The 72,089-nt window shown below is 43.8% G+C and overlaps 4 long non-coding RNA genes across 5 annotated transcripts; 2 read left to right on the forward strand and 2 right to left on the reverse strand.

Annotated features, from left to right (window-relative positions):
• Positions 1-1,390: 1,390 nt before the first annotated feature.
• On the reverse strand, positions 1,391-17,597 carry LOC140689595 (uncharacterized). Its single transcript, XR_012064635.1, has 4 exons — positions 17,417-17,597; positions 16,120-16,242; positions 5,417-5,491; positions 1,391-4,036 (listed from the first exon to the last, which is right to left on the reverse strand). It is a non-coding gene; the product is annotated as an uncharacterized lncRNA (long non-coding RNA).
• A 1,025-nt stretch (positions 17,598-18,622) lies between these two features.
• LOC140689472 (uncharacterized) lies at positions 18,623-26,457 on the reverse strand. 2 transcript variants are annotated; one of them, XR_012064452.1, is made up of 4 exons: positions 26,358-26,457; positions 22,177-22,305; positions 19,499-19,596; positions 18,623-19,358 (listed from the first exon to the last, which is right to left on the reverse strand). It is a non-coding gene; the product is annotated as an uncharacterized lncRNA (long non-coding RNA). The 2 variants fall into 2 exon arrangements; XR_012064451.1 differs by lacking the exon at positions 19,499-19,596 and having other exon boundaries at positions 26,358-26,452.
• A 43-nt stretch (positions 26,458-26,500) lies between these two features.
• On the forward strand, positions 26,501-29,219 carry LOC140689473 (uncharacterized). Its single transcript, XR_012064453.1, has 2 exons — positions 26,501-27,189; positions 27,546-29,219. It is a non-coding gene; the product is annotated as an uncharacterized lncRNA (long non-coding RNA).
• A 16,508-nt stretch (positions 29,220-45,727) lies between these two features.
• On the forward strand, positions 45,728-56,150 carry LOC140689474 (uncharacterized). The gene is made up of 3 exons (XR_012064455.1): positions 45,728-45,899; positions 48,727-48,812; positions 55,876-56,150. It is a non-coding gene; the product is annotated as an uncharacterized lncRNA (long non-coding RNA).
• The last annotated feature ends 15,939 nt before the right edge of the window (positions 56,151-72,089 follow it).

A 72,089-nucleotide genomic window follows, 5' to 3' on the forward strand; every position in this document is an offset into this window, starting at 1 on the left:
ACACAGCAGAAATACTGAAATTATAGACACACTAAACATTCCTTAGTACTCAGGCAGGAGTTGGGGTCCTATTTTTTTATGCAAAACACTTTTATAACAAATCTAAAAAGAAAATTGCCTAGCAAAGGTGCTTTATAATAACTGATGCAAATGTGAGAGACCCTGGGTCTTTCCTCCGATGATGAATAAGTGATTTCATTTTTTCTCAGTGTTAGGGCAGCACAAGTCCACACGCAGATGCCTTGCAGAATCCCCACAACTGCACCCTCTGTAGCCAGCTTGAGTCTCTGTGAGTGTGGACCAATAAAGGGTTACTATCTGACTCAGTGGGATGTTGGCTGTCTAAGTTGGTTTCTAGTATGTGATATTATTTCAGACATTCATTCTTGTTTATTGGCCATCAATAGTATTATGTCTTATTTATTACTGCTGGTTTCACATAGCTCAGATTCATGTATTAAAAAATGCTCTCTCTCCTGAGTCACATTTAAATTTATTCATATTGAGTTCCAAGATTTTTCCTTTCTTTGGACAAGATCTATGCTAAATGAATCTGTAGAGCCACTGATTCTTTCCCCCTAATCCTATCAAATGGACCCTTTAAAATGGATTTGTTGAGCATCACATTGTAACTGTGCTTGGGAAAGTTTAAAAGCTCCTTGCAACCAAGATCTACTGGTTCAGGAATTGAATTTAAAAAAATAAAAAAGAAAAGAAAAAGAAATGTCTCCATTTGATCTTGTATATTGAATTTACTTTCCATCTTCTAATGATGGGGTGATATTCAATCTCTGCTAGAACAGTGTTGTGACATCTATGGCTTGGAGGATGTGTAATGCTAGGAAAATAACCTTATGGGGCCTTGGGGACCTCTGATTTGTCGCGATCTTGTAGAGCTGCTTATTGGCAGTGCATGACAGAGTCAGGGCTCATTTTATATATATTGGTGAAAATAAATAGCACTTGGTGTTCCTTGGAGACTCCTCATCCTAAGATCGCCATGGATGGGTCTGAAGTACTAGGATCATGCAAAGTCTCTGTTTGGAAGATCTCTCCTTTGGTCTCATAGTTGTCTGTTTACAACCCAGTTAAAATTCCTGTTGCTGGGAGGAAGACCTGTCTCCTGGCATGCTTAGATCCCTGGGGCCACTGCTCATGTAATGTGGAGCCCCAGTGAGCTGGCTCCTCTCTAGACCAAAGGAAGAAAGCTTGAGGTAGAGAGAGGGGCACATCAACTCACTGTGGACCAGAGCCTGAGCTCCACTCACTATGTGCTCCCTAGGAGTGAAGCATCCAGCCCAAAACCCAAATCCTCTGGCCTCCTGCAAGTGAACCAGCAGCTGACCACCCAGCACCCGCCCCCCCCCCCCAAATGGAAGTGGCAGCTGTCTGCGGAACTCCCCGCAGTCACCTCCCCTTCCCCAGCATCTGCCCAATGGCTCTTCCCTAGCTTAAATTCCCTTGGAGGACAGTCTTTCACCCTGTCCTAAGATCAGCCTTCAAACTGAAATATGCTAAGGGAGGCAGCCCATTGTCTTTATATCACATTAAGATGCAAATAGCTGACATCAAAGGCTTTCCTGACAGCTGGTTTTACCGGGGTGCACTTTGGCCTGTGTAAGGGAAGGAGAATGCAGAAATGGAAATTGGGGGTGGGGTGGGGAGTGCGGAATCTTCAACATAGGTTGAAACATTTTATCTTCCCCTCTTGGATCAGAAATTCTTTGGGGTGTGTGGGTAGTGTGAGCGAGGAAGGGTACAAGAGTCTGTTGGTTACTTGTTCTTCCCTGTATGGAGGGCTCTGTTGATGCCTTACACTTTATAGTCTTTGTTTGAATCTCTGCCATCCCTCGCCCTTCTAAAAAGGTCGTTTTTAAAGGACCAGATCTAATGTGTACAACCTGAAGCTTGTTCCCCTTGGATTGCATCTGCCTCCCACACCATCTCTGTCCTCCTCTGGGATTTCTCTTGCTTTGAAGATTTATGGTTGCGATTTTTACTTTGTTTATACAGAGGCTGACATGACTTCTCAGGAAGTGGTTCGGCCTCAGATCATCTCTGTTCTAGCAGAGTGTGGGGACAGGATTATATGAGGGGACATGAGCCTCCCCTCCACTGCTCCAAGCAGGGAAGAGGAGTCTGTGGTCATTGTTGCATTTCTCAAGTTCAGAAACCGTAGCAAACAGGGCACCCACTTTCTACCGCTTTGCTCAGAAAACTGTGGTTTCTCATCCATTTAAATTAAGCTGAAGAAATCAACCCTCCATCAGGGTTGCCGTGTTAAGTCTCAGCTCTCCCAGACATTTGTGCATCCTCCCCAAACCCTGCACCATCGTTTCTCTCCTTTTGGTGTATTTCCCCTTCATCCTTTCTTATAAGCTCCAGGCCCTGTCTTTTCTTGTCAAATTATGCTCACAGAATAGGACTTGGAACACATTCGTGTTAAATTACAAATTAACCCAAAAGAGCTTCGGCTCTCACCTCTCCCAGGGTGTTTTGTTACATTTGAACAAGGATCGAAATCTTAAATTAAAAGAATTAGTCTTTTATAGGTGGATTTCAGACACCAATATAGAAGAGGAGTGTTAAAGGGGAGATACCATCAGGCCCTCCCAATATCCCTGAAATCATATTCTCTGGAGGTAATTTGGAAAAAGACAATTGAAGTCTTGCACTATTATTCATCATTCCCCATATCTGTGCTGATGTTTCTGATGTGCAGTCACTCACTGCCTTTGCTTTCCTAAAGAAATCATCTACTCCAACCTCCCAGACAATGCCTGAAACTCTTCTAGAACATTCTTGATTTGTGCTTTATCAATAGTTCAAAAAGCAGAGACTTCACTGTCTTCCTAGCTGGTCCGGCCACTGACAGACATCCCTGAATCTAGGAAGTTCTTCTCTGATATTTACTTACTGGCTCTTAGTTCTGTACTTGAAGCCTGAGAGTTAAATTTGTTCTCTCTTGCATGTGACAGTCTTTCAAAGAGTTGAAAAACAACAGTCACATCCTCCCTTCCCAGTTTTTCCTTCTGCAAATTGGGAATTACTCTGGCAAAGTAAATTGAGCTAAAGACCCACAGGGAGGATATGTTTCTTAGGGATGCAGTGGTTTTTAAATATGGCCACAAGTTCAGTGATATATCTTTCATTAAAAGATAGGGTCCATATTTCCTCCCCTTGAATCTAGACAGACTTGGGACTGCTTTGACTGCTAGGTTATGGTGAAGTGATTCCATGTGCCTTTCACCTAATTTGCTAGAACACTTGCTCTTGGAGCTTCAGTCTGCCATTTAAGAAATCCAGCTTCCCTGAGCTGCCATTCTGTGTCGAAGCCCAAGCCACATGGAAGAGCTCCAGGAGACAGTCTCAGCTGAGCCCAGCCTTCAGGTCACCCCAGCCCAGACACTAGACATGTGAGTGAAGAACCCTCTAGAGCAATCCAGCCCCCAGATATCTGAGTGCCCCCTAGCCATTGCAGTCCTCCCAGATGAGGCCCCATATACTGTGGAGTAGAGACAAATTAATCCTGACATGCCTTGTCCAAATCCCTGACACGGAATCAGCGTGTATAGTGAAATGATTGTTATTTTACATCGTTGGGTTTGGGGTTGGTTCATTACATGGTGAGAGATAGCTAGAACAGAGATCAATCCCTAAATCACCTTGACCATGGCTGCTTAAACTTAAACTTGGCTATTAAATTTATTAATCTTGCATTTTAAATGACAACTTCCTCCAGAGTACCAGGGAAAAACCTCATAAACTACAGGAAGTAATCACAGAAATAGATAATGCATCAAAAATAGTGCCAAGAGGATTCAAGTCTCTAAACGTTGTGTCTCAGACCTGACTGCTTTATATTACACCCCCAGTACAAACTGTTAGTTTGAGCTCACTTATTCAGATAATAAAGACTTTTGGAATCCTCATCTCATTATCCAGTATTAATTACACCATCTTCAGCCTTGCGTCTTCAGAGGGAGGGAAGCCAACTTGGATGGGAAATCCACTAAGTCCTACAGAATTCTGTGATCTGAAATGAAAGGGATGATAATAGTGTAAGTGCCTTGCAAGGTTGTGGTGAGGATGAGAAATCATGTAAGGACCGTGCTATGCATTGGTGGGTGCTCACTCATGCTCTCTGCGGAATCGATCACTTGCCTTTTATGTCTTCATCCAAGTTGTTGAAGGAAGCACAAGACGGGACAGGGCAGAGGGCAAGCCTACTACTGGTGACTATCTCTGAGCCAGTTATCACTTCCATAACTGCACCAGCGTCATATATAAGCGCCATAGAAGCAGGGATCTGAGTCTGTTTTGTTTTCTGGCATCCCCTGTGATTATTAGAACAGTGCTCAGCACATAGGAGGTATTCAGTAGATATGTTAAGTAAATGGATATAATTCTGTGAGTAGCTCTCACCTTAGCCTTGTCATGTGCCTGGATATCCACGCCATACCCAAGGCTGGTCCTGCCTCCCTCAGCTGAGAGTCTCAGTTCAGAGGTGCAGAGCGCAGAAGGTCACATATAGAGCTCAGGAAGCAGACAGCTCCCTCTGCTACACCTATTTTCCTCTTCCTAATTACCGAGATGTTTAAACTATAACATGAATAGCCATATTAAGGCCATTTGTTATATGTAAAGCAGGGGCATAACACATTGATAATTAAGGCCTCCCTCTGTGCCAGCCTAAACGCTAGAGGTATAATTAAGTGTAAGTACCTCTTAGTTTGCTAGCCATTATTACCAGGCTGAAACATATATTCAGCTAGTTATTAGTGAAATTCTATAGTGTCCTGAGGAACTATTGTTTTAATAAACGAGGTCGGGGTTTTCCAGCCAATACTGTGCTTGCTCAGCTGATCTTGACAGGGAATTGTTGGTATAATTTTTTGGTATCTGCATAGTCTTCATTTTCAATATGGAAACCTAGATCTTGGACACCATGGGGACTATAAGAACAGCCTATTGACTCTCCTTTCTGGTTCCCTTTGGCCAGAGAAGAAAGAGATGGTTCCTCATTCTGAGATTTGCTGCTCAGAGCCTCTTGGTTCCACATGAAACAAGGAACATTTGAGGATATCAGCTGTCTTTCACATTTGATTCCAAGAATCAAAGACGTAAAACCAAGCAAACCCTATGTATTTATTTAAGACCTTGCTATGTCCATAGCCCTGAGCTAGGGCTGTACTGAAACAGTATGTTTTTGACTTGAACTACCATTATAAGTAGCCGTATTTAAATATTAAGATCTCCATCATATTAAAAGGAAGCAGGAAAGCAAAGATGGTGAAAGAGATGGAGTGCCTCCTCCTCTCACTCCTTATTCTGGCTTCTGTTGGCGAATGGGGAGAGTGAGACATTGAGATGGAGGGAGCCCCCAGAAAGGACTGGAAACCTCCCCACTACTCACCTGAGCCTGGCATTGCGTACCATTTCTTCCCAGATCCTCCAGCTGCAGTTCTGGAAGTTTCCTGTAGGAGGGGCTCTACAGCAGTTATTAGGAGACATACGATTAGAAGGGGCCTTTGCATAGCAAGCACAATGATTTGCCCTTGAATCATTTGTCTGGGTGACTTGTCAAGATGCGGAAGAAGAAACAGACTATGAAGGCTTTAAAGAGGCTGAGGCCACTCTTAGAACAGCTACTACAGATCCTCTCCTGGCTGGGGGATAATGGACCAAGCTACTTATCCTTGGATACCTCTCTTCCCAGTGCCTGGCACTCAGGAGGGGCTCAATCCACATCTGTGGAAGGAATCTTGCCTCCCATAAGTAAAGAGGTAGCATTTCTTCCATCACCGTGTAGTGATCTCAGAGACATGTGTGCAGATAGTCTCTGACCATTTTGGAAGCTCTGTTGCTTTAAGTGCCAAAGGGGTAAAAGGAGTTTGGGTACAGAATAGACACTATAAACTGTGTTACTGGCTGAAGGGAAAGCCAAGGGAGAAGTGGCTTAGACAACTGAGTTCACCAGGCTTCAGAATAGGGAAATATGTTAAATTCTGGAACCACAAAGAGGGAAAATATGCACAAAGGAGCTCACAACTTCCAGGACCTGCTCATCAGAGGTCCACTAACACTGAGCCCCAAGTCCATTGCATTTGTCAAGGCTGCCTCCTGAAAATCAGAGTAGTGACCTGGGGGAAGGGTATAGCTCAAGTGGTAAAAAATATGCTTAGCGTGCTTGAGGTCCTGGGTTCAATCCCCAGTACCTCCTCAATTACCCCCCCCCAAAAAAAACCCCGCAAAAAACAGAGTAGTGACCTGGAAGGATGAAGTCGAGGGCTGTTTGCTGGCCCCAGGATTGGTCCCTCTCCACAGCCCATGTTCCACCACCCCTCTCTGAGGCTGGCTATTGTCTGAAGTCTTAACTCCTTTAAATGCTTCCACAAGGCTCCACCTCTACAGGAAGCCCTCCCTAATCACTTTTCTTCCTGGAGATAAACATGCACGGCTCCCAAGAAGTATTTGGTTCCTAGTGAATGATGTCCTAAGAAATAAATCACTTACAGGAAGTGGGGCTGAAAGTGAGAGGACATCATAATATATGGGGGACTCTGTACTGGGAATTTTGCATGAATCACTCTCTTTGATCCTCACCACAATCCTGCATGATAACCAGTGTCTTCTTGACAGATCAGAAAACTGAAGGTTATAAAAATAACTTCTCTCATCCATATAGCAAATGTTTGCTGTGTATCTAATATGTATCAGGCAAAATCCTACTCTGATGAAGGCAGATAGAGTCTCGAGCCTCACAAATTATATGGTCTAGCAGGGGATACAGATAAGGAAACAGTCCATTCTGCGGAGAGTGAGGAGCACTATGGTCGGGGGACAGGCTAAGAGAACACACCCATGGAGGAGGTGACATCTAAACAGACAAAGAGGGCAGAGCTTCAGGGATGTCAAGGGGAAAGAGTGGAAACGTGAAAAGAGAAAAAGGGGAAAGGAAAGGGTTTTCTAGGTAAAGGAAACCTCATGGGCAAAGATCTGCAGGCTTGAAGGAAATGAAAGGACTGTGTAGCTCAACCACACCTCCTTTCAGAAAAGACTGGAAGTAGCTCACCAGGATATAAAAGCCGGAATGGAAAAGCATGAATCAAAGAGAGGAACTTAAGAAAGAATTAAGAAAACGATGGAGATTTCAAATGGAGCCAAGAGTAAAACTTTAAACACCATGTCCCAAAATGATGTGCATACTTGTTGTGAGGGAGCCACGGATTTGACTCCAGGCTCTCTAAAAACCAACTCTGAAAGGAAAAGCTGGTTTCCTCTCCAGACAAGACTTCCTCAGAGAAAGAGCAACCACTGGACCAGAGAGAGCTACAGGATCAGGTCTTGGTCGGGATACTTTCCAATGATGGGCAGCCTGGAAAGCATCCCCATGATGGAATGCCCTGTCCTTCACCCCAGGGCACCTGCTATGAAAGCAGTTCATCCCCTGGCCATACAACATCATTCATGCTGCATCATCCAGGACCCCCACTCTTGGTTCATGTGACTTAATCCCAGGGAAGAGCTTAAAGTAGGCAAAAAAAAAAAAAAAAAGACTGAAGAACTACTTATTTTTCAAATAGTCGCCCCTGAAATAGCCTCTTTCTGCGAAGTTTTTGGAGTATAGTAGTAATAAGTTACAAACTGTTTTCTTACAAATAGTTACAATTCAGCTGGAGTCTACACTGTCAATTTAACATAGACCCATGTGCCTTAACACACCACGAGGCTGAGGGCAGAGTGTGCCTGGACAAAAAAGCCATCTCTCTCCTCCCTTCCTTCAAGTTCTACCTAAATGTTATCCTCTCTATGGAGGCTTTGTAGGTTTCTAAACCAAAAATTACTGGTCTGTCCCCTAACCTCTCAGCATGTTTTGCCTTTTAAAGGCACTAATCACGCTCAATCTGGTGCTGTGCCTCTTCAGAGTTTACCTCTCCTCTGTGCCTAGCACAATACCATCCTTACCCTCTGATCAATAAAATCCCATCCAATGAAAACAACACCTTCCAAATCACAACTCTGAACATAACCTATCCTTCACATCACCACCCTTTTATTGAGAGTATGGATTCAGCCATTTATTAAGAGGAGGTACATGGTGGCCTTTGATTTCTTTGTGCAACAGTTTGTGTTGAATCTTGAGTTTCTTGGGTCTGCGTGAGACCTTCTGTGACCTCCCATCTACACTCTGAGGTCATGGGTAAAGGTCATATCCTTTGAGGAAACATAAGAGCAGATGGGACAAGGCACTGGAAAAAATGTAATGCAGGAAACAGCCTTGACCTCTGGCCCTGACCCACAGACCGATTGGATTAGAGATGCTTGTAAGGCAACAGGGCCTGATGTTGTCTTAACTCACAAAGGCTAATATTCATTGAGCCCCCTGACATGTTATAAGAATTGTGCTAGTCTTCTTTAAAGATTTTAGTAGGCATAAGTTACATCACTGAACCATCACAATAACTTGTGCCCTGTGACCATTTTTTTAGATGTGGACTCTAAGACTCAAGAATAATTAAGTAACCACTCAACGTAGCATAGTTAGTAATTTGCAGAACAGAGATGTGACTTCACATCCGTCTGACTTCAAAGACCAGGCCTTTTCCAGCTGAGAGAGGTGAAACCCCAGTTCTGCCAGTTGGAAGGCTCAGATCCCGTCGCTCAACACCTTAGTCACTGCAGCCTCAGTTTCCCCACCAAAAAGTCAGATATAACATAGTTCCTAACTCATAAGATCACTTTGAGGGCAATGAGAAGGTACATGTGAACACAGAACTTGGCAGAGAGTAAGTGCTCAATAAAATTTTGTTGTCAATAAGCGTAAGCTCTGCTATCTACTTTGACGAGGAAACTTGTGGGCCCTCAAAGTGAGCCATTCTAGCACACACACACACACACACAAAACCCTAAGTCATTGCCATCTTAGGAAGTGTATGAGTTTGCTAGGGCTGCTGTAATGAAGTGCCCCAGACTGGATAGTTTAAATCAAACAAATCCACTTCCTGACAGCTCTGAAGGCTAGAAATCTGAGATCAAGGTGGCCGCAGGATTGGTTTCTTCCAAAACCTCTCTCCTCAGCTTGTAGACTGCCATCATCTCCCTGTGTCTTCACGTGGTCTTCCCTCAGTACATGTCTGTGTCCTAATCTCTTCTCATAAGGACACCAGTCATGCTAGATTAGGGCCCACCTTCATGATGTCCCTTTAACTTCATTAAACGTTCATTAACTCTTTAAAGACCCTATCTCCAAATAAAATCACATTCAAAGGTGGGGGTTAGGGCTTCAGTGTATGAATTTGAAGGGGGGTGTGGTGGGGGACACAGTTCAGCCCATAACAGAAGGCCTCAGTAAAACTTGTCTAAAAATATTCAGAGTTTTAAATGTTCTCAGTTGAAGGCATATTAGGGCATCCACTTGGTTTTGAGAGGAAAACCCATTTGAGAGTCTTCTGGAGACGAATGATTGCTTTTGTAAAAATGGCATTATCCATAGGGACTGCAATGGTTTGTGTCTGTTTATTTTTATTTTGGAATCTCTGAAGTGTCACCCTTCCCTATGGTCTCAGGCTCTTCACTTTATGCACATCGAAATGACAATTATGTTCACCGGAATTCTTTTCTCCACTAAAGGCCAGTCCAGGAAAGCTCAAGCAGCAGAGACGAGGCTTGACAGAGGCAGGATAGCTTTCCCTGGGGACAATGCTTCTTCCTTTTAATTTTGGAAATAGGAGTAAGGTTACAGGCACACTGCTGGGCACACAGCAGGAGCGTTAGATTACAAACCATGGTGCTATAACAAAGCACAGTGACTTTAGTAAAATAGATTATTTCTCTCCGTGGGATTGATTGACTGCGTGGATGGCCCCAATTAATGGTTCCCTGTATTTACGCCCTTTGCTGTGTACCTTCATAGTTTCACTCAGAACAGCTCAGCTTGTGATTTGCTTGTGATTCAACAGAATGCAGCCGAAGGGGCAGCATGCGTGTTTCAAGCTTAGGTCTTAAGAGGTTTTGTGTACCTCTGTATGCTCTCTTGAACAATTTGGTGTGTTTGCATTTGAACTTTACTTCACGATAAAAAATAAGCCCAGTTAACGTGCTCGAGGGATGTGAAAGAAACACAGAGAATGAAACGTGAAGGAGAGTCAAGGTGCCCGGTGAACAGCCAGATAATCTCTAAAAATGGAGCCACCTGGCCCACCCACAAATGGAAGAGACCAGCTCAAATTGCTGGTCTGCAGAATCATGACCCTAAAAGTGATTCTTAAGTGATTAAGCGTTGGGGAGTTTTTTTATGCAGCGATGGCTAACTGAAACAAAATGTGTATGAGGGAGAGGCTGCAGTAACAGAATCCTAAAATGTGTGACACTGTCTTAGGGACCAAGCAACAAGCAGAAGCCCGAAAATCATAGAAGTCTGGGGAAATGATGACCCATTATTGAACAGTGCAAAACAATTGGTAAAATCACTGTCTGTGGTAGGTTAGAAGACAGAAAGTGTACCTTGTGAGCTTTTAGATCTGAGCAATGAGATTTCCAGGCAGAACTTGAAAATGGCTACTGCTAAAGAAAGAACTGGTTAGTTTGCTAGGTGACTATAGAGAGTGCAGAACAGGCTAGGATGGAAAATAAAACTTTCTTACCTCCAGTGAATTGAACCAGTAAAAGATGAAACTCAAGGCACTGCCAGAAAGATACAAGCTTAGAGTAAAAGACAAATCAAGACTGTGGTTCTAAGACTTTTGAAGGAATTACAGCAGTGCCTGGTGTACTCTCTCAGCTGGACAAAAGGGCTTCTAGGAACTTTAAAAATTCTGTCCCATAGCAGCCCCAGTGTCAGAAGTAGCTGAGAAAAAGTCTATAGAGTTAGGCAGGTCTCAAGAAGAATCTGTGAAACAGAGTGGATTCAAATCACGTCCAGAGTAACCCCGGGAAAATTTTTAGTGGAACTATAAAGCCAAAGTGCCATCAGCCTAGACTAAAAGGTTCTAAATTAAAGTTGTTCAAAATTGTAAAAGGCCTCTGGGTCCCCAGTGCTTTACAGGAGGTAAAAGACTGAGCATGTTGCCAATTTTCCTGTGCCCTCATCAGAAGTGGCGGAGGATGGGAAAGGAAGACGTCCCAGATGGAGGGGCCAAAAGCCAAGAACAATGGTTGGGAGAGTCACTGCCATGACCGCAGGCCAACCCTGGGCAACATGTGTACTGAGCGATTTCAGAACTGTCCAAGTCCCAAGCCTTCCAATCTGTCCCCTCTTCCGATGGCAGTGTCCTTTGTGGTTACCCTGTGCCTGTTTCATCACTGTATGTTGTATGTGGGAGGCAGATATCTTGCATTTTTAGCTCGTAAGACTTTGGATCAAGAGGAGCCACATTTGGACCTGTTGTTAGTCACAAGATCCTGGCCTTGGACCAGAATCTGATGCCATAACAACACACAACTTTGGGAGGTCTTTGGGGAGGAGGGCAATATTGCATGTGAAGATTGGTGACCCAAGAGAGGACTGTGGTCTACTGATTGTGAAAATGGCCCCAATTCTCTACCCATCCGTGAATCCGATGTGGACTTTGCAGCTCCATCCATCAAGAGGTGCAGTCTATTTCCCCAACCCTTGAGTCCAGGTTGTCACTACGCCTGGGACTGCTAGTTCTCCAGGCTCTCTTCTCTGAGCAGAGGTCCTGGGGCCAATCAGTTCTACAGCCATTTTTTTAAGGCCTCAAAGCCATCCTCAAAGGTCCCTATTGTTCCTGGTGACTCCTTGCTGGCATAAAAGACCAGGGCCTTTCACTCTGTTATAGCCAACGGACAGGGCATGCTAAGGAAGCTGAGACTGTGGGGAAGTTACCAAGGCTGGGGCATTTGGAAAATTCTGCTGTGCTGTCTAAGCAACTGCCTAGACCAATCGCTTCTCTTCCTCACCTGCATTTCGCTGAGTGGATGGTCCAGGTGGAGACCTTCCTTCCGTGGCTCCATTACCTCATGCACCACCCTCCCCAGATCTCTGCCTGCCTCCCTGAGCAACACCCGTGTCTGTGCAGTGCCTCGCCCTTCCCTCCTCCCATTCCTCTCTGTGCCCCAGTACCTTTACTCAAGACTGTTCCCACTGCCCGAACTCCCTTTCTCCTACTCCTCCTGGCAAACGCCCACTCAGACTTAAGATGAGAGTCACTTGTCACCACCGGCTCCCTCCCCTGTACCCTACCACCTCTGTTCTAACACTCACCAAGACAGATGTCACTTTTCTGCTGCCATTTCTGTCTCTACCCATAGACTAGCAGTTCCACAAAGGCAGGAACTGCTTCTTCATTTTTTTTTTTAATCCCCAGAGCCCAGCAGAATATTTAAGATTGAGGAGAAGCTTATCCAAGTTCACAGAGAGTGCAGTTCAGGATTTCCTGCTAAGTCTTAGGCACACTTATCTCATCCTACTGCCCTGACTCTCAGCACTCATGGCCTAAGTCTTCCCTATAGGACTTTTCTCTGTGAGATGGAAATGGACTTTCAAACAGGAAGAAAAATTCGTAAGGTGCACACTTTTCTTCATTCCCACCATGAGCAATGTTGCAGGGAAAATGCAGGAAGTACAGTGAAGGGGAAGGTGAACATTCATCCGGGACATTTAAAACTCGGTTGAAAAACCGAAAGCACTTGCTATCCATTGCCTCATCTCGACCCCAAATACGGCACCCGTGTCTGTCAGTCATGTGGGCTTGGGCAGTTTACTGCGTGCTCTCACCTAAGCTCTTCTCATGTAATAAGAAAGCAAATGAAAGCAGAATTCTGAAGCCAAACAGGATCTACAGTCAAGTCACTGATGTAGTGTTAATGGATTCTAGGGTGAAGGGTGTGGTTGATGTTAGAAGGTCTGAATCTTTGGAAAAATATATGTCAAAATCCATGCCAGTCACATTCCAAACCAGCCTGCATATTCCTGCTTTCTCTGTTCTCAGTGTCTTGAATGGAAGCAATCATACCATCCCATAGTGAGTGCTCTGATGAGGGTACTTAGGAAGATTTTGGCACAGCTTACCTGACCCAGGCTTGGAGAAGCAAAGAGGCCAGAGCAGCTGATCTGAAGGCTTAGCAAGATTGGCCTAGGAGTGTGGACAGGTGTGTGTGTGTGTGTGTAGGGGGTCATTTGGCAGGAGATAAGAATGAGCCAGATCCTGAAGGGCCTTGGGAACTATGTTCATTCATTTATTCAACAATTAATGTATTGTTGTATTGTAACACCATGCACTGGCACTAAAACATGTTAAAATAACTGGGTTTTTATTCTAAGAGCATATAGTAGCCAGAGATCTAAAATGGCCCACAAGATTTTGTTCCCCACCCCTCGTACCTTCTGCAGCATGAGTGGAACCTAGGAATGTGAGGGGGTAACACTCCCGTGTGATTGATGACTTTATATTTCATGGCAAAAGAGGTTTTGAAGATGTAAGTAAGGCTACTATCAGTTGGTTTTGAGTTCCTCAAAAGGGAAATTATCTGGGTGGGCCTGATGTAGTCACACGAACCCATTAAATCTGAATCTAGAGACCTAGACAGAGATTCAACACATGAAAAGGATTTAATGCAAGGGAACTTCACCATTGCTGGCTTTGAAGATGGAGGAGACTGAAAATAGCCTGTAGGAGCCAAGAGGGGCACCCTGCTGAAAGCCACCAAGGAAAGAGGGACCTCAATCCAATAACCTCAAGGAATTGAATCTGTCGATAAACTGCATGAGCTTAGAAAAGGACCCTGAGCTCCAGATAAGGATGCAGCATAGCCTACACCTTGATTTGGGCCATGTGAGACCCTGAGCAGAGAACTGCGCACACGATGCCCAGACTTTTGACCTATAGAACTATGAGCTAATACATGGGCATTATTTTAAGCTGCCAAGTTTGTGATAAATTGTTACACAGATATAGAAAACTAATTCAGGATATTTCACCACAAATTCATATTTTACTGGTGCTTGAGCATCTTCCATGTGCTAGGGGTGACATCAGGACTGCTCGTCTATGCTGAATTATCTAATCTCCCTTTAGTCCTTCATGGATGATGCTACTTTTCATCTGTATCACCAGCACACATCCTCTCTGCCATTAAGCAGTTGTGCTGTTTGGATGGTATCCTCAAAATAACCAGTCTAAATCAAACGGCAATTCCATACCTTTTGTTATGGAAATTAGTGTAGAGAAGGACATAGGAGCCAGGCCTAAGACAGTCAGTGCATGGCATTCACCAGGCTGAACGATTGGTTCAGGAGTGAACATGTGATGTAAGTCCAGTCAGAGTGAGATCCAATAATTTTTTTTCATCAGTTGGGAAAGAGAAGTTCTACCTTATTCTAGGCAATGGGATTTACCAACTGGAACTGCTGCTACCATTTTTCTTCCAAGAGGAAAGCAAATGATAATAAGAGACTACAAGAGAAATACTTCTGGACCCTTGATCAAACCGTGCCTGAAGCTTTGACCACTCACTGACTTTTTAGTAGCCGGAGCTAGATCATTTCCTCTAGTATTGAAGCCATTTTGAATTGGTGAAAACCCAGTTCAAAGTATTGAAAATGTTCTTTGAGAGTAAAACCATCTGGATACATTACTATTCCTATTGGATAGTTGACAAAATGAAATTCAAGTAAGTTTTTCCCAGAGGTCACAAAGCTAGTAAGTGACAGAGTTGGGATTTAAAACCCAATCCTTTAGCTGCAAATTCAGTGCTCATTTTGTTACACAAAGTGCCTCATTCAACTTGTTTTTGTCCTACCCTAACTGGTAGAATAGCTTTACTTCTCTAAGAAAAAAATTATTGTCATCTTAGGGATCCCCTCTTCTCCTCATTGCTGGAAAGGGATCCCCAGCTTCACAATCTGCATCTTTCCACGTCTCAGTTTCCAGCACCATCCTATGTCCCATTCTTCCCAACCACAATTTAAATCCAATAAGGGCAACATATAAACAAAGAGAACTCTTTTTTTCCCCCACTTACTGCTTTTTCCTTCAATGGGTCACAATACTGCTGTCATATGGAAATAAGCACAGACCTTTCCAGTTAGAGGTTAAGTGGAGGATGGGGCTAGAGCACAGCAGGTGAGGAAAAGCACCTTCCTTGTTTCTAAACACCCATCGAGCTGGTCTTAAGTCTCTGAGGGGTATCTCGGGAGGTGGGCTGTGAGTAAATGAAAGAGAAAACCCAGACATAAATGAGAAATCCCACTCTTTAGCAAGAAAATGTCCCATTAATCATTGTCAAGAGACCCCTACTTCCCAGGGGACTGGCATCTGAAAGAAAATCAATGGGATTTGGAGTGTTACAAAAACAGGAAAAAGGTTACAACTAGTGACACAACCCTTGTAGAGCTAGATGTTTCCTCCCCAGAGATTAAGGCACTAGCCGGCTTCCCAGCCCCTGCCCGGCTCCCTCACCGAAAAAGCCCCCTCACCCCAGGGTTGGTGGTGCTTTTTTGGCGCCATCCCTTCAAAGTCATCCTGGAATATATGCCTGGTGGAGGAGGGAAAGTGTGGATCCGAAGGCCCCTGGTGATGTCACCTTCCAGCATTTTCCATGCCTAGCAATGAGTGGCTGGGTAGCCAAGGAAGAGCCTTCAAATGACTAAGGGGGCAGGAGCGGGGAGAGCCCAGTGTCCTGCATTTGGAAAAGTCGGGGAACACCTGGGCCATACAGAGAACAGGGACAGACCAAGGAACGGCCTCCCCGCGTCTGGGCAGAGAGTCAGCTGGTGGTCTGGGGAGAGGGGGCTTTGCTTTATTATGTCTTCTTATCTCTCTTCTTTATTTTTTTCTTTTCTGGAATCTAATAAAAGTTATAGACTAATGGGTTGCTGGTGTAGCTCAGAGGTAGAGTGTGTGTTTAGCATGCATGAGGTCCTGGGTTCAATCCCTGGTACCTCCATAAAATATATATAACAAATCAATCAATCAATAAACCTATTTACCTACCCCCCTACCAAAAAAGATAATTTAAAAAATTCTTTCAAAAAAAGTTACAGACTCTATTGTTTTAAAAAAAAACATATTTTCTGGAGGTTCACACATACTTTGGGGGCCCAGTTACTCCAAAGAACCCCTTGCTTAAGAAAAATCACTCTGGAGACAGGCCCACCTGGTATCCTTCTCGAAGTGCAGCTGAGGGCATGAACGTGGTGCAGTCTGCATCGGGGCACCCCGGTCGCTTTGAACTAACACAGAAGGCCTCATGGAATGGAACACAGCCTCTTCCAGACATCTGGAATTTTCATGAGGTAGGATCAGGCAGGCAGAGCCAGAAAATGTGCCTTAGGGCTCATAGAAAAGCTTTATAAGCACCTCCATTGATTTTTCCAAGCATACAGCAGGCACTTAATCAAGATATGTGAGAATTAATTTCTTTTGTTGAATAACAGAGACCTTTAGCGATGACCATTGCTTAAATTCCTCACCTGCAGGGATTTGGGAAATGCACCCCACCCCACCCCCACCCACCCCCACTGCAACCCCAATTTGACTTAATCATCTCGTTTCTTGCCTCTTTTAAAGCCTGGCTTGAGTTTCAGGAGAGCACCTGACTCTCAGAGGCAGGCGGGCCCTCTCTGCTTCCCGGGGCAGCTGACAGGTAGAGGGGTAAGCACAGCCGAGCACTGCCAGCCGCTCTCACGCCTCCCCTCCGAGCCCACCTGCCTTTCTGGAATTTTGTTCTGCCACTTGCCCTGATCCAGCCCCAATCCACCAAAATAGAAGGGGAGAAGGTGAAGACTCACAAGAAGCCATCTTTACATGTTTTCTGTACCAGCTCTTCCTGATCAAGGCCCTCATACTCCAAGGTCAGCTCTCCCTTCCTCCTCCCGTGTCCCAGACACTGAACCATGAACTGCTTCTGCAGCGGGAGGACCTAGAAGGTGGCTCTGCTCGGCTTCCCCTTATAGAACCTCCTCTCTGCTCAAAACAAGTTCTTCTCTGCCCCACAGCCCATAGGCTCAATCCCCCCCTCCAGGACTTCTCATTCTTACGGGGATGAGGGGAGGGGAGGAGAGCTAGAAGGGCGATGGGCAGCCCACTCACTAACGGTGGTCCCTCAGGCATCTAAGAAAGGCTTCCCACTTACCTCCCAATGGGCGCCCATCCCTGGTTCAACAGGGCCTGTCAGCCGGGCTGCGGTGTGCACTACCCGGTTTCCTGGGTCTGAATTAAGAGAGGTCATTTCCTCGCCTCCTGGATGGATGAGTGCTCTGGGGACCTTTCTGTCCCTTCCCTGGTATGGGCGCCCTTTCCAACAGTGACGACACAAGCTTAGATACATCCAGGACCATAAGAACCTGAAAATAACTGGAAATTGCCTCCCTCAAGGTCTTCATTTGAGAGATGGGAAACCGAAGCCCAGAGTAGTTAGGAAAGAAAACTGAGGCCCAAAGTCGTCAGCTCACCTGACATTCACGTGCTTTCCAACTGTAGGCTCCACTGCTGCATCTGGGTCTTTCCGTTTTTAAAAATGTTCCTAATAAGCAGATTTGCTGAGTGGACTAAAGGTCTAGGTGGAGCAGTGTAAAAATTATCCCACACAGATAGACACCGGCCCAGAAGGAGGGGAGACTTCTGTCTATCTCCCGCAGGTACAGGGTGGTGGACAAAAGCAGATTATAAATGGGAGCACGTTAAACAAGTACAGCCAGTTAAGTTAATTCTTGCTTCAGACACTCTCCATCTGCCAGTGGAGTTTATCACATCTTTTGTATGACTAAATCGAAATCAGTGTCCTGGACAGTCACTGTGAATGTAAGATATTTTTCAGATGGAAACGATAACTCCTAACAGGTGCGTAAGAAATGAATGAGCAGGGAAACTGGCCTAGAGCTCTAATGGAACCCAGGACTCACTCTCAGGGAATGACACAGCACAGGTGAGGATGTGGAGAGAACAGAACTGCTGGAACTTACCTGATTAGCCGAGAGCAAGAGGGGCTTCCGTGACGATGCCATCCTGTTTCCTGAGACCTTTCAGAATCATAACACTGTGGTACTGAGCCAGGGGTGTAGCCTATCAGCAAACTCTAGACTCGAGGTACGATCTCCCAATTCCACTACCACCCAAGGAGTTCAAGTATATTTGAAACAAAACAAGCAGAACCCAAATGCTACTATATACTAACTGCAGGATGTCTCCCACTTACTGGGGAAACTACAATTGCATGTGTCAAAACTATAGGAATAACCTCTTCAGCAACAGAGCCTACTAATGTTTTATAGTAGAACCACATTCAAGAGACAGAAATTGCTAGATGTATGGGAGGCATTTGCCTCCCAGTAAAATTAAGGTGCCAGCTATATTCACGGTTTTGGAAGCTGTGAAATCCAAACAGGGTACCCCTGGAATATGGGTTGAAGGTTGGACCATGTCACCATCAGGACTTGAGACTAACAATAATCCATGTAAAACTGGATATTTGCCTTCTTCCCTCCAAAAAAATTTACACACCAAAGACTGATACAAATGTGTCGCAAATGAAGCTAAAGCATTTTCTAAATATTAAGCCAAGGATTTAAGTAACATCCCAAAGAAAAGCCTTCATTTAGAATGCAACGTGAAAGAAAAGTTGTGATCTTGGACACTGAAACAGATGCATTATGAAGAAATACTGCCATTACAGAAGTTTTAATGACTGGCCAGGAATACTGGGAAAGGATCACAACTGTTGGAATTTGTTGCCGTGTCTCCTGGTGCTGAGAGGAGAGTGCCCTGTCCCTCTGGTCTGCATTCTCTCCAGTGTAAGTGGGCGTATCAAGCAGTCTTGACTTGAACGTTTGACTTCTTCATTCAGCTCTCTCCACTGGGCAGCATTCTGATACTGATTTGGCTTCTTAGGTAGGTGTCCATATTGGAAAGAGGCTGTGCTAACCTGCCAGCTGGAGCTTTTAAATACCTCCTTGCGAGATCTAGTTCTCCATCAAAACTGCTGGTTTGCCATTTCGGTTTGTTAGGTGACATCTTGGAAGTTGGGTATGAACGAACCGGGCCCCTATAAGCAAATAGATTCTCCCTGAGCCAGCTGACAGAGGGGTCTGGATCTTGGGATGCCATCAGGAAGCAGGTCTTCTTGGGAAGCCAGCCTTGACACACTTCCTCACTGCAGCACGAGCTGGCAGTGGCCAGGGACTGAATGGGTGCTTGGCAGGATGTACATTCCACTGTGTTTTATCTGAGAGGAAATGAATTTTCTAAAATGTTATCTAAGAGGATAATTGAAAAAAATAAAGGATGAGGCCACAGCAATCACCATGGAAATTCTTCACTCGATAGTTACCACGTGCAAGGTAGTGTGAGGGCCAGAGGGCAGAAATAGGCACAGCTTTCCTGCCAGGAACTTCCAGTCTAGGAAAGGAGAGAAGATACTGTGTACACTAGAAAGTAGACACTGGTATGCACTAGAGAAGATACCACTGAAATGCTGTTAATAGCTCAGAAGAGGTAATACTATTTATTTTACTTAACGAACACTTATGTATACTTACCATGTGCCAGGCACTGTTGTAAGTACTTGTTACATCACATGCGCCAGGCACTGTTGTAAGTTCTTGTTACGTCACAGCTGACTGAAGGCTCCTGGTAACTTTGAGGGTAGTTACTGTTATTATCCTTGTTTTACAGGTGGGCAAACTAAGACACAGACATAGTGAGAAACTTCACCAAAGTCCTGTGGCTAGAAAGTGGGAGAGCTGGGATGTGAACTGTGCTGGTGGTCTGGTCCCCAGATCCTTGCTCGCTGCCAGCAGTCTGCTATCTTACAACTGGCAGCTGAAGGACCAAGGAAGTGTTCATGAAAGTGAAGATATGTCTACAGAGCCTCGAAGAGGGTGGGCAGCTTCGGGATATGTAGACATGGAAGGAAGCACATTCCAGGCAGAGTGAACAGTGGGAGGGAGAGCAGAGGATCTAGTGTGCTTGGGACTATTGCTTCCTAGTTCAGGTCCAGAAAGAATAACTTGTCAGAATAAAGGGCCTGAATAAAGAAGGGTCAAGTATGAGGAACAAACAATGGTTGGAAATCTAGCCTTTGAACTTCAGTTTCCACAATTTCCATTAATTCTCTCTGTCCCAATCTTCAGTTGAGTAATTAACTCAAAAAGAAGGCGTGGGTTTGATAGGAGCAAACCGACAGAAGCAGAGCAGTTCAGATCATATCCTGCCATGGCATGGACCCAAAGGCAGGGTTCACCACTGCCCTAAAACCTCAAGGTTTGTTATTTCCTGATTTACAGGGAGGGGTAAACAGACCACGTTTATTTTTATATATCCTAAAGCAGAGGAGAAGGCAATGCTGGGAGACCAGCGGTAATGCTCTGTTTCATAAGAAAAATCCCACTCTATTTTAAAAGTAAGATCTCTCCTGTTGCTATAAGGGTGTCTCGTGAGTCTTTAAAAGCAACCAAATCCTAATGGTAGCGCCCTTCATGAGCAGTGAAGTTACCGGCTGAGTGTTGGCACTGAATACTGAGCTTGAAGAAACTGCATGATATTTCTTTGAACTGATTCCTGCTATACTTCATATCCAACTCCTGAATTGGGACTATGATTAAAAACCAGGAAGACTGAAGGACAGGGACATGATTCTACAAAAACTGAGTCAGGACAAGAGAATAAGTATGCCAAGTTCTGGACCCTTCTCTTCCAGGGTGATGTGGGTGGGAGCTGGGGCTTTTGATGCGTGCACCAGCTGCTGGTTCGTGCCCATGTAGGGAAGATGGTGTGGTTATGATGCAAGTAGTTCGTGTTTGAATAAAACACTCTCCAGAAAGCAGATCCTCAGGTTTGCCACCCCCATCCCCGGGGCCTGAAGAGGACGGGGCTGTAAGCTTTGGCTGCAGGCAGACATCCGTGCAAATCTTTGCTGGTTTGTCTCTCTCCATTTTAGGTAATATACTTTAAAAAAACCCAAACAGATAACTTTGTTGAGTATTGAAGTGAATTTTTTGTGGGCTTCCGTTGATTGCCACCGAAAGGGCCTAAACTAAGAGAAAAAGATGGAAGAGAAAGTCTTTCTTATCGGACTTTTATCTCACCCATGCGTGTCTGACTCCATTTCATTTGTTGTTGGCATTTACTATCTCCACCAGCCATTTCCATCTTTTGATGATGGGGGTTCCTCATATGTGAGTCACCTCTGATCATGTGTGACCTTTTGAAGGTCACTAGGCCTCTCTGCATCTGAGCTGCTTGTCTGTACATTTGCTCAACTGGCCCACGGTGCTGGAGGGAACCCTCGGTCAGCCCTCAGCATCATTGAATCGCATTTTGCACAAGCAGGGTTGTTGTACAAATGAACCCAGCACTCATTAAGTTAGCCGTGGACTCTATTCTTTCAGCACCGCATGTTTGGGACCCTCTGTAATCCTGTTCCTTTCTCAGCACCCCGGCCCAACTCAACAAAAGCCTCCTTGTGGGAGGGAAGTCTCGTGACTAGAGAAGTAGGTGGAGGGTCCTGCCCTCTCTGGTGGCAGGGGGCCCATTTCCAGGAGGGATGGAGTTGAAAGAGAAGGGGATTTGGAGTCAGGAGTCTGGGATTTCAGAGCTGCCTCCAGCATTTGCTAGAAATCTTGCCTTGGGTGAGGCTACCCAACTTGCTGAGTTTTAGTTTCCAAATCTGTAACTTAAGGGTAAAAATTATCTCCCTTGCTGTGGTGGTTGTAGAGAGGATTCGAGGGGGCAATATTTGAAAGTGCTTTGTAAGCCCCAAACCCCTACTTAAATCATGTTATTATTAAATATAATGGTAGCAATTTTTTTTCACACTATGCTCAGATGGGCAAAGTAGATATAACATCTTATTTTTCGTAAGTGACCTAGCTGGCCCCAGGAGCGCCACCTCTCCGGGGAGAAACAAGGACCTTGTCATAGCAAGGACCTTGATTACAACTTGTCAGATTCCAAATGCTTTCTACATACTATTTATTCAATTCTCACGGCAACCCTATGAAGTAGGTGCCAAGGCCAACTCCAGTTGAGGAAAGAAGATCCAAATATGCTAGTTAGCAATATCGGAGTTTGTTCCTACTTCAGTGCTCTCTTTTCATTGTTAAGCAGTCCTGTCCAAGGAAATGCTGAGTTCCGCCCCACTCCATCCCCCTCCCCAAGGTGGCCTAAGAGTAGAGGGCCTTCACTGAGTCCTCCAGTGGCAGAGGGTCTCTGATACCTGTGGTGCCTTGGTGCTACTCTCTGTCCTGTGGGGCTTGGCGCCCCCTGTCTGCCTGATGCTGCCAGTGCTGTGGCCCCATCTGGCTCTTGCTGGAGTTGGATGTCCCCCTGACACTGGCTGAGGACTCTGTGAAATAAAATTCATATTTTATGGCAAGACAAGAAAAATGTAAACATAAAATTCTCTGCCCTTTGGTCTCATCTCTCCCCCCACCATGCATCGTGTATCTGCATTATGCATCCCCCTCTTGCTATAGATCCTAGCGTTCAAGAGCATTGTCCTGATAAATTCGCAAAGAAAGTCAACTTTGAGACTCAAGGTCAAGTGGGACCCTTTTGTTCTAGGAAGCCTGCCCCTGTCCTGCAGGGTGAGTTCGGCCTCAGGGTTCCATGTTAGGGGTATAATGTTGATCATGAATCTCAGATGTAAAGGGAAAATGAAAATACACCAGCAGCCTCAGGGACTAACCAGGACAGAAGCATCATCAAACAAGAGCCTTGTATTCTGACACATAGGCTGGAGGTCAGTAGCTTCTTACTGAATTCCCTGTAGCTTTCACTATAGCTCTTTATAACAGTGTTGGTGGGAACTATAAAAAGATTGACATCCAGTAAGTCTCTTATTGAATGAACAAATGATCTATAAGAGAGCATACTTCATATTATTCACATCAAGGAATAAAGCCTGAGGACCCTAGACTGCAATCGATTCAGCAAAAAATATATTTAACTCCTACTTTATGCCCAACAGTGAGGAGTAAACACCAAGGCAGTTCTTGCCAATGAGAAGAAATTAAAAACTAGCAAGTGTGAAGCAACTACTGACCTACTAATTCAGGGGAGGGAGTGATGTGTGTGGGATGGAATTACTGAGGCTCTTCCTAAAAGAACTAGAGATCGAGATAAGCAAAGAAAGGAGGCAGAGGCCAGGAGGACCACAGGCTCAGAGCAGGAGGGCAGGAGTGGGCATGCTGAGGGCTGACAGAGCCTGGGACAACCAGAGAGGAGAGGGTGGAGGTGGGAGCCATGGGCCAGGAAGCCAGACAGGGGAAGGGGCACCTACGGAAGACCTTGAAAATCAAATAGAGGACTTTGGTCTTGAACTGGGTTTTGTTGACATGAATATTTTCAAACACAATACAAGCTTATCTCTTGCTGGTGTAGATAGAAATCTAGTCTCACTGGAGATGGCTTTCCCCCTTGCTGTAATTCAGGGACCCAGGCACTGTCTAGTTTCAATGCTGCCATCACCCCATCACCCAAGCCTCATTGTTGTCTGTTTCTAGCTGGTGCTCTTCTTAAAGTGTTGGTCATTTTACTCACAATCCCCTGCTTAGAACTCAGTTATTGGCCACATTTAAACAGATGGGAGACTGGTCAATGTAGGGCAGCCCAGTTCCCAGGGAGAGGAAATGGATTTGGGTGCACAGGTAGGGGTGTCTGCCACATGTTCTTGACGTGGTCCTTCGTTTCATCATCTTAGCGCGACTCAGGGAGTTTGGGGAGAGAAATGCCTGCTGCGAATCGACAGCTAGGAGATATACCTGGTGTTATGGAGGCCCAAAACTGGGCAGGAGAATGCAGAAGAAAACAAGGTTGAAAAGAGAACACTGGGGTTGGGGAGGGCGTTGGGGGCAGGAGTGATGTTAGGAAATGAATAAATGTGAAGTCACTCAGTGAATTTACTAACTCCGAGACGACTCTAGGGTCTGTGTTGTCAGAGACCAGAGGGATGGAACCCGTGACAGAAATGTGGACGATCAGTGCCAGATTGAGGGAGCCAGGCTCAGGGAAGAAGGTAATAAGGGGAGAAACCAAGTGTCTTGCAAAAGCAGTAAGAGGCGATTCCAATGAAAGGGACTGATGCTAACTTATCTCAACTTTCTTATTGGGACTGAGACCTCAGCCCCTTGGGACTATGTCTTCCTGTCCTCAGATGATGAACTGAAAGGCCGTGGGTCCATGGAGTTTCAAGGGCTGTGCCAGATAGATTGGTGCCCTCCTAAGCTTCAGATTGGCTTCTGACCATTTTAGACTTAGAGAGTACTCATGCTCTTTTTGAAAAAGGTTCCCCCCAAAATAGATACTCCTTCTACCATGAAAGCTCATACCCACCCCGCTGCACATTTTAGTCTCTTCCCGTGTATCCTTTTCTAAAGCAACACTGCTGTGACGCACAGAGTTGCCCACAGGGTAGACCCTCACTCATGCATACTGATGATCTTTCATGGAGCTAAATGATCCAGTTTATTTTCAGACTGTACTCAGTAAACGGCCCTCCCACTGCTCTCTCAGACGTCTTCCCTACCCAGATCCTCACCAGCCCCCCATACACAGAGAGGGTCTCCTTCTCCCCCAGGGTTCAGTGACTAACGCTTGATTCAGCTGTACTCTCTGCTTGAATGTCATTTTTTTCCTACCAGCACATTCATTGATTCCCTTCTCCCCACAACCACCTGGGAAGATGACTCACCTGCTGTTAACTCTGCCCCAGTCCCTCCAACCTCCTCACATCCCCAACAGCTGACAGGGCTGGAGTGAGGAGTGGAGGGGAAACTTATCAGGGAGGACTAGCTCCCAAAGGATGATGGAGCCTACAGCCAAACACTCGATGAAGAGAGGGCGGAGCTTGATGCAGGACAGAACCTGGGGAGGGCCCAGGAGAGGAAGGGAGGGTCGACAAGGGGGAGAGCTTGAGGAGAGGATGGCGGCCTGCCTGACCCCTGAGCGCATGAGACAGTGTGAGTGTCCAGTGCCTGCCAGGGCCACCTCTCAGCACCCAGAGCATCCTGGTGGGCTCCGTCCTGTGACTCACTACGTTCATTCCCATAATGGGTGGCATCGAGAAGATCGGGAACAAAGGGAGAACATTCTAACACAGCCCTGTAGGTTGACTTGGCCACAGGAAGTTGCAGAAAGGTGACGTAGGAGGTCATGGTCACACGAGAGAGGTAAAGGCCATCAGAGCTTTGATGGGACCTGCCCAGCAATGCACCCTCACCCCGTGCCCAGGTCTAAAAGAGAAATACCAAACAGAGCCCTCCTGTTGCTGTGGAGTGACTGGAGATTCAGTTCAACAGGCTCAATGATTCAGCCCGTTTGAGCACTCAGGTCACACCAGGCGTGGTGCGGGAGGACAAGCACATACCGTAGGGCTGGCCGGAAACCTGGGGCCCACGTGCCCATGAGGGGCCCCAAGAAGTGAAGGAATTTGCCTAGAACACTGACTAGTGGCAACCAAGCCAAAGGCTCATCTCTTCGCCATCCATTTTCTCCCGCCTTCTCCCAGGAAATTATTTTATAATAATGAAACATGCTTTCCCAGGAAACCTCAAAATTGACAGCAGAGGAGAATGTCTAGCGATTGTGCTGTGATTCCCAGTGCCAGGCTGGTTGCCCTCACCCCTGGAGAGAAGCCAGGCATGCGGAGACCTGGCCCTTTCCTTCCTCACTGAGCACAGGCAGGCCCCTTCCCGTGACTGCTCTGCAAGACCATTCCCTGCGCAGATTCACTGATAGCCCTAGAATCAGGCAGCCTCCGCCACCTGCTTGTCCCTGAAAGGTCAACCACCACTCAGAAACACAGGAAGGAAATCTGATTTCCACTTCCTTCTTTTTGCTGTTTCCTGAGATCAACCTCACTGCTCCATTTGCTGTCGCCTCCCCCCATGAGAGGAACTCTGATGCAGTGCAATGAGCGTGTCATGAGTGAGCAGTGCATCAGATGGACATGGTGGAAATCCAGCCTGTATCACTCACCAGCTGTACCATCATGAGCAAGTTATTGAAGCTCTCCATCTGCAAGTTTACTTACAAATTGAAGTTGGTAACACCCTACTCTCAGTTCTGTGAGAGCCCCAGCACATCAGTGTGATGTATAAATGAAGCTCAGTGCTGTACAGAGCAGACTGTCCTCCCCATCGTGGACGGGCCTCACCCAAACCACTGTCGGCCTGAAAAGAACCAAAAAGCTGTGGAAGAGGGAACCGTGCCTGCCTGACTGCTGGGTTGGTCTTTCCCGCCCACAGACAAGAACTTCCACCTTTGGCTCCCCAGGGTCTCCCCGCTGATTGCAGAGCCTGGGACTGCTCAACTTCTGTAACCGTGTGGGCCAATTCCTTATAATCAATGAGTCAACCTCCTATTGGTTCTGTTTCTATGGAGAACCCTTATACATACCTGCAGCAATAGCTCCCATCTCCCTCGCTCTCCTTACCAGGAACTTGGACACACACCTTCCCTTTGAACCTGAGTGGGCTTGTGACCACAGCGGAAATGACACTGTGGGACTTCCAAGGCTAGGTCATAAAAAGTGATACAGCTTCTGCTTCGTTCTCTTTTACTATTGTGACCTTTGCCAGTAGAGCATGGAGAAGTTCCGAGTCCACAGAAGCAAGAACACTGGAGGCAGGGCAGGGACCAGGAGTGGACCCCACCTCCCAGCCTGAGCTGGGCCCCTAAGTGGATTCCTGCCTCCCATGGCCTGGCCCCTCCACGACTGGCAGTTGGGTCAACCTTCAGGCCACCTGACCTGACTCTCTTAGGGGTCCAGTGCTGAACAAATGCTCAGATCCCAGAAAATGGAACAGCTTTCTGGGACAACTGGTGCTATTTTAGCTACTGTTCAATGACAGTTGCCCTGCAGGACTCAGAACACAGTCCTAGAGCTGAGTCCTCCCACCTTCACTGCCAGGGTTCCCACTCCCCTCGGAGCTGATGAAGAGACCCTGTCCTTCCCCTGGCCTTGGAATCTCCCAGCATACACTTTCCACCAAGGAAAAGGGAGAAAGGAAGATATTTTACATCCCCACCATGGGCCAGCTTTTATGTCTGTCAGAACAGTGTGGACTTCCAATCCAGGGAGGCAGAGACGGAGACGAGAGGAGACAGACAGACAGAGATAAGCAAGGAGAGCTGGGAGTCAGAGAAGCCCCAGAGATGAATTCGGCTCAGCCAGTGTTGACGTGGGGCCTGCCCTTCACCAGCTGTGCCCTGCACTGAGGGTAAAGAGGTAAAGGCACCCCAGCCCTGCACTTGGGGCCCTCAGAGTCTAGTGGGGATGTGGACACATACATGAAGTCAAACGGTGACGTGAGCGAAGTGAGCCCAGGCTGGTAAGGAATGCAGAAGTAAGGGACTGAGGCCAGCTGGCTCCGAGCCCCAAAGCAGGCTGCGAGGAGGGGTCACCCTGAGCTGAGCTCTGAAGCTCTGTCAAATGCCTTTTCTCGCCCTGTCCTTTGTAGTTCGAAAACAACTAACCTTGAGCTTCACTGTGGGTCAGGCACCCTTCTGTCCTCTGCTCATTTGATATCGTTTCAACAGCAACAAACCTCCATGACTGATACTCTTATTATGTCCATTCTGCAGATGAGAAAACTGAAACACAAGGAGGCATGACTGGCCAAGGTCACACAGCTGGTACAGAGCTGGAATCTGAACTCAGGCTTTCGGGCTCCCAGGCTCTTGCTGTAAGCATTGCCCTCCTGCCCTTCTGGAGGACATCACAGGAGCGACCGGGCCTTGGGAAATCTCCTATGTCTGTTTCCCACACTCCCTGTTTCCCACACCCCTCGACCCCTTCAATCACAGCAGTGCTTTTCAGAAACAGAGACGCCCGCGGCCCTCCGTGGTCAGTCATGAGGCTCAGAGAGCTGGCTTTTTACCGTTGGCCCAGATGATTTTTCTGGTCAGACACTGACCTAATTTCCCCTGATTTACCACTAAATTGTATAGGTGAGGCTAGCAATTCAGAGGCAGCCCCAGAAGCGGGGCCCCTGGCTCTCTCAGCCTCCCCCACACCCGTCCTCCTGCCTGCCCTTTGAGGGAAGCCTTCTTCAGAAGGAGCTCAAGCAAAACTTGCTCTCTATGTTGGTCCTGGGTCTGCTGAGTCCACCGGTGCCATCAGTAGTCATCTGTGTCCTTGGATCCAAGGGCCTCGGAGGGGCACTCCCCTCTGCCCAGCGCACCATGGCTCGGCAGTTCCCACTGTGAGACTCAAGAAGGCCACTTAAATGCACATGGTTACCTGGAAACGGCAGGATGCCCATGGCCAGTGGGACCTTTGTTCATCAACAGATCCAAACTTGAAAGGGCTGAGGCAAAGGACAGCTGTGCTTTGATAGAGAAGAATGACAAGAAGACAAAAGTTTGAAATCTGAGAGTCTGAGTGTAGCCACAAAGGCGGACCCAGATGGAAACTAGGTTTCCAGGATTGGGAGGAAGCCACCAAAGACAAATTTTGTCCCTCATGATTTCATCTTGTCCTACTTGGAACCATCTCTTCTTACCCTGGCTGCAGAGCCAAAGAGGAACACTGACATATAAAGCACCTCCTCCCTGGCCCCCCTCACAGACACCTAGCAGAGAGGGAGGCAGAGCTGATAGAAAATGCAGCAGAGCAGAACCTCGTAACACCAGCCAGCATCAGAAGCATAGCTTGGGACCTTATTAGCTGGAGAGTGCTATTAACTGAAGTGTTTTCCAGTACTCCAGAAATAAATTCCCTTGGATGGAGACAGTACTGGGGTCTATCTATATATAATTCTCTGCTGGAGTAACTAGCTCTAGAGATTTCCTTCAAAAACACACAGCCTCTGGGGAAGACTGACTTCAGATTGTATATTTTTGCAGCAGAGAACTTGAGGACAATTCCAGTTAACATATGCCTCACACGTGGGTAATAGTGACCAGATGATATAACATCCCTGCTGCAGGCCTGTGTTTATTTCTTCTGTTCTGCAAGGAAGGCCCCCTCAGCCACAACTCAACGCTAATTTTCCAAAGTCACACCTTCGTGCCCTCTGGAAGGGATGGCTGAAACCCAGTAAGGAGAAAATCTCTTTCATTTCTTCATGAGAAATCACTGAGTTCCCAGTTCTGAAAAAGTCATTATGCAGTATTGGAGGAAGAAATTTCCTTCATCCACTATAGTAAATCAACCAAGCTATTCAAAGGACGATAGATTGGATCATCTCCAAATACACTCCAAAAGATTTGGGTTGTCAGCCCCGCACCCCTAATAAATTTTAGCCTGCATCAGAATTGCCAGGAAGACTTGCTCTAGCACAGATGGCTGGGCTGCACCCCCAAAGTTCATGATTCAGTAGGTCTGGGGTGGGGCTGAGAATCTGCATGTTTATCCCAGTTGGTGCTGAGGCTGCAGGTCCCAGGGCCACCATGAGAAGCACTGCTCTAGCTCAGCACCATTCCCCTTGCTTTCCTAGTGTTAGTCACCTGCTCCCTTCACCCCATTACCACACCTGCCTCCCTCTGCACCCTCTGGTCACTTACTCAACCCTATCTGTTGGAGTTACCTCCGAACAACCAGAGCCAAAATTAATTTGGCTTCCATCCTACACACATAGACTCCCACCTAACCAATTCATACCTTTGATGCTGATCAAGAACCTTTCCTCCATTCCTCCACCTCTTACTTCTCCAAGTCAAAGCTGAGGAAACCCAAGTAGTTTGGACATAGAATCAGAAAACAGGAAAATCTGGTTCTGAGCAGGGAAGGTGGCAGCCTTGGTGATAAGCCTGACTTTGGATACCCTCAATGGACTGAGAAAACAGGCAGTCTGGAGCTGGCTCCAGCCCAGTCTGGGACGATTACAGAGAAAACATCCAACCCCGTTTCCACCCACTCATCCACCCACACTCCTGCTGTCCTCACCAGACCCACGTGCCCCGGAGTCCTGCAACCTTTCTCCAGGGTGAGTGTCCAGATGCCAGCAGACTGTCTTCCCAGGATATTGAGCAACACTGGGTGAAGTATTTCCAGCATTCATGCACTCCCCCAATGGCCTGCAAGACATTTTCTCTAAGGAATTTCAACACACATAACTAGTGCTTTGTTCTAATGTGAATGAGGGTTTGTCTGGGTGCCAGTGTTTCACCATACAGGAGGTTAGCAAACATGAGCTCAAGCCTCTTAGCAGCCACATTGCCGTCTTAATGATCTTTCTTCATATTATGCACAAATGTCAAACCATTCTAGGAAAAAAAATGGTGGGGAGGGTGACAGTCCTGTTTGGAGAGCTAGTTAATCTAGACAGTCTGCTGTTATAAACCCTTTTAATGTCAAGTACCCACCGCTAGTTTTACCAAAGATGGTTTGAGCTGAGCATGGCCCATGTACTTTAGTCAGAATCCTGCTAATAGTGTATGGATCCTCAAATGTTCTTCACACTTTCCCTCTTATACCCTCATAAGTGGAATTTTTAAACAAGAAGTCAAGCGCTAATGGTGTGAGTTCACATATAGCTCTGTCATCCCAGGTGAACTGTTGAACAATTGAGAAGTTTACTTCCATTGAATAAATACCCAAGTGGAAGGGAAGGTCTAACCTGGTACTGGGTTAATGAAATACAAGGGACCAGGTGGGGTTGGGCTGGAGGTCTTCTGCTAAGACAGGGCTGTCTCATATTTCATTCCTTGTCCTGGGATCTTAGAAAGCTTTATTGAGTGATCTATAGGTGTTTTCTAGGGCTACCATAGCAAAATACCGTAGACTAGCTGGCTTAAACAGCAGAAATTTATTTTCTCACAATTCTGGAGGCTCGAAGTTCAAGATCAAGGTGTTGGGAGGGTTATTTCTTTGGAGGGTTCTCTCCTTGGCTTGCAGACGACCACTGTCTCCCTGTGTCTTCTCATGGTCTTCCCTCTGTGTGCATGTCTGTGCCCTAATCTCCTCTTCTTATAAAGACCTCATTTATATCGGATTAGGGTTCACTCATATGACCTAATTTTACTTAATTACCTCTTTAAAGACCCTATCTTCAGATACGGTCACATTCTGAAGTATTAGGATTAAGACTTCAACATATAAATTTGGGGGGGACACAATTCAGCCCACAACAGTATCATCATTCAGTTAAACCATTACCATACTTCATTGATTGTAAGATGCATATTTTCCCATGTTTTAGCATCTGTGAAATCAGGCCACATATAACAATCTATGGTGCTCAGATATTGGTAGTTGTCTCTATTCATGGTACATAGTATGGCACTATACATTGGATGACAGCTTGAAAGTGTAATAGTCCTCAAAACACACCACTGAATTAGCAATATTATTTTTACCCCCTTTTTACTAATAAGGAGACTGAGGTATACAGGTTAAGCAACTTGCTTGGGGTCACCTGCTCAGACCACCAGAAGAGGTTCAGTTACTGGCTCAGAGCTGCAGCCGGAAGCAGACCATAAACGATGTGGGTAGGAGGTGGGGTGCTGGCTCCACTCTGTCCCTTCTTCACCAGCTCACAAAATTCAGCCAGATCTGTAGCCCATTTCTCAGAAATGATCATAATATCCACAGATTCTGTACCTGGAAAAGGACACTAGCTTGCCTCTGGGCTGGTGGTAGAGCCATAAACCCATCACCCAAAGCACAGCACCCTACTCATACGTGCAGTATACAGCAATAGCCTCATAAATGCCTGTGAGTGTTATAAGGCTCAACAACAACATATCATGAATGTAAGGTCAGGAAGCTACTCCCTCCCCCTTAACACTGAATTTGAGGTTGAATTCACTCAACTTCATCTAAAGGAATCACAGAAGCATCCCTACTTAGAAATGTCAACATTCAAACTCTTCACGAACAGTGTCACACCTGGCAACATCACATCACTCTGTGTGCTGCCAACACATGACATCAGTGTTCGTGCAGGGTTATTTCATTCTCTGTGCTATTGGCTTAGGCCACTGTGACTTAATTTGCTTATTTTTGGTCATTCAACAAAGATTCATTGGGCATGCACTACAGGCTAGGCAATATCCTAGAAGCATGGGATACATCCAAACAGCCCAGAGAAAAATTCCTGCCCTCTTGGGGGTTATAATTTAGGCAGAGGTGAGGGTGGGAATGAGGAGACAGATAATAAGCAATTGACATAATAATACAATTACATAGGATGTTAAAAGGAGGTAAGGGCTATGGAATCAAAATAGCATAAGTAAGGAGGATGAGGTGAACAAGGGGGTAATAGTGTACCATTTTGAATAGCATTGTCAGGGTTGGCCTCATGGGAGGGCAACATGTGAGTAAATACTTGAAGTCTTTTGGCCTAATTGAGCAGAAAAAATGGGGCTGCTATCAACTGAAATTGGGGAGCAAAGCTGGCTTGAAGAGAAGGATCAAGAACTGAAGCTGAGAACATGCTCCACAAAGTTCCAAGTGGAGGTGACAAGAAGACAGTTGATTTTTTGAGTTTAGAGTCTTGGAGCAAGGTCTGGGATAGACTTGAAAAATCGGGAGTTCTCGACAGGTAGGTGACATTTAAAGCTCTGATGCTTGATTAGATCACCAAGGGAGAAAGTGTGGATAGAAAAGAGTATTAAGAAGTGAGCCAGTGTCAGGGAGAAAAGGAGGAGCCTGTAAAGGACAGGAGAGTGAGAAGGAGGAGCGTCCAGCAACGCAGGAAGAGAAGCAAGAGCGTGTGGTCCTGGAAGCTGACTGAGGAGGTTGTTCCCTGGAGGAGGGAGTGACCAGCTGTATCAAATGCCATTGATAAGTCAGCTAAGGTGAAGGAGTATTACTGACCACTAGCACAATGATGTGACTTTATCAGTATCTCCTGCTGATGAACACTGGACATGAAAGCCTATCAAGAGAGAGTTAAAGAGAAAATGGAAATGGGGAGTTTGGATACAGTAAATGTACACAGTTCTTGCAAGGGATTCTCCTGCAAAGGGGAGCGAAAAAACAGGGCAATCACTGGTGAAGGAAGTGGGGTTAAAATAAGACTCTTTTTTTTAAGAGAGAAGTAATGGTGATGTAAAATAGAGAGGTAGAAAGTTCTATAACAATGTCCTTGAGAAAACATGGGGGAATAAGATCTAGTTCACAAAGAGATCGCCTTTAGAGAAGAGCAGAGCAAGTCTGTGGCAGGTGGGAAGGCAGGGTACATGGTGCAGGTGTGGGAGGAGGTAGATGGAGTGGTGGAAGGACCGGGGAAATTCAGGCAAAGAGAAGAGATTAGGACATGTGAGATTTCGCTGATGATGGATGAGGTAGAAAAGTTTTGGGAATTAGGAAGAAGAAAGAGGGAGATAGAGTAGTGGGTACACAGAACTATAGGGATTAGAGGGGAGATGGGGGTGACCTGGGAGGCTGAGGCTTCTTAGGATAACTTAGGACAGGGGGTGAACTGAGATTAGTCCTCTTGGACTGAAGACATATATTGGTGGTAAAGCTGTAAGTATTGAAAGTTAGGGAGAGATGGATACCACAGGCCTCCTCTCGAGCCCCAAGATGGGGGAATAGAAGACCTAGGGAGGCAAGGTCTTAATTCCTGAGCTCAGGGACCATTCATAACATCCACAAGTGACTCTGAGTGCTGGGTCTCCCTGTTTCCCCCTTAAGCCTTGTATGTGAAGTCACAGACATTTGGAGAAGCCAAGTGTTACTCCAAGACCAAGTCCCCACTTGACCTCTCAGTGGAAAGTGGAAGGCTTATTGGGTTTTTTTTTAGGAATTTTGCAAATGGTATCTGATGTAGTCAAAAATATTGAGTGTTGAAGGTCCTAGTAAGAAGAGGCAGAATTTCTAATGAAACAAAGAAATAAGAATATTGAGAGTGGTGAGAAAATGTCAAATGTTGTTGGTTTGGAGACACTTTGAATTTGCAAACAACTAGATCTAGGAACAACCCGAAAATGAAAGTGGAATGGTGGTTTTCAGGGGCTGCGGGGGAGGGGGAAATGGGAAGTTGCTAATCAACGGGCATAAAGTTTCAGTTAAGCCAGATGAATAAATTCTAGAGACCTGCTGTGCAACGCTGTGCTTACAGTCAGTAGTCCTATATTATACGCTTAAAATTTTGTTGTGTTCTTACCGTAATAAAATAAGATTCTAAAAAAAGAATGACCTTATAAACCTAACCTGTTTGTAAGTAAAGAAACCTCAGTATACTCTGTAAATTCACTAATCAATATTTAAAAAAATTTTTTTTGGTGGGGAGAGGTAATTAGGTTTATTTATTTACTTATTTTTTAATGTAGGTGCAGGGGATTAGACCCAGGACCTCATGCATGCTAAGCGCGTGCTCTCCCACTGAGCTATGTCCTCCCACCTTGATCAATATTTTTGACATACTGTGTCCTGCATATAAGATGCAGGCAATATAACACAGCAGTTATTGCAGACAAGCAATCTTTAATTCCACGTAAGTGTTGCTCTTTTGAATTATTTTCTGATGTAAATGCAATCAGAGGAAGAGAGGAAAACCTGTTTGGCTGATAAAACTCTGAGCTCAAAGTGCTTATTATCAGATTCATATAATGATGCATCTAAAAACAAAGTCTAAGGAAATCACCTAATCCGACTACGTTATTCTTCCATTTCAGAGGGGAGTGCACTGCTCACATGATACTTAATCATGTATGGTCTTGTGGGATCTCAGCTGTCTTACTATGTTTGGGCCGCTGTGACAAAATATTATAGGCTGAGTGGCTGATAAATCACAGAAGCCTATGTCTCAGGTCTGATGGCTGTGAAGTCCAAGATTAAGGCACCGGCAGATTGGGTGTCTGGTGGAGGCCCGCTTCCTGTTTCTGAAACAGCCGTCTTCTCATTGTGTCCTTAGGAGGCGTAAGGAGGCAAAGGAGCTCCCATGGGGTCTCCTTTATAAGGGCATTAATCCCATTTCTTAGGGCTCCACTCTCATGACCTAATTACCTCCAAATACCATCACATTGGAGGAACAGGTTTCAACATATGAATTTGGGGGGTGGAAGGGAGACGAACTTTCAGTCTATAAAACATTCAGTCTGTAGCATCAGTTTATACTCGTACTGCTATTTACTTATTCATGTATTTACAGCTTTACCTTTGAACCAGCTCGTAAGCTCCTGAAGAGAAGGTGGTTCTCTGAATACTCATCATGCCCAATACACGTTTGATGGTGGCTAATTCAGGGCTGATCCCAATCCACAAACTCCAAGGGTTTGTGCCTGAGTTTTCCTATACTGTTACTTTATGCTTCCAATAAGAAGTCCTTCTCTTAGGAATCTGCATTGTTATGAGCACAGATAGCACTGTTCATCAATTTTATACCAGAGTCCTTGCTTATGGTTTGGAGTTCTGTGTCTTCTGGCCATCTTAGAGGAGATTCTTTTCTAACATGCCCCACCCAGGCAACCAGCAGGAGCCAAGACAGGCTGGGGGTGGGGGCAGGACTCTGAAAGTTGGGATGAGGGAGCTCGGGGGACACAGTCCCCGGTGTGACTCTCCTATGCATTTAGCATAGTCTTTCTTATTTATGGTGAGGAGACAAGCAGATCCGTGTCCCTTTGAATAGAAGGGACAGGCTCCAAGAGGAAGAAGAGGAAGAGTAAATGTCCTTCCCCCTTCTCTGATTTTTGAAGTGTTACTTATTTTCAGTGTCCTGACTAAAGGGAGCTTCTTGTTTAAACCACTAACCCCCACCTCACGCCTGTGCTCTCATAGTCTCAGTCACTCCTCTTGATGGACAGATCATATTCTGCCGCCATTGTACCAATGCATCATTTGGCTTGTCCTCCTCCCACTTTGGATGACAGACATTACATCCCCCGGTCCAGAGTGCTGTCCCCTGTAAAAGCTTACCCTGGCTGAAGGTCATCTTCTCCTTTTTAGAGTAATAAATATCTGTGTGTGTGCATGTGTGTGCACTCACGTGTTATGTCCTACTATATACTGCAAACTCCTTGAGCATAAATACTTTATGTTTTGTTACTGCCTTTGTTTAAATGACAGCCTCTCCCATTGTTTACTTAAGAAAATCCTATTTATCTCTTAAATGCCACTGACTCTGTGGTACCTGCTTAGATACCCCAGGACGAAACAGTCCTCTGATTTTCATCTCTCATAATGACACTGATTAAACATTAATTGTACCATGATTTCTTTAGTTACAAATCTGTTCTCTTTCCCTGAAAAGCTGAGAGATGGATATTTCTTATCTTTATATACTTAGCTCTTTGCCTAATGTCCGGCACATATTAGGGCTTAAAAAAAATGCTTGTTGGCCTGAACTCAAGTGATTTCACAAGTAGAAGCCCAAGTAAATAAGGTAAGAATTGCATAATGTGACTTTAGAGGCTGGAAATTTTCTCTTTTCCCCCCAGGTTTTTCTAACTTCCAACCAAAGCAGGAAATTGCCCCAGAAGTTTCTGGTCTTTGTAGAGTTAAGACTTAGATGGTGCCACAGTGTGGCTCTCCAAAGATGGGGTTCCATTTGGATTCCGTTTAAAGCTGCTCCTTCCCAGGAGACTTGGAGGGTCATGGGACCCCGAGCATTCAAGGGTTCTGGGGCAAGACACACATGCCAACTTCGTGATTTATTCAGGGATCAGTACAGTTCCCCTGGAGCAGCACAGCCCACAGTCACGAAGGGGGACAGAAGCAAAGACTGCTCAACCAGAGGAGTCTTTCCAGGAAGGAAATGGGCCACAGAGAAGATAAGAGAGCAGTTAACTCTGAACTGTACAATCAATTTGCAACCCTTCTCACACCATCCTCCCCCCAGTTCTGTTGTTTAAGTCTGTTGCCCCATAATTTAGACAGTGAAGTCATGCCTCACCTTGCAGTGCATTTAACACACATTTAGAGGAGGGACTTCAGGTTCTTTAATGCCAACTCTCCTTTCACAATCTAGAGATAGAAATCAGAAACCCATCTCACCTTTGACAGAGTTATTCCTATTGCTTTGGGCAGGGCTAGAGGAGGCTGCCACACTAGCGATAAAGTGAAGCCAACCTCATAACAGGGAATGAGCAAAATGAAATTCTGTGCCATTCACATCAAGGCAGATGCCACTGGTGCTCCACACAGGTGGATGCACCATTCAGATGGCAACAACTAAGGCAATTCAAGAACTGCTGATGTCTTTTGTGACAGTGGTTGACTCCATGCATGGGGTCATGGGCTGATAACCTGGCACAAGGTCAAGGTGCTGAGACTTCCTTGATCGCTGTGTTTGCTGTGAGAATTTTGGGCTGCAAATAAAACACTGGAATAGTTTTGGGTGCTTTTCCATTTTTTAATGTGTTTTCCAATAAACGTCCACTTTAAAGCACAATGTCCTTGAACCTATGTCCTCAAGTCTGCATCCTCAAGCCTGTGCCTTCTAGGCTGTGTAATCTAGCCTGTGTCCTTGAGGCTATGGATTACCTTGAGTGCAGACACCCACCATTCTGCCCTCATCTCGTCTTTTCCTTCTGCCTTCTCCCCACATAGCACTTTAACGTTTGACCATGTGACAAAATGAATAGTGCTCAGGTCAATCCAGTTCATTCACTGGGTGATCTTCAGACTGTGCACCTTGTTATAGACAGTTGGCAGGAGTTTCTCACAAAATATTTTCCATCAGATGCTGAAGATACAAATTGCCTAGTATACCATTTGTTAAAAGCCATTTATGTCAAGATTCTGCTGAAGATTGCCTTTGAAAAAGAGACTACCACTAAAACATTTTTAAGCCGCGGTTCTAGTTACTAGTTGCTGCACTAAACATAAGGATGACACTTATACAGTTGAGGAACGACTCTGCAGCCAGGACTGTGAGGCTTGTTGCTTTATAAATGGATGATTCACAATGTCCAGTGACATTGATTCCTGTGGCACGTATTGATCACCTGCAATGAGTTTCCGGGGACACAAATGTAAATCCCATTTAGTTCCTGACTTAATGAGCTTTCAGCCTAGACTTGTGTATTTGAAATTAACATTGTGTTGAACTTTTTTTCCACAGTGCTTAATAAAAGTGCTCTGTTTCCTCTGGAACCCAGTGAAAAGAGCTGTAGATGCACAATCAGAAGCCCTGAGTTCTAGACCAAACTGTGTCTTATCGTATCTTAGCTTCTCATTGGTGATACTTGACTAATCACTCACAAGTTACCGTGAGATGCAAGGAAATTCTGAAGATAAAATCATTCTTTGTAAGTATTCAAGTGCTACACCAGCCTAAAGCATTCTGCTTATTGTGTCTTGACTTTTTCTCTGAAAAGGAAGGAAGCCCAGAAGGGCCTGGCCCATCCCAACGTCACCCCAAGCCCAGCAGCCACCCAGCTGCAGGACGACAGCAACAGGAGAAGCCTTGATGGACAGAACTCCTACCTCGGCCTCTCCCCTTACAAGCTGTGTGACTGTGAGCAGATGACTCCCCCTCTCTGAGCTTCAATTTCCTTATCACTAAAGCAGGGCCATATTTCTTCCTCAGGTGGCTGCAGTCCAGATGAAGTAAAATAATGCATAGAAGTTGCCTTGTTCAGTGCCTGGCACGTGGAAACTCTTGAAAAGAAATGCTGTCTGCCCTCCGCCCTGCAACGCTCTGCCATAGGGCTGCATCTCCTCCAACCTTCTAAACAGTCATCGGCTGCGTATAAAGAAAACGTATAAATAAAGGTGTCTAGGCTTTGTAGTTCACATTCAACCGAACCTACCACCACATCGAGAACGCAGGTAAGTGATCCAGAAGCTGCTCCACTGAACCAGTTCATTCCACAGATATTTATCGGCTGCCCCCTGCGAGCTCCCCCAGGCACTCCTGGAGTGAGAGCGACTTTAGGGAAAGAACCGGCCACTGTTATTTCTCTGGCAAAAGCTCTGGAGTGCTGAGAACATCCTGTGCCTGATAAGCCTGTCAGAAGACAGCTGTTTCCAGGGCCAAGTGGTGAGGAACAAAAGGGCATCTCAAGCCTCAGCCAGGGGAGCACTGACTGCCTCTTGGGCACCGGAAGCGTCCTGCCAGCATGGCATTGACACAAGCAGGAAGCTGGCTCAACCCACCGGACCACACTTAAGGCTCTTGGTGTGCCAAGATCGTGAGGCATGAAATGAAATCCAGCCATGCACCTGGACGACAGAAGGTGACAACACTACCGGCATTGAGCACTGCCCCCAGGACCCTAGCATCCTCCCTGTCATTTGCATTTAAAAGATGTGGAGCTGAGTGAATTAGGCTGGCTGTAAGCTATGGGAAATACTCTGTAATTATCTCTGGAGAGAGAAGGACAAGGCAGCACCCGCTGTGCTTAGGAAGGGCGCTGCCCGCCATTTGCTTTGAAACTGGAAGTGGACACTTGTCAGGCAGCCGTCCATCCTGGGATCACTCTGCACATCCTGCCACCGTGGAGGAGACCCTGTCCATTCTCTGTGGCCCACACATGAGCCACCAGCATGGGCTGTGGGATGACAGACGCCAGTCCGAAGGCTCAGTCAGACATCACAGCTGACTTCTTGGTCAGCAAAGACCTCAGGGAGGCAGCTGGACAAACTGCAAGTTCTGCAGCTTAACTCCAGAAGTGAATTGAGCATTCTACAAAGAAAAGAAAAGAAATGAAAAGAAAAGAGAGGAGAGGAGGGGAGGGGAGGGGAGAGGAGAGGGGAGAGGAGACGAGAGGAGACGAGAGGAGAGGAGAGGAGAGGATTAGAATCAAATTAAAGACATTCATTCACAATTTCCAAGAAGTTCAGATCCCTTAACTCTTATGTTTGCAGTAATGGCTTAAATAACTCGAGAAAATGTCAATTCTTAAAACGAGACAAGTGCAAATATGGCTAAACTGAATAATCCTTGATCATCGCTATCACTTTGGTCTTCGTTGTGTTGACTTAGACACAGGCAAGTTAAAACCCTCTCTTAGCCACACTGGAACCATTAAGTTATTGAGTGTTTCTCAGCACAATTCTACATCGACCCATTTCTGCAGAAATCTCTTATCATTAAATAGCACAGACAGGAGAGAAAAAATGATGTAAGCTGTGGATGGGTTTGGGAAACAGAATTGCAGAACAAGATCTGTTGGTACAGATGAAGTCCTAACAAATAATAAATTGTTCTCTTCTCCCCCCCTTTCTTTGCATCTCAAACTCCAGAAGGCAGTTGGTACAGGGGACAATCCAGATATGACAGGGAGCGCCCACAAACCTGTGCAGGATTCACTCCACTGCCCGTTAAGTTGATGCTACACAGTGGGGTGGTTTGCATTATTTCGAAGCATAATCAGCTGGTAAGTGTGAACGAGGTCATAAATTCTGCTGTCTCATCATCCCTTTTGTCTATGTAAAATCCTTTCAAAATCCTCCCCATTTCTCAGAGCCCTGTGGGAATGTCTTTGATGTCCGTGAACAGTTCCGGGCTTGTTCTTCTCCCACTGGGCTCAGCTGGGCGTCCACCTGGTCTCCACTGGGGAAAGGCTGCCCTCGCTGCCCAGGACTTGTCTTCCCATGTCTCCACATCTGCCCGTCCTCCCGGTGCTGCATGTAAGAGCTGCATGACTCCAGCCCTCACTATCCTAGAGCCAGGAGGTCCCTGCTGAAATGCACAAATGGGTGGCCTGACCCTTTCTGACCAAACGAATTGGGCTGGACACTCTTTCATTGTCGCCGTCTCTTCCCTCTGTCCCGTAGGTGTCTTAGCACCTAAAACTTTCTCCTCAAGGAACCCCTTCTGGGCTCTACTTCCATGCAAAGCAGCTCACCTAAGGACATCTTGGAGCCCCACATGCCTGGATGAGTGTAAGCTCATCCAGGACCACTCAGCTCTAAAAAATCCCAAAAGTTCACAAGGCAAGGAGGTCATTTGAGAGAAGATTCACAGAAAAGATGAGATTTGAACAGGATTTTGAAGCAAAGGAGCCACATAGGTAGAAAAGAGGATGGAAAGATGTTACAAGAACTCGTATTTGTCTAGCCACTGAGAAGAAAAAAGGGGGACTGGTACGAGGAACCAGTACTTGCTGGGAGCCCAGCCCTGGGCAGATTCTTTCCACACGTGTTACTTCATTTACTCCACAAACAACTTACTGTTCCCATTATCCATGTTTCACAGATGAGAAAACCAAAGCTTTGACAGATCAAGTTACACTGCAGATGATACTTTGGGAAGTACTAGTCCAGAGGTATTCTCAATGGAGGAGTCAGGATTCAAGAAAACTCACAGGGTAGCTCTGAGCATCTCTCCTCGAGGGGTAATGGGGGACTGTGGGCTGGGAGAATGGAGGATCTCGTCTTCCTAGCATCTTGCACTCTAATGTCCTTGGTCCACACCACACAGCTCTGTTGAACATGACCACGTCTGCAAGACCATCATCGCTATTTCGCAGTCGAGTGAGGTACAGGGTGCCCAAATGCTAAAGAGGGGGCATGGGATTAAAAATATTGGACATCCTCTTTTTCTTTGAGCAGAAAAGACTGGGCAGAAAATAAAGCTATTAATAGCTCTGCTGCTAAATATAACTCTTTGTCCACCTCCCCTGGAGCTGGTTCAGAGGAGACCCCTTTTAATGGCTTAATTTGGATTGGGCATATCTAAATTCAAAAACTGGAGGGATTATTCAAAACTACTTAAAGTCCTAAACCTTGGATAGCAATGGAATCCAGAACGCAGGGGAGGAGTCAGCAGGTTTCTGGGGTCCTTAGTCCTTCTCGCAGGCAACAGTGTACTGAGTGTCTTCTACAGGCAGCACTTTTGTAGGCATTGGGCTAAGGACAGGGGCAAGATGTGAAGATCAGTATCTCAAGGTCCATCATACATTGCTGGTAGGAATGTAAAATAGTACAGACAGTCTGGAAAATAATTTGGTAGTTTCTTTAAAAATTAAACATACACTTACCATATGACTGAGCAGCCACACTCTTGGGTGTTTATCTCAGAAAAATGAAAACTCACGTACACACAAAAATGTGTACATGACTGTTCATGCCAGCTTTGTTTGTAATAGCCCCCAAAACAGGACAATCAACGTGTCCTGCAATATGTCAATGATTAAACAAACTGTGGACCAGCCATACCATGGAATACTATATCAGCAATAAAAAGGAATGAACTATGGATCACAGCTTGGGTGGATTTCAAGGACATTAAGCTGAGTGGGAAAAAAGCCCGCCTCAAAAGGTCATATACTGTATGGTTCCATTTATATAACATTCTCAAAATTTCAGAATTATAGTGATGGAAAACACATTAGTGGTTGCCAGAGGTTTGGGAAGGTTGAGGGGAAGGTAGGTTGGTGTGCCTATAAAGAGCTAGTGCAAGGGAGATCTTTGTGGTTGAAGGAGTGGTTCTGCACCGTTATTTTGGTGATGGCAGCATAGTCTGTGCATGTGCTGGAAAGATTAACACACATACACTGTCCCAATGTCAATTTCTTGGTTTTGATAGTATATTTATGCAACATGTAATTATTAGGGTGAACTCTTGAAGGGTACATGGGACCATTCTGTACTATCTTTGCAACTGCCTGTAAATCTCTGTTTCAAAATAAAAAGTAAAAACAACAACAACAACAAAACAACAAAACCCCTACAACCTCAGGGTCCCTACCTTCAAGTGAAAATCAACCTATCTTTCTCTCTCCTGGGAACAGCTCTGTTTCCTCTTCAATAAACAAAGGAGCTGATAGAGTGACATCACTAGGCTACCTTCCCCGACTGCAAGCACGCAGCCTGGACCCATCTACACCCTCAACATTTTTCAAACTCATTCACAGCTCCATTCCTATACTTGAGTTTTAAAAAACAGCAACGAGTTAAAAAAGAAACACCGGTGATGAAACAAGGAAATGCTCAGCTGGATTTTGCAGATCCCAAATACAGTTTTCTCTGTATGCAAATGAACGAGGAAGCGTGGATTGGAACAAAGATGACCCTGTAATCCAATCCTCTCTGTGCAAATAAGAGTGTGTGAGCGGGTGGTGTGCCCCTTGACCGTAACCTTTGTCCAGGGGAGCTGGGTCACGGCTCGGCCTTTGACAGCGTGTTCTGTTGGAGGTCAGCAGCAGCTCAAGACCCGAGGAGCAGAATAAGCTACTAGAAAAGATCATTACTAATGCAGAATCAAAATCAAGGCTGCTTTTTTGTGTGGCAGAAAGTAAAGAATACTGGACTAGGGGTCAGAAGGTTTGAATTTGAATCACAGCTCTGTAGCTCACTGGCTTTGAGTTCCCAGGCAACTCATATAAACTCTTTGAGCTTCAGTTTTCTTATCTTTAAATGGGGGGCTGGGTGGGGGGTGTGAGGGCGGGGAGAGCCCTGATGGTCACAAAGCAGTATTGTGAGATTTTAAAGACATAATATATTTGAAACCATGATGTGAACTGCTTAATGCATCACAAATATCAGAGGTTCCCATTGTCACTGGGCTAACAGTCTCCAGAACAGTATAGGTATTTAGAAAATTCAAGTAACCCCAGTGATCCTGTTTGTCTCCTACCATTTCCCTTCTATAAAAGTAAAAAGCAGCTACTTGCTGAATAGAAGGCATGTCCAACAAAGAGATGGGCAATTATTCCTAAATCCTAGTAATAATCTAACCATCCTACTTGGAGTGTATTATGCTTAGTGAAATAAGTCAGACAGAGAAAGAAAAATACTGTATGATATCACTTATATGTGGAATCTAAAAAATAAACTAGTGAATATAATATAACAAAACAAAAACGGAACAAACTGGTTGTTACCAGTGTGGAGAGGGAAGGGGGAGGGGCAACAGTAGGGGTTTAAGAGGTACAAACTATTATGTGTAAAAGAAATAAGCTACAAGGATATATTGTACAGCACAAGGAATATAGCCAGTATTTTATAATAACTGTAAATGGAGCATAACCTTTAAAAATTGTGAATCATTATATTTACACCTGAAACTTATATATTATAAATCAACTATACCCCAATTTTAAAAAGCTATTAAAAATACATTTTTTAAAGAAACAATCATATTAACCCAATTTTAGAAAGGGAGAAATGAATCAGAAAGTTAGACAGTTGTAGGTTCAAGTATGTGTTTGTATCTTTCTGTTTATATATTCACTGTAAGGATTCTAGTATTTTATTTTGAAAAATGAAATTTCTGAGAGGAGAAAGTTATATAAGCCCAATTATAACATTAAAAAATAAATTTAAAAAAATTTTAAATTTCTCATATTTAAAAAGGAATCTAACTTTCTTGCTTCCACTGAGTGTCATATAAGTGCTAGTTATTTTTAGGCATGTTGCTGAAACAACAACCTAGGTTCGGTTTTTATTCCTTCCAAAAATCTGTCTTCTTTCCTTTTGCTAGAAGCAGAGGAACCCACAGGAGGAAGGCCCCGTGAGGCCAGGGAAGGAAGCCCAAAGCTCCATTCTGTCCCAGCACTGCCACACTGATGTCACAGACAGCCCTTAGAGGAGGCTGCAGCTAAGCCCTTCTGTCCCTGTGCGCCTTGCCCTGGGCCCAGCAATCCTGCTCCCGGAGCAAAGCTGATGGCAGTTCTGAGAACAGGTCCAGTCGGCCTCCCAGAGGGCTCTCAGCAGCTACATGCTTCCTGTTTCATGGTTGATAATTCACCCTTAGCTTCCAAAAACCGGACAGAAGCTCAGTATATAAAATCCTCATCCAAACAGCACACCAGTGGTTTCTGTATTGTCCAAAGAGAAAGCCTCAATTTCTTAGCCAGGCATGCAAGGTCATTCACCTTTTCTCTTTTTGGCCCCCTATCCAATTATATCTGTTATCTATCCACCTACCTGTCTATACATGTATAAAAATAACCATAGGGAAGGAAATTATTCCAAGTTCCAGGGGGACCCTCTGATGTATCTGAAACAGTAGATTTATTTATTTATTGACTCTAGTAGCCACATGAATTTATTGAGATGCAAAATATAATTGTTCAGACATTACACATATGCTTTCAGTATGGGCAGTAAAAGCTCTTAGTAGCATTATCTTCTCATAGACTCACTATCTCTTGTTAAGAAAAGTTTCATTTTAAGCTGCCTTTTAAAATCATTCTGACTTGCAGCGATCTCCACTCGCCTCATAATTCTCAAATACTCATCTGTTATTCTCAAACAGTTTTGTGTTATCTCTCAGTAGGTTGGATGTCCTCATTCTGTCTTTGTTTTAACTCCCAGAGAGTTCATGTCCACATTCTAATGGTCAGGTAGCTACAGAGTACCCCCAGGAAGTGCCCAGCCAGTGTGGATTTTCCTGTCACAGTCACACTCAGCTTTTGGCTCCAAATCCAAACACCTTTGTTAATTCACAGTCTCATATTTTCAATCTCAGATGCACACTCAAATGCCTGCAGACTAACATTTGCTGTAAATAAAGCCTTCCGTCGGTCACCTCCCTAGTTATCCCTGGTCACCTCCCTCACTCATCCAGAAGCTGAGATCTGAACACCATCATCTTCTGTTCTAGTTAGACAGCTCCTTGCAGATGCCCCAGCAAGGTTGAGCCCCCTTGACTGTGTCTTTGGTCTGTGATTTCCACCTGTATTGTTGCACTTCATTGCCTTTGCTGTCAGAAGCCTACCTCCCTTCAAAGCCCAGCGTAAATCACTCTTCCTCTGTGGTTTCCATGGCCGCTCATAGCGGGGTCTGAGGTAGTGTGAGCAAGCACAGCACTTGGACTCCCTGCCGGACTTGCACTCAGTATGCTTCTGTCTATTGTTATTCTTTCGCCAATAAGGTACCAGTGCCTAGAAGGCAAGGACTGGCTGTCTCTACATGGCATGTTGCTGTTGGTGAGCACCTCACTGCTCATTCGCTAATGAAATGACACAGAGGTCCTGTAAGACTGAGCTGTGAAATGAGCTACGTAGAGGACGCCTGTGAGCATGAGTTCTCCTATGCCTGCCCTGGTGAGGGTTGCTGGTCCTCCCGTCCCAGAAGAATCCTTAATTACAAGGTTCTTTGGAGAATATAAAACCACCCACTGTCGTCGGACAAATGAAGATACTAAGGCCAAGGTAAGTATGACTGATTCATATTCGTACAGCTAATTAACAGCAGAGTTGAAACTAGAATAAAATTAAAAAAAAAAACCCACAACAATCCAGAACAAGTAGTAGTCAGCTCATTTCCTTACGAAAGTGTTTGAAGAGTCGACGACCATTTTCCTTAGTATTGATGATCATAGTCATCAACATTGATTGAGCACCTTCCAAAGTCAAGGCTTTTCTTGGCAGGGGGTAGGGGGGACTAGATGGAGGTGGTCAACCTTCCAGTTATAAGATAGATAAGTGCTAGGGATGTAATGTGCAACGTGATAAATGTAATTAACACTGCTCTATGTTATATATGAAAGTTGTTAAAAGAGTAAATCCTATGAGTTCTCAACACAAGGAAATATTTTTCTATTTCTTTAATGTTGTATCTATATGAGATGATAATGTTCATTTGTTGAAAGGAGAAATAATACGTGCTCTTTCACATTGGGGAGTGTGTAATGTTAGCAGATCTCCTCTGCTTGAAGACGTCCTCTGTGATGGAGAGGAAGGGGCTTGGGGCTTGGGGCTTGGGGTAGGGGATTCTCTTGCCAGCTTTACCAACAAAGTAAACATATACAACTTAATACCATTTACGAGAGTTTAAAAATACATACACACAAAGCAAAATGTTCTCTTGTTCACTTATTGTGATAATCATTTCATGATGTATGTAAGTCAAATTATTATGCTGCACATCTACTTATACAGTGCTATATGTCAATTATATCTCAATAAAACTAGGGGAAAAAAATAATGTATTTTGTAAAAGACTTTCGAGTCAAGGTAATGAAGAGAGGAAAAACTGGTTATGCAAATCCACCCCAAGTTCAATAAGAGAAACAGGGAAATATCACTGTACAGGACCTGTCCAGAGACCAGCTGAGGCACATGAGCCCGGGGAAGCGGTGAGGGCCTGTGGGGAGAGAACTGGGTTGTCATTTGGGATCTGGTACAAACCATCTTGGTTTAGTCCTTCAACCACTCTGAACTTTGGCTTTCTTTTCTGTAACGTAATTCTGACTGTCCTTTCTAGTTTACATGTTCTGAAACTGCTTCTCCTTTAGTGTACGGATGATGGGACCACAAACCTTTATCCTCTGGCAAAACTTAAATACCTGATGGAGCCAACCTCATTCCCCCATGAACCTGTGTTTATATTAAAGTCCCTTGATTCTAGGACCAAATAAATGATTTCTGAATGTGAGGGAGGAGACACTCATTCACACCTTCCTTGCCCTTCCAGGTCTTATGTTAACCGGATCTACTTTTCTCTTGTCCTGGCTTTTACTCTTTCGTGGGGAAGAGGTCAGATACTCAAGTACAAAGGGTCACGTCCATTACATTTCTCGGTTCACGTCACATTGTCATCACTGGGCCCTCAGACGTCCCCTCTCCTGTCTGAAGTATTTGTTGCCTTGTAGCCCCACTTCCCATTCCTACTCCTCACCCCCAAGAGCAGCCATTATAATGGGTTTAATATATGTCATTTTGCTGGAATGTACTCTTGTAAATTGTGGATTTTTGCTTTGTATGTGTGTATTTTTTAACTTCTGTAAATGGTATTAAGTCATATATGTTTATTTTGTTGGTAAAGCTGGCAAGAGAATCCCCTACCCCAAGCCCCTTCCTCTCCATCACAGAGGATGTCTTCAAGCAGAGGAGATCTGCTAACACCACACTCTCTCCAATGTGAAAGAGCACATATTATTCCTCTTTTCAGCAAAAGGAAGGGGAACAATATAGCATAGTGATTAAGAACACAAGTGCTCTCAAGTCAAACGCACTTTAGCCTGATTCTTGTTTCCCCACATATATGTGACTTTAAGCAAATTACTCAGCCTCTCAAAAATCTCCTTTTCTTTATCTATAAAACAGGACGAGAGTAAATCATGAGGTTATTGTGAGGATTAAACAACATAGGCTTAGAGCAATGGAGGCTGGTGTCAAGCCTAAACAGATGACAGCTGAATTAAATACTAATTAGAGGATTCACAGATGCCAAACCTACACATCTCATGCAGGGGAGTGAGCTTAGGATGAAAGACAAACAGAAAGTTAAGAACCTTAAAGACACATCTGAGAATAGAGAAAATGGCACAATTAAAAATTTGTAATCATGAACCCTTCAAGTCCCTGGGACGAAAGGTTCCAATACTGTTGCTTATAAATGTCATAGCTGATTGTTTTTTACGCTAGCACGAAGAAAAGAAAGGAAAAGAGTTGACTTGATGGGTGGGACTTTTTGTTTTTAAAGAATTAAAATATGTACTTTGAGGCACGTGCTTTGTCTCAACCTAGTTTTCCCCACCCCCAACGAGAGTCTCGCACACATGTAAATTGCCACCTGTCTGGCGTTATCTTGATCAAGAGTGTTGGACCAGGGCAATTGTCATTCTGAGAGTTACTGTTCAAGGAAACTTAGGGTTATACAAAGTCGGCCAGAGCCTGAGAGATCCTTAGAGGCCACCTGCCCCAGCCCCCCTTGACATGTGACGAACTTGAGAAGATTAAGCCTCCATCACATCACATGGTTTTGTGTAATATGCTCCAATAGACATGCAGGGATCATACAAATAACCGCTGTGATTGGCGGTCAGCAAGTTCTGGTGTTACCTTAAAGTTCACGGGCACCTGCCTGGGAACAGCAGTGGGGGTGATGCCTGCCATCTCCTTAGGGCCAAGAAACACTCCAGAATGATCTCTGGAACCAGAATCTACTAGGGAAGAACGCAGCCTAAATTTAGCAAGTCACGTGTTCCCGAGCTCCAGCGCCTGTCCCATCCACCCACTGATTTAACCTTTGCAGGCTGTGCCCTGGGGAAACAATGATCTCAGTCACCGCCTTTCAGCAATGTGAACTCTGGACTGGTTGTCTCAAGCGGCCCAAACCAGGTGAGTCACAAACGTGACACCTAAAGCCACGGCAATTGTAATATGATTATGAAAACCCCAAGCTGGGGAGTTAGCTCAGGGAAGCAAGTGGAGAACTTCCTCAAAGAATTGTCTTTGGACTAGCCGAATGATTCATAAGAGATCAGAGAATATGTTATGCTTCTATTTATACTTTCCAAACTAGCTTCACTGACATTAACAACTGCCGTGTGCTGTTAGCACCTGGGGAAAGTATCTCCTCAGTTTTGGCAGAAGGATAGATTAAAGTTGTCTCTTCTCTGTTATGTAATATAATGGTTGTGTTGTGGCTCTCAAATACCTTCTTTTAAATGTGCCAGCAGCTTCCACAGATATCAGCCCACTCAGTTGAAATTACATACACAATTAAGACTAAATAGCTGTGGATGATGGACATTAGCTGATCAATGGACCATAGTCATAACTAACAGTATAAGAAAGAGCGATTTGACTTTATACCATCCATGTTAAGGCAACCAGAGAGAACAAATAAATGGAATCTTGTGATTTCAGAAGAATTTTTAGATAGATATATTTTACAGGTGCATGTGCCTCAGCATTCTGGCCATTCTAGATATATGTAGAAAGTTCCCCAAATTTATCATATTTTTTCCTGATGAGTTTCAGCTTTTATAAACTTCCGCCTATCAAATAAACTGCATTTATTAAGACATAATTAACCTTTTTTTTCATTTTAATCAGCTAAGACATATATAACTGTAATCACAGATTCAGATCAGCATGATCATCAATGTTATCAAACTGAATTAATTTAACTCTAATCAAAAGCAAAAGTACTATGACATCCTAGTTAATTCATGCAGCTTTATTTTGGGAAATGTGCAATTTCTCTTGGACTTTTTGAAATTAATGAAAACAATTCAAAAATCCTTATTCCCTTCAAAGACCCCGTAAGGGCTCAAGTACCCCAGAGGGTGAGGCACTGACTTAAGACCTTGTAAAGGGCCCAGTAGTAGAGGTTCGAGTTGGAGCTTCAAGTTGGAGAGGGAGACCTGCCTTTTATTTCTGTCTTGGTCCCCTCCAAAAAGGTGTGTGTAACCAAGACCTGAGCACAGTGCTTATCTTTCCAGTGTTTCGATTTCCCAATCTGAAAAGTGGAAATAGTTAATAGGTAGTTAAAAAGAAAGAAAGAGGGAGGAACTGAAAATTGTGACCCTCAGGGCTGGTTCTCCAGAGAACACTTGGGTGCTCTGAGTTCAGAGAAAACCTTGTAACACTGAGGTTCACCAGGTCTCCTGAGTCCCAGATAAAATTAACTTATTTGAGGGTTTAAAGAATTCCAAAAATTCAGCTAGAACAGATTAGCTCCGTTTCACGTGATTTGAATTCAATATTCTTCAGGAAAAGAGAACAAGACCAGAGGGACAAATTATTTTGAATTCTGGACCAGTGAATGAAGCCAAAAGTTTTAACTAAAGCCCTGAAGAGATTCCAATTTTATTTCAGTTGGAAATAAAAACTTGAATTATGCCCACATCTTCTTCTTCTGCGGTTTAGTCATAGGTGTTTGGGGTGACTTTTCTTAGGAAACTGCCTGTACCTTAATAGAAAAGGGGTTCTTTAAAAAGTACACAGACTTCTCTAGAACAAATTTATTGAGACCTAAGTTGATTGACTAGAGTAGCATGAATTTAGAATTTAGAATGAAGCCAATTCCTAATTAGGCTGATCTAACAGACCAATTACCACACTTCCTCTAGGCTCTTGAGTTTGTAGGAAGGTAAGTGTAAAAATTAACTTCCAGAAACTAATGAGATAACCTTCACAAAGCTTTCCAGTGTGAATGCAATGCCCTGAAGTGACTGGTCCTATGAGATTAATATACAAAGCAGTACAGTTCATACTGCTCAACTGAAGGCAGACGAGAAAAAGCCAGAGAGAATAGCCACCAGGTCATCTCTTTATAGCAAAAGAGTTGTATTTGCTGTCCATTGTAATGACTTCTTGGTAGGAACTTACAGAGTGTAGATGTTACGAGCATCTTCAAATTGCAGCACCAAAATCTTACTCCAAAACCCTATTTCAAACTGACCTGGGAAAAGAAAAGAAAAGGAAAAAAGAAAACAAAACAAACAAACAAAAAAAACTGTTTCCTACCATGCAATATGCTTCCAAACATTTTGTGTTTGCCATCCCGAAGCATGTTTACTGACTTAAAATCAGGTGCTGCGTCTGACTGGTAATACCAGTCCCGTTTATGATAAACAGCAAGTCAGACACACACCAACAGGCTGTTTGTTGATTATGCAGCCTAAGTCAATAATACCGTAAGCGGGGATGGGGACAGGGGGGCAGGTGGAATAGCTTAGTGGTAGAGCCCATGCTTAACATGCATGAAGTCCTGGGTTCAATCTCTAGTACCTCCATCAAAAATAACAATAATAATACCATAAGCAACTGCTTACTGTCTACAAATCCTTAGGCTGCACCCCCATATTCTGATTTGGGAAGATTAAGATAGGTCCCAGAAATCTGCATTTTTAGCAAGCACTCAGGGGATTCTGATGTTTGACACCCTTAGCCTCATGTTTTAAAATGCTGACTACTCTTATTTTGGCCCACATGAGGCTAAAACAACCTAACTTCTGCCAGTTTGCGACAAATGGAAGAGCAGCAGAGATTCTGTCTGATTTAGAAAGTTCTATGACCCAGTCTTCCATTCCTTCCCACTTTATTTATATGTCATTTCATGCTCATTAAAAGATCTTTTAGGGATGAATATAGTAGCAGTGGTACTATCTTTTGCACACAGAACCCCCAAAAAGCTCAGAAAGAGGTGGCACTGAGTTACTTTGGAAGTGGAGTTAGTGACTGAACATATAATTGTTTAAAAGTTTGTTTAAGAAGCAGTTAGAAGGTGTTTACTTCTGGTATAATACAGTAAGCTTATACTGGACCTGCCATTTTACAAATAATAACTAGTAACTCTGAACAAAATTTAAAAAAAAACTATCTGAAGGCACTGTACAGTGAACAAAAGCAGGCAGATTCTAGAGAGGGTAATTGACATTTGGAAAAAAGGGATGGTACAGGTTGATATGGTGAGTTTCCCCCTACTTTTTTCTTCCCCTTTGATGGAAGGAAGGTAACCAGATGGCACAGTTAAAACTCCAGTAGAAACCTGAAGTCTTTCCAGCCTGAAGAACCAGAGAGCAGAGTTCAGGGCAACCACAGCCACTGGAAATTGAAGTCGTAATATTGGAATGGTGAGGGCCAGTGACGGGGAGCCACAGATTATGTGTGTAAACTCTGACTAAATATCTGAGTGACTCTTAAGGTACTCGTGCACTGGGAAAACTGCAAACAGCCCAGCTAAAGGTACAAGAACAGAAAGATTTGAGTTACCACCCCAAATCAGAGTTTTCAGTTAAAATGCAATCAAGGTAACTGCTTACTAAAAGCCAATCAATGGAAAAAGACAACATTCTTCCAGATTATCCACAGCAGAACCTTCACAATGTCCAGAATATCTTCCGAAATGATTCAGCGTTTGAAGGAACAGGAAAATGTGACTCATATTCAAGAGAGTAAGTAATCAACAGAAACTGACCTTGATATGACCCAGATGTTTACAGTAGCAGGCAAGGATTTTAAAGCATCTGTTATAACTATGATCAATAAAGTAAATAAAAATATAATGAATGAAAGGTAGAAAAATCTCAGCAGGGTTATGGAAACTAATTTTTTAAAGGAAATTCTAAAACTGACTGAAGTTGACCCTTGAACAACAGGGCTTGAACTAAGCAGGTGCATTTATGTGCAGGTGCACTTATGCACAGATTCTTTTCAGTAGTAAATACTGCAGTACTACACAACCTGGTGTTAGCTGAGTCCCCAGTAGGGAATCACCATATGAATTTGGGCAGACCATGTATAGGGAGGGTCAACTATAAGTTATATCCAGATTTTCAACTGCGAGGAAGTTGGTGACACTAACCCCTGCATTATTCCAGGGTCAGCTGTGATATACCTAAAATAAAACATTCCCTAGGTAGACTAAGTAAGAGTTGGATGGAGATCACAAAGGAAAGCACCAGTAAACAAGAAACAATCAAAAGAAACCATCCAATCTAAAGGACAGAAAAAAAATCCAGTATGACTACAGATCCCTACCCTTGTGCAACTCAGCCAGATGACTTCCCGTCCCCAAACCTAGCAGAGACTAAAGAGGGTAAAACAGGTAAGACTCTAGAGAGGGTTTAAAAAAAGAGGGTGAGAGTATCTCTGGATTAGGAGACCAAGTATAGTTGAGGGTGGTGGTACCATATTGAAAACAGAAAGATGAAGTAGAAATTTACATAGAGTATGGAGCTAGAGCCTTCAAACACTGCCTACCCCACACCCCCAGCTCTCTTCTCGAAATGTTAGCAACCAGGCTTCAGATTTATACTTTCCAAACAGAATATTAGAATGTTCTACATTAGGAAATCTTAGCAACTCTGGAAAGACCTAAAGATGCTGACAGCCAATATTCTATTCTCCAGCAAAGCTACCCAGCCAGTTCCTATTTAGGAGTATGGTTCCATTCATTAAGAAAGAAAGCTGAAACTTGATCTCTCAGCACGCAGACTTTCATCAAATACCCAGCTCCACCCTCTGCTGTGCCAAATATCCCTACCAAGGTGGTGAACTGGATGTCTGAGGAATGAGGGCTAGAGAAAGGCTTGCCTCTACCTATGTTCTCTTTTGTAATGTTGAATTTTTAACAGAAGTGTATAGTATTCACTAAAAAAAAAAGAAAAAAACCCCATAAATTTTTAAGTGCTCAGTAAAGGGACTGACAGATAAGTTTGATGAAATATCCCCAACAAGGCAACAAAAGAAAAAGAGAAGAAAATAGAGGAATAGAAGTAAGGAATTTAAAGAATCAATTCAAGAAGTCTGACACAGTGGTTCTAAGAAAAGAATGAAGAAAGTGGAAGAGAGAAAATTGTCAAAGAATAATAGAAAACTTCCCGGAACTCAATGGTATGAGTCTCCGGACTGAAAATAACCACAAAGTACTCAGCACAATGACTAAATAAACAATAAAGCATGCCAGCATAGAAAGGAAGAGACTAAAAGCGTTTAGAGAGAAAAAAACAGACTGCCACGTACAAAAGAAATGAAATCAGAAAGACATAAGAATGCTGAGAAGCTTGAAGACATCAAACCAGTACAGACTCCAAAATTCTGAGGGAAATTATTTTCAACCTAGAATTCTATTACCAGCCAAATGAGCAATCAAGTGTGAGGGTAGGGGAGAGACATTTCCAAATATGCAGGGAGTCAAGAATTTTACTTCCAATGCACTCTTTTAATATGCTTCTAGAGGATGTGCTTCAGAAAAGTAAGGGAGTGAAATAATATGAAGATGGAAGATCCAAGAAAGGTGTAAGGAAAACCCAGGATGCATCCGGGCAACCAGCCTAGGGAAGTCCAGATTGGAGGAGGAGGATAAAGGACTCAGGGAGGGATGCCTTTTGGAGCACAGTGGTCGGTTGATTATCCAAGAAAGTTGACCATTTGAAGATAAAACAGGAGGTGTTTGACCAACCTGAATGAGCATGTGGTGGGAGTGGAGGAGAGGAGGGTTTAAGGAAATAAAAAAGTAAGGCAATTAACTATCTCCAATAAAACAAAAATTTCTGAAACAAACAAAGCATAATTATGGCACACCATTTGGCTCAGAGGTGAACAATATATACCCAGTCATAATACAATAAATGCTAAATATGATTAACCATAATTTTTGGAACAATTAGAGTAATGGAAAAGGGAAGGGTTCAAAAGCTAAACTTGCTACAATAGAAATTAATATCAATCTAAAGTGGATAAAGCAAGAAATAGCAGTATATGCCTAGTATTTAGACCTAAGGAAGCAAATATCAAAATAATCAGCTAAAAGTATGGATTAGAAGTGACTGCCTCTGGACAACAAGATCATGGATCATTTGTGAAGATGGGGAAGGCTTTTTTCCATGATTACCTTTTCAATATAATTTGATTTTTAACCAGGTTAAACTGAATACATACAATAGAAAAAAGGCTGAATTGCCACACATCAGGAAAATTCTAGAGGATGTTTCTAGGAGGGGTAATAACAATAGCTAAGATTTAGGTTCTGCTTACTATCTGCCGTTGCTTTTCTAAGCATTTAATATATATTAACTCATTAAATCTCATGATATATTTATGTTATGTTCCCATTTTGCAGTCAAATAAATTGAGGCAGTGTGAAGTAAAGTAACTCACCCAAGGTTCATACAACTGTTGAGTGTAAGAATCAGGATTTGGATAAAAGTTTTCAGAATGTGGATAATTTACTTCTAACTGCCCCCTTTAAGGGCAATATTGCAGCAGATTGCTGAAATTTCTTTTACCTCTTCTCCCCCTTCCCTCTGTTTTATGTTCTATTTAGATTCAGTGGTTATAGAACATATGAAATACATTAAAATAAATTTCAATTTCTAATAATATTCAAAAAATTTTATTTGATGGCTATAAATTGTATAAATTATAAAATGATGATTACACATTGTGTAAGATTTATAAAAAATCAGGAAAATATAAAGAACAGATTACTATTCCCCCAAAGGTTCACGTTTAGGAGCTCTCTGGAGTAGGGCAGACGTCTGAAGACTACTGAAACAAAGACCCTGGGTTGTTATAGAATTTCTGTCCTTTGGAACTGTTTTAAGTTTGAAGCTATTTAATTCCTGAAACATCACCACCTGAGCCAGGTCACGATTTCATATCAACATCCTCCCCAAGTCTAGAAGTATCATTTCTCCATTGTATGGGCAGCAGACCAATCATACAAATCATTTTGCAGGAAGGTACTACTACCTTCATTGTCCCAATTATCACAGTCCCTGAGCTACCTGGTCAGGTAATCCCAGGCAAAACAAGCTGGTTGTGGTACAACAAGAGAGAAGTTTGAAAATAGATGCACCCCCAGGTTCACATATGCTAGACTAGTTTGTTGGAAACCATGACTTTTTTCAGATGCTGTATATATGACCACAGTCTCTTTGTCTTGTAGGTCCTCTGCAACATAGCATCCTCAGTAAGAGCCCTGAACCCTGAGATGGCTCATGATGAATTACGGTGGCTGGTTTCTCACACTGTATTCCATGTAACAGGTACCGTCGAAAAAATACCTTAATGCTTACACACAAATTCATTTGCTATTTACAATAAGCATGCAGGATAGTATCGTTATCCTCATTTTAAAGATGAGAACACTGAGATTCAGAGAGGTCAAGTAACTTGCCTATCTCACACAATGGAATCCAAATAAGTGGCATTCCAATCCAACTGTATTAACAGATTTCTTCATTACCCAAGCTGTTCTTGGTTTCTCTTGTTTGCAAGAATAAAGCTATAATATACTTAGATGAGTCAAACTTGTAAAATATTTTTCAAAAGTCAAATGTCCCTTCTTCATAAGTAGGTGCAAGGGCCTTGACAAGAAATCATTACTTTAAAGAATGGTTTGAGATATATTCAGAAGCAGGGAATGCTTTGTCTTTCATTAAAATCACATATGCTAAAGGTCAGTCTAACATTATGAGCTTGGTCTTGGGGGGTTTTGGAGAAGGAAGGGAAACTGTAGGGCTTAAATCATTTAAATTACCTCTTAAGTTTCCACATAACTCCTTATAAGTTGATGGCACATCTAGCTTTGAAGGGTTTTTGCATACATTTGATGTTCTGCAACTTCCCTTTCCTTTGAAAGAAACATTAGTTATCTTCCAGAGAGCTCTGGGAACATTTCAGAGATCTAAGTATCTTTGGGGGAAATGATTTCTTACATAAAATATTGTTTTAAGCATTTAAAGCTGGCTTTGTTCATCATCCATTTTTTAAAAATTGGAACATCACAGTGACATTATAGAGAGCAGTTGTCTATAATTTGCCCAGCTAAATTTGGTTTCCAGATTGTCAAATATGCAAGTATATTGTTTGGAATAATAGTTAATAATAGTTTCCAAGCAAGTCGGAAATAGAGCCACTATCATTTAAAAGCTGGAGCCAAAATGCTACTGCCTCTCCAGCAAGATAATGAGTTAATGAGGAGAACCTCTTTCAAACCAATAAACAAAACCATCATTCAGAGTTATCTGGGCACCCACTACCTTGAACTTCAAGTCGCTAACCCATCACAATATACTGACTAAGAATAGACCCATTACTGCCTCTTCAGCAAGGGCTTGAGCTCAACAGCTGGCACTTGTATCTGGGTTCTGCAGGAAATGATGACTCCGGTAAGAATAAGGTCCTGGGTTTAGAGAGTGGCTGCTAAGAACCAGGACAAAGCCGTTGGATTACAAAAGGGAGTGAATTTAAAACTGAGATTCTAGGGCACCTGGAATAGCTCCTTTGATGTACTGCCCAGAAAAGCCTTACTGGATCCCCCCAGCACAGGTTTTGCACTGACTTCTCCATCTGTCCCTCCAAATCTACCCTCTGTCCTTTTCCACTCTGCCCTGTAGGAGGCTGATCTCTGGGGACTGTACCCACACAATTCCCATGACCTTTGGCTTCCTACTGGTTTGGGCCAATAGGAGAAACCAGCAAGTGACTAGAGAATGTGGGGACAGTGAGGAAGAGGTATTTATTCCCTGACCCAAAGCTCAAAACCTTGGTTCTGCACCCCATTCCCCCCGACCCCACCCTTGGGGGCGGGGGTGGCAATGGCTTCCTGCTTTGACTGGTCCTGGTCCCTTACCATCCCTAGTTGCTCTTCTCTGAATCTGCTCCACCTTTGTAAATGTGCCCTCCATGGGACGTTCTTCAGTCACCCCTCTTGAGTGGGTCATCAGTTTCCTGTAGGACTTCATTTCCTGTGGAACTTACAGCTAATTAAGATTGGGTCTTATGATATAAAGATTTCAGCTTTTGGAGAATACAGAAGATGTAAGATCATCTCTTGATATCTGAGTGGGACTGGTTCCAGAGACACCCTGCAGATACCCAAGTCCATGGATGCTCAAGTCCCATAAAATGACGTAGTGTTTGCATATAACCTATGCACATCCTCCCATACACTTTAAATCATCTCTAGATTACTTATAATTCCTAATACAATGTAAATGCTATGTAAATAGTTGCCAGCACAGCCAGTTCAAGTTTTGCTTTTTGGAACTTTCTGGATTTTATTTTCGAATATTTTTGATTCGCAGTTAGTTGAATCCTCAGCTGCTGAACCCACAGATAGAAAGGGCCAACTATATAACCAGGCAGGATGCCTGACACCCTGTCTTAGCTCGGCTGTTAGCTCTCCTTGTAAACTTGAGCAAGTCACCAAAACTTCACTGTCTGGTTTTTAAGCTCTGGATTCAGACCCCCAGCTATACATCCAACTTTGCATCCTCCAATCCTCCTCCCCGCTCAGTCAGGCCTTTCCCAGAACCACACTACGCTCACAGTCACTACACACAGTTTCCCTCGTTATGCCTTACTTCTCCAAGCAATATGAAACTGTCTTTACCAGTAGATGCTGTATCTCATCCTTTCTGTGTTTCCATCCAACACAGAGCACAATTCTCAGGCCATAATAAAACTTCTCAGTACTTGTAACTAGAACACTGGGGAACAACTCAACATATGTCATTTTATATAAATAGCAAAATTCATTTATCCATGTATTTTATGACCAATTTGCCTCCACGTTCTGTTAGGGACTGTTAATTTTCTTTTTCTAAGGGCTTTGGAAGTGTATAACATATAACATACAGCACATCCCAATAAGTATGCATGTACGTGTATATGTATGTGTACATACACACATGTGTATATACACACACACACACACATATTCATATATATCTCTGTATATAAACTGTCAATATTTGTCTAGAGGTGAGGAGCAGAGGTTAGGCCATGATATAAAACAGATGGACTCTAAAATAAAATAGCTCTAAATTTCAACTCCAGCTCATGCCTCTTAGTGTGTCATCTTGGGCAACTTGCTTAGACTCTCAGATCCTATATCCAGTCTTCTGTAAAACCGGTGACAGTCCCATCTCTGTAGTAGTTATTGTGAGGATTAAATTATTTATTTCATGTGAAGTACTTGACACTTAGAAGGTGCTTAATGAGTGTTAATTTCCTTCCTCCCAGAGTTATGGTTCATAAACAAAGGAAAACCTGAAATTCCATGAAACTTTCTTTTTCTGAGAATCTTTGATTCTTTGAGTCAAATTTCCCAGGACCAGAACCTTTGGCAGTAGTAGCTTTACAGGCTGACAAAATAAGCTTTCTACTACAAAATACCTTCAAATGAGTCTTACCAAAGTCCCTTGAGGTCAAATGTTTAATCGTCAGAAATTTAGATGATCAATAAGACACTAGTAGTAAAGACTTACATTCTGTTACCTACCTCCTGGGCTCTGGAGGAACTACTGGACCCTCAAAGAAATAACCACAGGGTGTAAATCAGCATAATGTTAGATGTCTTCAGCCCAACTCATCAATCTGTTCTAACTTAGTGGCTAATAAGAAAATATAGAGGCAAAAGGAAACTTCTGAGCGCAGTGCATGATCACTGTCTTGATTGTGGTGACAGTTCATGGAGATATATGTATATGTGTACATATATATATACACACACATACAGTTTATTATTGTATGCTAATTTTACCTCAATAAAGCTGTTTTTAAAAGTCACACAAGAAAACTAAATTTTTAAAAAGAAAAAAAATTATTGGTCTGTACACTCACTTTTTGTACATTTTACTGCACACGTTACATTTGAATAAAGTCTTGATTGCATAAAAAATAAAAGCAAGAGAGGAGGGTATAGCTCAGTGGTAGAGCGCATGCTTAGCATGCATGAGGTCCTGGGTTCAGTCCCCAGTACCTCCATTAAAAAATAAGTAAATAAACCTAATTACCCCCCAAAAATAAAAATTTTTTAAAAGCAAGATGTCAAGTAGTGAATAGAGTATACTATCTTTTGTAGAAGAAATACAGGGGTTATAAGAATATCTTTATATGTTTTTATCTGCATAAGAGTCTTGGAAAAAATAAATAAGAGTCTAATGACCATTATCTGTCCCTGTGGTCCAGGGAGAGGAGGATGAGGACAGAGAGGGAAGTAAGGCTTCTTTTTATATCATCTTGCTCTTTGAACTCTGTAAGAACAAACAAATGGTTCTTAAAGGAAGATAAGGAACCATGTGATCAGGGTAGAAGATTGAAGCAGGAAACAGAAAAGGCAAGATGGGTATTTTCTAAATCAGAAACATCTTGAAAGTACAAACAAGAAAAGCCCAAATTGGAAGGCTTTGCCAGGCTTCGCAATGTCAGCCATCCAGCCTGAGGTCACTGAGTAGACGGGAGCCGCTTGCCATGTGACTTACTTCCTGCCCAGGAGGGCAAAGATACTGCTGTACTCTACACAGACTTGCAGGAATATTTAAAATTAAACAACCTAAACCACCCGAGGATGTACTCCTGCTGTGATACCAAATCACCCTACAGATAAATGTAGATTGAGAGACCTGGACACGCCAAGCCCAGCCCTGGCACTGGCAGGAACCCAGAGAAAGGGCCCTGTAAGATGCGGCTTATTCCCTGGGGGACTTCAGGTCCCATCACAGGTGAGATGCCAGCAGACAGTTCCTGACTGTTCTCATCGCTGAATGAAGAGGTACGAGTTCAAAGGGGATGGGACCAACCAGAGATGATGTCAGAGATTTAATTTCTAGACATTAATTCTTTGCTTCCCACTGCTAGGCCCCACAGTGGCCAGAAAGGAAATGGGTTTGGCTTATGATCATCCAGAAGGAGACCCAACGTGGCTTTCCTGTTCCCCTTGCTCACCTTTAGACAGCGCCAGGTAAAAGTTCCATGGGCACCTGAGGGCCCTTCTACCTGGGCCCCCTCCCTCCATCCTTTTCTATCCCTAGCCCCATATCCTGGCTTCCTCCCGCCTCAGCTTCCCAGGTTCCAGCTAAGTCCCACTTGCCCCGTGTATTTTCCTAAGGCTGCTGTAACCAAGTACCACAAACCTGGTTGTCTCTAATGTCACTGTTTTGGAGACTACAAGTCCAACATCAAGGTGTCAGCAGAAACTCTAGGGGAGGAGCCTTCCTTGCCCTTTCTGGCTTCCAGTGGCGCCACGCATTCCTTGGCTTGTGACCGTGTAACTCCATTCTCTGCCTGTATCTTCACAAGATCTTCTCCTCTGCCTGTTTATTTCATGTCTTCTTTCTTCTTATAAGGACAACAGTCATATTGGATGAAGGGCCCAGCCTACCCAAGTCTGACCTCATCTTAACTTGTATCTTAATTGCATTTGCAGAGAACCTTTATCCAAGTAAGGTCCCATTTATAGGGACCCTGTGAGGACTTCAGTATATCTTTTGAGGGGGGGCACAATTCAACCCACAACACCCCGTATCCCTACATTCTACTTAGAGGGATCTCCACTCTACAGATAAGTCTTTTTTGTTGTTGTTGGGACGGTATCTCATAGCAAAAGTTTGATAGTTAATTATGGTAAAACCTCCCTTCCCACCTCAGGGGAGAATGGTGATGAGCAAAAGGGTGAAAAGGCTGGAAACCCACTTCCTTCCACCTTGGGGAGGGTGTGCAAAGACAGAGCCGGGAGACGGGCAAACGGGCTGCTTTGGCACTCTCTGGAGCGATGCTGACTTGAAGGATGTGGGCTGCAGGGTGAGCTGTGCCTTCCAGTGCTGTCCCACCACCACCTCTGAGAAGCTGTTTAAACTTTTGATCCCTGGCCTCCGTGGCTGTACAATCAAGGGGTTGAAGTATATTGCCCGATTCTTTTTAGCTGGCAAATGTCCCAAATTCATGGTGACATCTGGGGGTTTCCTGCCATCACTGACTGTCGGTTACCAGAGGTAACTGACTAGAGTGTGTACTGTAGTCTGCATTCAGTAGGGCCCAGGCTGGAAGGCAGAAGCCTGGATTGGCAGTGAGGAAGCGGTGGTCCCAAAAGGGCAAGGAATGCAGCTCTGCAGGACGGAGGCCCATCTCCTCTCACGCTCCAGGTAGGGAGTCTTTCGGGTTCCTTCAACTCCTCCTCTTCCGCCAGTCACTTTCCCCGCTCAGTTGCCCCACCCTCAGAGCAAGACAAGGGAAACTGAAAAAGGCTAGATTTACTGCCTAATAGCACCCGACTTAGAAGGACTTAGGCAAGACCTTAGACTTCCTGAAACATGACCCTCCAGCCTCCCCACTGCCCTCCCCACCTCCAGGTGCCCGTGCCATCCCTCGGGTGCTACTCTCATTCCTCTAGGCATGCATTCAGGCACTCACTCGGCAAGCTGCTTTCAAGCATCTAGTGTGAATAAGGCACTCTGCCCGCCCCCAGGAAGCTCCTAGCACAATAAGAGTATCGAGTCTCTATTCTAGACAGAATTCTAGGCCTTCATAAGAGGGAAACCAGAAGAACAGGGGACCTGAGGGCGAGGCTGGGAACACATCTGATATTGTGCTTTACAGATTAGAGTTTGAACTCAGATTTCTTAAGGCTTTAAGGCCTTTGGCTTGAGGGGGATGCAGAGCTTGTACTGAGAGTTCCTAGAGCTGATAGGGTGTCTGTTCCTTACGCCCTGCTGCGTGAGTTGGTGCCTCCCTCGGTCCTGAATACCCAGCCACCAGATGAAGGTGTATCCACCTGTGTCTCTGACCCCCCACCCCAGGGAATATTTTTCTCTTGGTTTCCCCACCCCTTCAGAGCCTCCAGACATTGATAGCCACTTTCAGGTTTCCTTTAAAAAACACGTATTTTGTTTTATCGGATGAAAGCTAAGATACCCAGTTGTCTAGTTTAGTCCTCAAGAGCAGACAGCCCTAACTGTGCATAACAAGCACTGAAATTTCTGCCCCTGGGTCTCATCTTTGTGCCCCATTCTGGCCCTTTCTGACTGACAAGGGTTTTTCTTTAGCTACATTAATACCTTTAATCTGGACACAGTCATCTATTGAAGATCTGGCAGCCCTGATGCCTTGTAAGGTAACTTTGCATAACTGCTCTGATCATAAATTAATCTAACATTTAACTCTTGGCAACTTTATTTCCCAATTTGGATCGGGAGACCCACAGGCCTTCCCAAAGGCTGACATACGTAGTGCTCTGTGACCCCGGATGTGAGGATGAATACCAGAAGCCATAACGAAAGTACTACTTTAAAAGCTGTTGTGATTCTGGAAATACCGTTCATTTTCTTCAGTGTTAATGGTGTGGCAATTTGTAAAATGTCCTTATTAGGGGATGCAAGCTGAAGTCTTTGGGGATAAAGTGTCATGATGTGTTAAACTTACTTTTAGATGATACACATGTACACACAGAGCTACATATATGTAGATACAGCAAAAATGGCCCATGTTAGCAATTGGTCAGTCTAGGTAAAGGGCATGTGGGCATTCATTATACTCTTCTGTCAGTTTTGTGTAGGTCTAGAACTGATCCAGATCTATACCTGAAGTTTCTTAGCACAGGTAATAGTATCTTCAAAAGTCATTTGCTTCCACTTTTACTAGTGGTTTTGCCATGCCATACCCTCCAGTGTCCTGTCGTTTCATGCCAATAATTTAATTCCTTTCTTTGCCGTGGCTCAGTTTAACACACAGCTTAAGTTGAGGTTTGGTTAACCTGTCAATATATCATGTCACTGGATTTATGAAGGGAAGAAAAAAGTGCAGAACCAATGAAGGCATCAAAGACAAGCTCATCCGTAGTCCCAAGGTAAAAATGAAAGGGCCAGCCCGGGGCTTCATCCCTCCTCTGGCCCTCCCTTACAGTGGCAACACCCCATGTGTGCTGGGTGGATTTTCTTGGTGTCCTCAATATTAAGAGCGCTATTCTGTGATTTGCTGGCGTCTCCAGGGAGTTGGAGCTGAATTATTGGACAAACTGCAGCTGATTAGTCTAAAGCTCAGGTTTAAAGAGAGAAAGAGACAGAGCTGTCTAAGATAAATAATGAACTGGACTCCAGCATTGATCCATACCTTTAAGGGTTAATAGCACAAAGGTTATTGGGGTTGCTGGCCACAGGGAAAGCTGCCAAGAAGCCCATCTCTTCCTAACGTAAGCTCCCCCGCCCAATTCTTTTAATACATGACTTCCTCTAACACTTCCTCTAGTTTGAAGAAGAATGCAAATTTGTCTAACCTCTAAAAAAAAACCTTGTGGTATGTGCAGTGAGTGTTCGAGGCAGAAAGAGAGCAACAGACCAGAGGCTGTTTCTGCCCACATGGCTCAGCTTTGCTTCCAGAGAATACCATGCAGTTGGATTAGGCCCTCCCAAAGTCTCTTCCAGATGCTACTGGGAGAAAAAAAAAACAAAACAAAAAAAAACCTGGGCAGCAAATGTCACAGCCCAGATCCCTGCGTGGTCCAGCAGCAGCAGCAGCAGCAGAGACACACAGCAGTTACAGAGCCAAGCAGGTGCCAAGCCCTGGGCACAGCTTTCTGCTTCATGCTACATCCTCCCTCTGAATCTCTGAGGGACTTCACTCAAAGAGAGAGAGGGGACACTTTCAGTCCCACCGCACGAAGGTGCGTGGGTGGGAAGCCGAGAAATGACTGACAACCCCAGGCCTGTTAGAGCCACAAGCATGCTAGCTACTTTTGTCACCAGCAAAAACCGTCCCATTTGCTCGGGGTCTTTGGTGAGAAAGAAAACCATCCCTGGCAGTTGCTGGGCGTGGAGCTGTTTATGCTGATGGTAACTAGGGGCCTGGAGGGCAGTCCACAGCACAATCTGATCTTGGCAATTACTGCTTATTTCAGGACCCTGAAAGGGTCCTCTTTTATTACTTAAATTTATTAAGAATGAACTGGCAGTTTTCACTGTAAAGAATCTGACTTCAGCCCATGTAGTTAGGACAGAATCTCCCTGCTGCCTTCTCTCCCACCTGGCTGACCCCCTGGCCCACCCTGAGTGGTAGCTTTTCCAGGTGAGACCACCCTGCAGAAAAGGCTGTGCCCGTGGGGGGCAAGAGCAGTTCCAGAAGTCCTTCCAGGACCAATTGTGCCTCAGTCTATGGTCTGAGGACCACTTGCATCAGCATCCCCAGAGAGCTGTGAAAATGCGGATTCCTAGGTCCCATCCCACTCCGACTCAATTGGACTGTCTGAGAAAGGCATCTTGGAACCTTTATTATGAGCAAGCTCCTCAGGTATTTCTTACACAAATTTGAGTTTGTGAATTACTCTGTCACCACTTTCAGAATTCACTAAATGCTTGTTGAATGAGTAAAGGCCAACTAATGCTTACTAAGGTATTAACCATTATCCCTCCCAACCCTGCAACAAAGGGTGGTTTTTTTTTAAAAGAACTGTGGAAGATTCCAAAACTAAAGGTAAAATGGCATAACCTTGGGTGTGAACTTTCAAGGTGACAGCTCCGTCCTTGACCCCTCAAAGTGCCACATAGGCCCTCCACCTGCAGTCCCACAATCCCATGGAGAGACACCACTGATGTTGGTGCTAATTGTTTTCTCATCACTTACAACGTGCTCACCAGGCACTCTACAAACACTGTCTCACCTTTCATGTCAAAGTACACAGCACAATCTCCAATTTCCAGGCAGGGAAACTAGGGCTCAGAAAGGTTAAGGAATTTGTGGTAGCTTAAATGGCTCCTAAGTGTCAGGCACAGACTGAAATCCAGTCATTCAGAAGATCATGCCACAGTCACTAATACTGATTTCATAAAACTCTGGAGATTTTACATTAAAAACCCAGACTTTTCCTCTTGAGAAAGCAGAAGATTTTATATCCCTGGGCTCCATTCCTGGGTCAGGATATGGTTAAGGTTTTAGAATCCACAAACTTGGGTTTAAGTCTTGACTCTAGGCCTTATTGACTGTGTGACCTTAGATAAGTCTCTTAACCTCTCTGAGCCTCTCCTTCAACTGTAAAGTAGATGTAATAATAGTGTCGACCTCACAGGTAGCTGTGAACATAGAATGAGATGATATATGTTCAACGCTAAGTATTTGTACTTTAATAAATATTAGTCATATAAGCTTGGAGAGGGCAGGCCTTGACCACGGCAACATGCCTAGTGTATGACAGAGCCAAAACTCACCCAGATTCCGGATTCCAGTCCCTAAGCTGCTTCCACTGCATTTTTCTACTCTCCACCCTCCCAGACTCTACTGTCCATCAGCCACTCCCCATGAAATACCCAACTCATCATGCAGGAGATGGGAAAATCTGAATTTTCCAAATTTATTACACAGAACTAGCCAGACACATCTTTTTTGCCTGAAGAAACAAAATGGCCATAGTGATGAGATCCAGGCTGTAGTCTCTACCCATTTATTGACCATTAGCAAGTCCCTTATCCTCACTGGGCATCAGTTTCCTCATCTGTAAGATGGGACATACCTGTTATATACTAAATTATGTCCCCCTAAAATTCTTATGTTGAAGTGCCAACCCCCAGTACTTCAGAATGTAAGCATATTTGAAGATAGGGTCTTTCAAGAGGTGATTGAGTTCAAATGAGACCATCAGGGTATGACCCTCATTCAGTGTGTTGAGTGTCTTAGAAGAGGAGGAAGAGACATCAGGGGCCCACATGATGCACAGAAGACAGCCACCTCCAAGCTGGAGAGAGAAGCCTCACAGAAAATCACCTTGTTCTTGGACTTCCAGCCTCCAGAACGGTAAGAAAACCAGTTTCTGTTGTTTAAGCCACCCAGGCTGTGGTATCTTGTTATGGCAGCCCTAGCAAACAGATACAGTCTGTTTGACAGATGAATCCTTGCAGAGCCCGGTACCTGGCAGGTGTTTGACAATGGTTAGCTATTGCCCTTACACAAAGGGAGCAGAGGGCAGGGGACCTCCCTGCCAGACACTGCGTTCTGAGGCTCCCTGTTGAGCTGGCCTTTTCTGCTGACAGAGTCTGCCTGCCAAACACCTGGAGAGAACACCTTTGCCAGAACACCCTCTGCCTTGGACAGGACTGGGAAGAGAGGATAGGTTTGTCAACTCTCCTTTAAGCCACCACCTTCGTGTTTGCACTTGTCATTACAATAAACTATTCAGTTCAACATCTTTCTTAACATGCCTCAGTCTCTCAATACCAGCTCAATCACTGACATCTTTTTTAAAATTAATTAATGTATTTATTTTTATTGAAGTACAGCCAGTTTACAATGTTGTGTCAATTTCTGTGTACAGCTTAATGTTTCAGTCATCGATACACATATATGTATTCTTTTTCATATTCTTTTTCATTATAGGTTACTACACGATATTGAATATAGTTCCCAGTTCTATACAGTAGAAACTTGTTGTGTATCTATTTTATATATGTAGTTAGTAGCAAATCTTGAATTCCCAATTTACTCCTTCCCACTCCCTTTCCCCCCTGGTAACCATAAGTTTGTTTTCTATGTCCGTGAGTCTGTATCTGTTTTGTAAATAAGCTCATTTGTGTCTTTGTTTTTTTAGATTCCACATATAAGTGATATCATATGGTATTTTTCTTTCTCTTTCTGGCTTACTTCACTTAGAATGATGATCTCCAGGTCCATCCAGTTGCTGCAAACTATTTTATTCTTTTTTATGGCTGAGTAGTGTTCCATTGAATAAATATACCACAACTTCTTTATCCAGTCATCTGAGGTTGGACATTTAGGTTGTTTCCATGTCTTGACTATTGTAAATAGTGCTGCAATGAACATTGAAGTGCATGTGTCTTTTCCAATTAGAGTTCCTCTAGTTTATATGCCCAGGAGTGGGATTACTGGATCATATGGTAGGTCTATCTTTAGTTTTTAAAGGAATCTCCATACTGTTTTCCATAATGGCTACACCAAACTACACTCCCACCAACAGTGTAGGAGGGTTCCCTTTTCTCCACATCCTCTCCAGCATTTATTATTTGTGGACTTTTGAATGATGGCCATTCTGACTGGTGTGAGGTGAGATACCTCATTGTAGTTTTGATTTGCATTTCTCTGATAAATAGCAATATTGAACATTTCTTCATGGGCCTATTGGGCATTTATATGTCTTCATTAAAGAATTGATTGTTTATCTCTTCTCCCCATTTTTGGATTGGGTTGTTTGGTTTTTTGTTATTAAGTTGTATGAGCTATTTGTGTATTCTGGAAATTAAACCCATATCAGTCTCATCTTTTGCAAATATTTTCTCCCATCCCTTAGGTTGTCTTTTTGTTTTGTTTATAGTTTCCTTTGCTGTGCAAAGCTTATAAATTTAATTACATCCCATTTGTTTATTTTTGCTCTTATTTCTATTGCTTGGGTAGACTGCCCTAGGAGAACATTGCTAAGATTTATGTCAGAAAATGTTTTGCCTATGTTTTCTTCTGGGAGGTTTACAGTGCATGACATCTTTAAAAATGTCTTCTTAACAACATCTAGGGGGCTACTTGGACTCGTATTTTTTCTTGGCATCACTGTGCATGCTTTACCTGTATCTAACTGTTTAAGGTGGATATTCATTCAGCTCCAAAATACTATACAATATTCTTCAAAAAGCAATAGACATTGATTCCTCTTGTTTCTGAGAACAGTACACCCATTCATCTGCTGTAGAATAACCCCTGTGACTCAATATTACCACACTGTGATGTCGTTTTGTGTTATTTTGAATTAAAAGACTTCTTTTAAAATAACAAAAAAGCAATAGACCTTTCTTCCATTATGTAGAACTGCTCTGTCCACCAGCCACACGCAGCTTTTGAGCACTTGAAATGTGGCTAGTCTGAACTAAGATGTACTATAAGTATAAAATACACAACAAATTTCAAAGATTTGGTATGAATTATAAGAATGTAAAATATCTCCTTAATTTTTATATTGATTTTACCTTGAAATGATAATAGTCCAGATATAGTGAGTTAAAAAAAAATACATTCAACGTATTTCACTCATTTCTCTTTATTCTTTTCATGAAACTCCTAGAACACTTAAAATGACACATGTAGACACATTCTATTTCTATCAGACACCACTGATAAAGAAGAAAAAACGAGGCACAAGAATGTTTGAAAGTGACTTGCTCTGGATTCACAGAGGGTCAGAATGGAAATCAGTGTCTGACAACCTGGGCAGGAGTCTGATCATTCCTCCAGGGAGACAGGACTGGCACTGCTTGGCATGATCCTTTGAGAACATCTCCCCAGCACTGAGATCTTCACCCACCACTTTGTTTCTCCTGAGAAGGAAGTATGGGAAGATGAAGTCAGCTCAGAGGATGAACAAAAAGTTGTAATCCTGTGTGAATCTTGAAGGGTAAGCTGAATGATCTAAGAATTTTCCATCCCTAATGTCTGGAGCAGTCATAAGAGTCTTCTTTACTCCCACTACCACATCAGAACATATATGACTCAGAAAAATAGTGAGAGACTCAGATGACAAATATTTTCCCCCGTTATCTCTTCTTTATCAGCAGCAGTGTGGTCACTCGACAAATCCCCAAATGATGTCATTTGAGGCACTGAAAGGATCATTATTGTGCAGAGGGACTCACCTGGTTGTGGGCACTGCCTCTAGGTGAAAATGTGCGGCAAAGAGAGGGCGCTTCAACTGCTTTTGTCTCCACTTTGAGGAGGGAAAGGGCAACTGTAAAAACAACCAGCCTCCAGCGTGGCAGCCTTCACTGAGTTTAGGGACCAAGCCCTGAGCAGAAAGGTCCTTTTCTCACCCAGATCTGTCCCAGGCTCTTAAACCCTCAACCTAGTCAGTATCATTCAGGAAAGACTCCTGCTCACTCTCTCGGAGTCTAAACTACCTTCCTTATCCGGAGGTCACTGTGAGACAGGTAGGAGCCTTGATACAAGGATAAAACAAAAACAGGTCTGGTAACAGCCTGCAGAGCTATCCGTTAAGTCCATAGGAATCTCATTAGGTTCTTTCCAGAGCTTATTAATTCTTACTTTACAGATGACTATAACAAAGCAACTTACTAGTTTCAGGAGAAACAAGAGGGAAGAAAAAAAAAGTAGGAAGTCCTTCCAGATAGACTCCAAAAAAGATGTCAAAGCAACAAGAAAGGTTAAGATGATGAAAGGTAGATTTAGAAGCTCAAAAGCATAGCCCCCTAAGACAAGATACAATAAACCTCCTAGAGGAAAACATAGGCAAAACATGATCTGACATACGTTTCAAAAATTTTCTCCTAGAAGAAATAAAAGCAAGAATAAACAAATGGGACCTAATGAAACTTACAAGCTTCTGCACAGCAAAGGAAACCAGAAGTAAAACAAGAAGAAAACCTACGGAATGGGAGAAAATTTTTGCAAGTGAAACCGACAAAGGCTTGATCTCCACAATATATAAGCAGCTCATACGACTCAATAAGAAAAAAATAAACAACCCAATCCAAAAATGGGCAGAAGACCTAAACAAGCAATTCTCCAAGGAAAACATACAAATGATCAAAAAGCACATGAAAAAATGCTCAACATCACTAATTATCAGAGAAATGCAAATCAAAACTACAATGAGGTATCACCTCACACCAGTCAGAATGGCCGTCATTCAAAAATCCACAAATGACAAATGCTGGAGAGGCTGTGGAGAAAGGGGAACCCTCCTACACTGCTGGTGGGAATGCAGTTTGGTGCAGCCACTGTGGAAAACAGTGTGGAGATTCCTCAAAAGACTAGGAATAGACTTACCATATGACCCAGGAATCCCACTCCTGGGCTTGTATCCGGAAGGAAATCTACTTCAGGATGACACCTGCACCCCAATGTTCATAGCAGCACTATTTACAATAGCCAAAACATGGAAACAGCCTAAATGTCCATCAACAGGTGACTGGATAAAGAAGATGTGGTATATTTATACAATGGAATGCTACTCAGCCATAAAAACCGACAACATAATGCCATTTGCAGCAACATGGATGCTCCTAGAGAATGTCATTCTAAGTGAAGTAAGCCAGAAAGAGAAAGAAAAATACCATATGAGGTCGCTCATATGTGGAATCTAAAAAACAAAAACAGAAACAAACAAACAAAAACAAAGCATAAATACAGGACAGGAATAGACTCATGGACAGAAAATACAGACTTGTGGTTACCAGTGGGGTAGAGGGTGGGAAGGGATCGACTGGGATTTCAAAATTGTAGAATAGATAAACAAGATTACACTGTATAGCACAGGGAAATATACACAAAATGTTATGATAAATCACAGAGAAAAAAATGTAACAATGAGTGTGTATATGTCCATGAATGACTGAAAAATTGTGCTGAACACTGGAATTTGACACAACATTGTAAAATGATTATAAATCAATAAAAATGTTAAAAAAAAATAAAATAAAGGGATTACCTATGATATTCCAACCAAAAAAAAAAAAAGCATAGCCCCCTGTAGCTGCTTGGTAGACCTCTACAGTTTCAAGATAGTATTCATAGCACCAGAATAACAGAAGAGCTGTCATAATTCGATTCATTATATGCAGAAGCTGATACTCACATTAATGACCCAAAGGCATTCATAGATGTTTATAATTTGTTTCCTTTTTTCTGCTTTCAGAGGCATAAAGATACAATACTTAGACATAGTCTGATTAATTTGTCTTAAATGTTTAATCACTTGCAGGGGTGAGCTTCAGTGAGCCTTCATTCTCCCAACAATACCCCTGACAAAAGAGGCTTTGTTAGAGAAAGGATACTTGGATGTTCACAGAACATATGTCCCGGTAATCCTGGGACAGAAGTCAGTTGTCTCATGCTCAGAAAGGGGCCCCTAACGAACCTCCATGCACTCACAGCCTGCCATTTGCTCAGTGGCCACAGGGGCCAGCATCCTGGCAAAGGCGATGCTGAGGGCAGTGGCTTCCTGCATGAAGCCCGCCCTCCTCTCTCCAAGCAGATGGGCCAGCCCTTAGGGAAAGGAAGCTCTTCTGAGATTCTCCTGTCTTCATTCTTCCCAAATGGGCTTTGCTATAAAAAGCAAATTAAACAGCCATTGTTCCTTCCCTCCATGAAGCTGGCAGACCAACATCCTGTCTAATACCATAGACTCCCGGATGTTTGCTGCCCGGCTGCTGACTCTGGCTACTTACTGCTTAAAGCAATGAGGAAAAATGCACCTTCCACTGGGAACAGGATTTTTCTTAAGCTCTGAGTCTTCCTTTTTTGCTGGGTCTTTTTTTTTTTTTTTTTTTTTTTTTTTTTTTTTTGCTATGACATATAACAGACAGCAGAAAAGGGCTTTCTTTTTAGCACTGGTATTCTTCTCCATGCCTGGAGAAGCTCTCCCACTAGCTTTCCAAA

Source organism: Vicugna pacos, chromosome 26, assembly GCF_048564905.1.
Source record: "Vicugna pacos chromosome 26, VicPac4, whole genome shotgun sequence".
Classification (NCBI taxonomy): domain Eukaryota; kingdom Metazoa; phylum Chordata; class Mammalia; order Artiodactyla; family Camelidae; genus Vicugna; species Vicugna pacos.